The sequence below is a fragment of the Mirounga leonina genome, unplaced genomic scaffold (genome assembly GCF_011800145.1).
Source record: "Mirounga leonina isolate KUSES-001 unplaced genomic scaffold, KU_Mleo_1.0 Mir_151, whole genome shotgun sequence".
Taxonomy (NCBI): Eukaryota; Metazoa; Chordata; class Mammalia; order Carnivora; family Phocidae; genus Mirounga; species Mirounga leonina.
The window spans coordinates 39209833-39281921 of record NW_023270377.1 but is presented as its reverse complement, the minus strand read 5'-3'; the positions used below and the strand labels follow the sequence as shown (position 1 = coordinate 39281921).

Here is a 72089-nt window from a genome sequence, read left to right as displayed (position 1 = left end):
AAATGGAAGGCAACAGCGGAGAGATGAAAGAAATAACTAATAAACAACCACATAAATAGTCTGCCACACATTGGGCTTTACTGTGAATTCGGCAGACCTGATCATATTTAAGAGGAGGTAACAGATCTGTGAGCCAAGACAGGACTCTAGCCCAGAAAGCACACTGGATATCATAACAATGTTTTCTGCAACATTGTATGAAAAAACAGTGACAACAAGGAAGTTTGCTTCCCTGAACCACACTTTGACCCCACATTTTCTTTAATAACTAGCCTGAATTAAGGTAACTTGTTGGGGTTAATGCAGAGCATGAAATCAGTCATAATACCTGGCTTGCTAAAATGTAACACAGAGGCCCCTGAGGGCGAGGGAGGTTTTCGGAGAAGGGCGTAGGCCTTTGGAATGCCGACGCCCGGGTGACCACTCTGCCGTAGGAATGCCGCGGGGAGTTACCTTCCAGAAGCTCTCTTAGCCCAAACAGCCACCCTGTGATCTAAGAGATGTGTGCATTGTCCCTTAGGCTATGTTTAGTAGAACATGCAGATTAGCATATCTTATCTTTCCTGTAAATCCTCTCAGTTTCAGTAAGACCCCTTGTCACACATCATGTGCTTGAGAAACAGTGATAATATCCTGAAGGACCAATAAAAGTGGAAGACAAGAAGAGGAAAGGGTCTTCGGCTCTGAGAGCCGACCCCCCTGACTTCTCTCTTTCACAGCAAAGTTTGGAGTCACCTTTCATCCATCAGTACAGGGATTGCTGGCCATTCCCAGCAGTAACTCCATTAAAAAATTAGTAATTATAACGAGAAAGTTTTGTGTGATAGTACAAAATTAGTTAAGGAAACAAAATACCCCAATAATTGCTTCATGGGGAAAAAAAAGGACAGTATGCTTCTTTATGAGTCCAGTGAAATTCAAGAAATCTGCTGCTTTTAAATAAAACAACAAAATCACAAAATAATAGTAATGGCTAACTCTACATGCCAAGAAATGATCTCAATTTATTGCTCAACCCTATGATGCAGGTGTGATTATATCTGAATTTACAGATGAGAAAACCAAGAAAGCAGAGAATGTGTGTAATCTGTGCAGTCACACATCTAACAAGTGGGAGATCCAGGATTCATATTTGGGCAATCTAGGTCCACAGTCTGCTGTCTGCACCATTATATGATGCTGTCTTTATGGATACCAAAATCAACTTTTAAGTCATTTAAGAAAGAAATAGAATTCAAAAAATAAATTTAATAATGAATACTACTTTAAAAGCAGGACATAGAATTTAAATAAAATTTTTAATTAAAAAAAAAAGCACAGGCAGTGGCTTCCTTTGCTACAGCTTGTGGACAGGATTTGCTATTTCATTCTGGGTATATTCAGAGTAAAATATCTCTAAATCATTCTCTTCAGTTCTAATATTCTTATAACCTTAAAGCTTTGCCATGTTTTAAAAAGTAACTAATACAGGAGCTTCTGGGTGGCTCAGTTGGCTTGATTTTGGCTCAGGTCATGATCTCAGGGTCTTGAGATGGAGCCCCACCTCGTACTCGTAGCTGGGCGTGGAGCCTGCTTAAGATTCTCTCTACCCCCCTACCTCTCCCCCTCTCAAAAAAAAGTAACTAATACAAAGTACAGATGAGGAAGGGAATTGTAGGTGGACAACCACGTTGTACACAATCATCTTCATGAAAAGGAAATTCACTGAGGGGATTCTCACGCCCTCAAACTTCAGAATGCAAAGAAGAGGTAAAGGAACGAGGCATCACTAAATTCTGCATAGTCAGCAGCATCTAATTGCATGAGTTGCTCTCCTGGGAGACAGGTCAGTTGAGATAATTACTTAGGTAGATTCCACATTGCCCTCTGGAGAGGGTTTTCCTGCACTCTTCCATGTCGCATGCCCATCTTTCTCATGGATGTGTTTCTTTGCTGTTGTTGACTTCTTTCTCAGACTGGTAGCAACATAACTGGCAATTCCAGTCTTCATATTTGATACAACTACCATTTCTTCTTGTAGCTGGATTAGGAGGAAAGACACTTTTTCCAGAAGATTCCAAGAAGAATTATTTTATTTATATAACAAAATTGGCTTCTAAGTATCTTCCTGAACCAGTTGCTATAGAGGGATAGATTACAAATCATTTTGGGTGGAAAGGATGTTTTAAGAGTTTCTGCCACAGTATTTCCTGACACCTTAAGACTGAACTATATTGTTAACCTTCAACAGAATATTTTAAGAGGAAAGTGGAAAAAGAAAAACATATTTGTTTATACATATATACATACATGCGTATATACATACACAAACATACATACACCAAGACAAAACTATATATATATATATATATATATATAGTTACAGTTATAGTTATAGTTACAGCAGCCTTCAATTCAGTAGGTGGTTGTGCACCATAGTTGATACCTCTAACTTCTCTTCTATTGCCCATTCCATGTTTTCTCTGCCTTCACCCAGGACCTCAGCTGTTTGAGGTTATTTAATGAATTGGCAGTAATTAATCTATTACCTCTCAAATAATGCATTCATCCATCTTTGCCCTGGTTTGTTAACTGGAGCTGGATCCTGTAAACATTTCGTCTTCATCAGTTGGCAGAATGGTAAGCTCATAAGCTTAATTAGTAGTGGGTGCAACAGGGACACAGGGACACTGCAGGATGAAAGTCTTCTCTTCCTAGTTCCAGTGAGCTCTCTCTTTCTTGCTCCTGTGACACATGGTATCCAGGGGTACGTGCAATATCCTGTAATGTTCACTTCCCAGCAAGTGTCTATAATGACCTTGAAAGCGGCTCCTCAGTGAGTTCTGCTGGTACCCTTGATGGCTTCCCACTGAGTTTTATAGGCATGGTAATGGGATAAATCCTGTGAGTTTTGGCAGAACCTCTGTGACGGCTTTCCAACAGTCTCAGTGAAGTTTCAGTGGCCAGGTTTTTAGTAAGTTCTCTCCCCACCCCGGCAGGGAATTTCCTCTTTGCCAACCTCAACCTACATGATCTCAAGAAATTTTTCCATAGTCCGGGGACCACAGCCATACTCCCTCCAATGAGGTCTGAATTTCAGTCATGGAGGGGCTCTCTTGCAAATTTGTTCCTTCCTTTGGTACTCTGCCTCAGTCTCTGAGGTAATGGCTGCTCTCCATATCTGCTATTTCTGCACTCCCAGGAAGTCTTTTAGGCCCTTAGCAGTTAATCCCCACTAGGAATTACCAGTTAATATTTATATTAAATTTTCCCTATTTAAATTATCATGTGATTTCTGTTTACTGACTGCACCTTGACTAATACGGAACTGGTATCAGGAATGGTCCAAGGAAATACGTGTACAAAGATGAAATTTTGGGATTGGTCAGTTGTGTTGTTAGTCTTAAGTGCAATACTAAGTTCTTTGTAAATGGGAAATAGGATGTTAATAATTCATGGCATGCAGTAGCATCACAGTTAATCAATCTATTACCTGTGTTTGATTTTTATGAATTGCCTACTGAAGCAACTACCGTGGGAGCTAAAGCAGTTGCTGTATTTGACTATTATGACAGTAAGGTGACGACAATGCCCATGGTGTGAATGGAACCTCATGAGTGCACTGGGCTCTTACAAATTAAAAAAAAAAAAAAAAAAAAGACAAGCTCAGTTAATTGAACTCTCAGCTCAAGATGTAATCTGAGAACTGGGGAGTTCTGGGACAACCTTAAAAGAATCATTTATTTATTTATTTTTGTAGCCACAGGGCTGATGTTAAAATGAAATGCAAATTCAAGTTGAGTGATTTGAAGTCATATTCTCATCCTGTTTCTTATATCAAAATTAGGACACTAAATGGGAAAGAATGTGACCCTAAAACTTTTTGGACCTAATGAAACTATTTGGACCTAAATGAAGCTAAAAGTTTCGTATTCCCAAAATACTCTGAGCCTCCATTGCCAGTAGAAATAGGTTGCCCTCCCATGTCCAAGAATACTAACCTACATCTTTTGGAAACCCTTGTGATATCATAACCCAGGAGATGCTTTGTAGGAGTAAGGCTATCCTCCTCAAGAACCACCACAACTACCCCTTGTTGCCATTAAACCCTTAACTGGGGTAAATCTCAGGCTGTGCCTAGGGCCACGTATACACCATGACCTGGAAGGAAACAGTTTATACATTAAAAGAATTATGTGTATACATACACGTGTGCATATATGTTGTGTATATATATGTATACATATATTTATATGTATGTATACATATATACTTTTATATTTATATTCATTACACACAAAAGGAATGTAAGATATACATATCAGTGGAAACATTGGGAATATATGGGAGAGTAGATTCAGAGACTGTTAGTGCAAAGAAGTAGGTATATCTATCATTAGATTAAGCCAAATTTATTAATCTGGGTACACTTCCTACGGAACATTGATTTAATCTGTTAGTTTGGATAACTGGAATTGCTTTTAACACCCCCCTTATTTTGAAGACTGAAACTTGAACTCAGTGGAGACCAGTGTTTAATGAGTCAATATGTCACAACTTTCCCGGCATGATATGGAAGAAGGAATCCAAATGTTTCAAGATTAGGACTGTTGTAATGCATTCATCACATGCCACCTACACATCTATTTCTAAACTACATCCTCCTAAAAGATCCAAAGACATTACCCTCATTAAGGTGTTGAGAAATACATTACTGAGGGGATTCCTGCATCCTTGAAATAGTCTAAGGATTTCTCTCCTCTATAGGCCAAATATGACTGTGGGGGATGCTATCATGAGATGGGTTCTTTGATGTCAATGAGGATGATGCAATCCTAGAATAGCAAAGCTGCAATATATAACTGCCAAAGACAATATGAGAGCATTATCAAAAGAGGAAGCAAAGGTGTAATGGTGATGAGAATGCCCTGGCCTACAGGGATATTTGGCGATAGCTATTTGATTATGGTGAGCCTAGGAATTTAATAAATGGGAAGCTTGCTCCACATAACAGAATTATTGCTTGCTCCATGTCACAGAAAAAAAAAATCTCTAGGGTCTGAAGCCTAAAGAACTTACTAAAGTTACCACAGTAGAGCATCATCCATATTGGCTCCCCAACAGAAGTGGCAAAGGCTTGATGGAAGCAACTAGAACTGACCTGCATCACATCCCCATTAAACTCACCCAGTTTGGCCCACACATATGTTGATGGATCTTAGATAACTGAATGGGGACAACTGCAAACATAATCAGAGGGCAAATTCAATGGCAGCTGCTTCCCTCTATGGAATATATTTACTGGAGCAAATCAACATGGTCCCTGTTATTGAACTATTTGATATAGCTAATGTGTTTTTCACCATAAGCATTTAAAAGGACCACCAGAAGCAGCCTGCCTTTATCTAGCTGGGCCAACAGTACGTCTTAACCCACATGAATCATTTCCCAGTGAATCTCCTGAGTGCCATATGGATGGCTTCCTAGGAAGCTCAACTGGTACCCCAGAGGGCAACTTCCCAGCTAGTTTCACTGACACCACTATCAGCAGCTTTCCATCGTGTCTCAGTCACCCCAAATGTACAGGCACCCCGACTGCCAGCTTAACCTGCTCCCTATATCTGCCACTTCTCTATTCATTGGCATTCTTTTTACCTCTTAGTAGTTAATCCCTTTTTACTAGTTAATAGTTATTTCTGCTACTTTTACCTGTTCAAATTACTAGTATTTTGTTGTTGTTGTTGTTTCTTGTCACTGAAGTCTGACAGAGACTGTATTTAAGTTCTGTTTCTTGGTCTTTGCTCTCCTGGGATTTCATCAATCAGGAGCCTATCTCAATGGCATCTCCTAAATTATAACAGGCCTATATAGGAAAGCCACAGAGAACTCTTCAAGGAGGCTGTCACTAATGTATTTCTCAATGTTTTATTGAAGAGAATGTCCTCTAAGACCTCTAGGCATATTTGGTAGATGGGGCTGGTATGCAGCTTACATATAACAAACCTATCCAATCGGTTCCTTTTGGTACATTATACCGGGAAAGTTCATGCACTTCAACCTCATTAGCTTAGGCCAGGGTTTATTGTAAATTTGAATGAACCAAATAAATTAAGGAGAACTTCCAGTTGTATAAGCTAACAAATTAAATCTAGAATCTCTGATAAATGTTCCTAAATTTAGGCAGAGCCTTTTGTATATTCCATCCTCTTTGGTTTAATACCCTCACAATCCATCCCCATGCATATTTTCCTGATTTTTGTTGATATATTTAGAAAAATCTTAAAATCCTTTTGGTGAATAAGTGATTTCCTCCTGGTTAAACTCTGTACTTATCCCCCTGGAGCACGGGAAACTCACACCCTAGTTACTGGCCTCGTGTAAATAAAAGATGCGTGGATGTGTCTAGAAGATGATTTCAAACACAGAAAGGTTAGTCTCCTCAGAAATTGGATGTCAAACTATCAGATTACATGATTATTAGCTGTGGCTGAATCCAACCAGATATCCCTGAGCCCTGTTTCAGGCTTTCACTACTTCCTATCAATGCTTTAACCTTCTTACATGAGAGAAGTGGTGATGCTATGAAAACATATTGTAATTATGTAACCTACACAATTTAATTCTGTGTTTGATTTTCAGCACTACTGACCTTGCAGCTATAAGAAATAAACAATTTTTTAATGGCTACCTTAGACATTTTCTTATTATTTGACTATCACAGAGATGAGAATTTAAAGACACAAGCTTGTCACCTCCTTCCTTTAAGCACTACACTGTACTCAGAAGAAGCCATTCTATACAACAGTATTTGTAACGTAATTACCATCCAAGTGGTCAACTATAGTGGCAACTTGGCTCCCAAAACACTTACTTCGGTAGACATTTTTTCAGAATCAGTCATAGGTGATAATACGATTAATTAAGATGCCAATGATTAAAATGGATTTTAGCATCTAGCATCCCATTTTCCATTGTTGAAGAGATCAGCACTACATTCAAGCTCAAGGACATGGCAAAATTGTAACAAAGTCCCAACCTTGAGAGTCTATTTCCTGGAACTCCTTCTGGAACTCCTTAATTTCAGTATCATTCAAGGTCCAATCAGGAGACATAAAATGATCCTCTTGAACAGAGCAATTTCTATATAAGAAATTGTTAACTAGACATAAAATTGTAAATGAAATAACTGGAAAGTCAGTGAGAGAACACTCAAGCGTCAGAGAGGTAGCAATTGGAGGAAGCAGCTATCATACTTAGACCTAGAGGAATAAATACAAGAGGAGGGAATCATTAAAATTTGGAAACATGTAAGGGAGACTCTTTAGACCTGAAAACTAAGCCTTTGAAGAGGGTGTGCTCCTGGCTATGACTGATGTGTCTTGGATCTCAGAGCTAGGGCATCATGGACCAGGGAACTTTCTGGGTAGGGAGGGGGAGTCTTGATCACTGTGTTTGGCACCCTGGGATGGAGAGGAATTTGCAAAGAGACTGGTCTGTAAGTAATGGAAACACTGAAACCAAATTCAGCCGTCAGTCCAGGAAGAAATTGCCTCTGCTGGGCTGAAGAAGCTCAACATGCATGAGAATAGAAAGTGCAAAGGCTGACCACAGGAAGCATATGGAAAGGAGCAAGCCCCTTCTTCCTTCAGTCTAGTAGTCTAAGGCCCTGTTGGTAGAGACTCACAGGGAATGAGCTAGCAGAGCCGAAATGTGCTTTCTAGAGTCCCAACTTGAGCATCACAAAGCGGAGTATAGTTTGGTGAGTTTGAAGCTGATAGGCAATCATGGTATACCAGAAAAGGAAGTCTCTCAGAATCTCTTGCACCTCTATTTCACATCAAATATAGTGTGTTTCTTGTAGATTTTGTATGAAATAAGATTTGTGTCCTTGCAGTGTGTGGGCTTCAGAGTTGTGTCCACGTGTGTCTTCTTAATTAGAATACATAACAGTATATTTGTAAAAAAAAAAAAAAAAAAAAAAGAGTATATTCGTGTTATAGTTACGGATTTTTGTTTACAGGTATTTTTGTTTACAGGTTCTCTGATTCCAGAGAACTTAGCAAAAATAAAATTATTGGATAGGAGTGGAATAGCACATATAACTTGAAAAACTTAACAATCAAGATTAGAGAGGCAAAAACCAAGAACTTCCTGCCAAAATCACAGATGGAATGCAACAGATAAAAATGGTAAACCAGGATCATTGTTTTGTAAGTTTCACAATTACTTTATAAAGGCTGGCAAAATTGACAATCAGAAATTCACACTTCTGTACTGCAAAAACATATTCAGTAAAAGTGCCATTTTCTTGGTACACTCAACTTGGGAGAATGCATACTAATTTTGGGAATATATGTATATTACGTATGTCACTTAGTGTAGCATTTAGTGTTGGTCAGTTTGTTAGTCATATTGACTCACACAGGGTAGTGAGGACAGAGTAATTTTTACCACAGTTAAGGACTATTGTTAGCACGTTCATTTCTTGGCTCTCATCTATTACCCAATATAATATAATCTCAAATAGTACCTATTATTAATCTTTTGGTATCAATTACACATTTTTCAAGCAGTGTTTGCAAGAAATGATAAAAAAATAAATTAGCCTAGCATGTTTCAGGTGCCTGACCACAAATACTACTAATTTAATTTTGCTCTACAAGACATACAATGAATTTGATATAAAAATAGGTAATTTAAAATGAAATATACAATTTTAATTTTTTTTAAGATTTTATTTAATTATTTCAGAGAGAGAGAGGGAGAGAGCACGAGCAGGACAAGGGGCAGAGGGAGAAGCAGGCTCCCCTCTGAGCAAAGAGCCTGAGGATGTGGGGCTCATTCTTGTGACCCCGGGATCATGAGCTGAGAAGAAGGCAGATGCTTAACCAACTGAGCCATACAGGCACCCCTATAATTTTAATTTTTTTTAAAGATTTTATTTATTTATTTGACAGAGAGAGACACAGCGAGAGAGGGAACACAAGCAGGGGGAGTGGGAGAGGGAGAAGCAGGCCTCCTGCGGAGCAGGGAGCCCAATGTGGGGCTTGATCCCAGGACCCTGGGACCATGACCTGAGCCGAAGGCAGACGCTTAATGACTGAGCCACCCAGGCAGCCCACCCCTATAATTTTAATTTAAAAGGAAGAATTAGTCACACATTTAACTATATTTTTGGTCAGCGAGAAATAAACTTGAATAAGGTGTTTTGGCTCATCATCCCAAAGTTATTAGGGGATTTGAAAATTTGTTTTCTGATCTCCAAATGAAATACAGGGGAAGGATAAAATCAAGAAAAGAGATAATGAATATATTATTGCCCTCATAAAAATATTAAACATTAATTCAATGGCCTAATTGTTCAAGAGAAATTTTAAACTAATTTTTCAAAAGCAAGTAATAAGAATATATAAGGTATAAAGTCAGATCAATATGACCAACTACTATAATTTTGCCTTACTTTCATTCATGCCTTAAGTTGCATTTTACATTATCAATTTAATTGTAAAGAAACAGAAAGGTACACTGAAATTTTAGAGTACATTTTGAGGCTAAGGAGGATGTTTCCAAAGTAGGACTATCCCTTTTCATAAAAGCTTTAATGAATATATTGGCAATAAAACGACTGCTGCAGAGCTCAAAATTATCTGTGACAGTTTCAGAAAATGGTTGCTCTACTTTTTGTATTTAATTCATAATACTGATAAGAAGTGTGATTTAACATATTATTGCAAGTTTGGGAAGGGATGTAATGTGGGTTTGATTCTTATGAAATTCATTTTATGAAGCTAGGTATTTTTATCACATTAATGAAATCATTAATTATGTATTTCTAGAGAAAGAAGATAGGGAGGTATACAGCATGGACTATCACCTCAGTAGCAGATTTCTAAGTTGGGCCACCAACCCTGATTTAACTTCCTTTGTCTGTAAGTTCTATTTCCCAACAATAAAGGTCAAGATGAGAATAGGGCTAAAGAATTGGAAAAGTAAATGACTTATTTTAAACATGAATAAAGATATTTTTCCAGTTTGAAGTTTATAATTAACTATAGAGTATTTTCCCTGATTTTTAAAACTATCTAATTGAATACAAAGAGGGGACTATTTATCTCAAGTCATATGTTTTATCGTTTGTTTTATACAGTAGATGTATCAAAGACAAGGTTGGAAGCAGCTGCCTAGCAGTTAAATTATATTTTATCTCTATGGAACATAATTGTAAACTTTCACATGTATAAGAATAGTTTCTGGTCCAAATTACTCTATCATTTTTAATAAAATATGGCTTAGAGGGGTAAGATGGCATAACTGCAGTCACATGACTACGTATTAAAAGAAACAGATGATAAAAACAGATAAACTTTTATTCCAATACATTTAAGAATTATTCTGTGCTAAATACTGTTGTATTTGTAGCAGGGCTACAACAACAAAAAAAGACAATTGACTCAACTACTTCAGGTTTTACTTTCTCAAGGATAGTAAAATATTAAATACATGCATACATGCATAATAAAATAAAAAATAATAAAATAAAATAAAACAAAAGGCAACCAACTGGGGCGCCTGGGTGGCTCAGTTGTTAAGCGTCTGCCTTCGGCTCAGGTCATGATCCCAGGGTCCTGGGATCGAGCCCCGCATCGGGCTCCCTGCTCAGCGGGAAGCCTGCTTCTCCCTCTCCCACTCCCCCTGCTTATGTTCCCTCTCTTGCTGTGTCTCTCTCTGTCAAATAAATAAATAAAGTCTTTAAAAAAAAAAAAAAAGGCAGCCAACCAAGTAGGAGAAGTGATGTTAAGTTAGCACATAGAATTGGTACCTATCTGAAACTATAGAATTGGGTAGTTAGGGGAGGATACAAGAAAAGGTATCCTGAAGTGGATTACCCCCAGTACTAGGGAATGAATGAGAAGAATGTATTATCATAGAACACAAAATGAATTTCAAAGAGAAAAAAATATTGTTCAAAGTTCTGAAGGCAAGTGGATACTGCATTTGGCTATTACTCATATTACACAACACCAGGGATCTTTTGTCTGATTTATTCACTGATGTGTCTAAGGGTTTGAAATAGTCTCTGGCACCTAATAGGTGCCCAGCAAATATTTGTTGAATATATAATTCATGAAGGAGGAAACATAAGCAAGTCGAACAAAGAAGAGGTACCTGTGCAATGATGACACTTCTGTAATTTACTAGGAAAACAATGAGATGTCAACAGAAGAACCTGAGAAAACAGAAATGGTAAGCTCAGGTGGGTATTTTAGGAAATTTGCTTTAACAGCTAGGTGGAAAATAGAATCAACAGTTGAACTGAAATGAAATGAAAATTAAATAAATAATAAAATAAAAATAAAGAGATACCGATTAGGATTCTACTGTAATATTGAAGAATGGGATTGATAGGCAGTAGAACTGGTTAGTGCAAAATATGACAACATACTCATGAAGTAGAGCCTGAAGATTTTGTGACTAAGGGTATGCAGTGAGCTAGCAGGGAGGCAGAAGGTTGGTTTGTGGGCTTGAGAAAGTAGGTAATAAGTGTCTTCATTTAATTAAATGGATATGATATGAGGAATCACGGTTTCGGTAGAAAGATGGCTTATTACACATGGACATGCCAAATTTGAGAGACCTTTTGTATACCTACATGAGAATGTCCTTGCAGATAGCTGCATATAATGATCTTTATCTCAAGAGAAATACCACATTGGATATTTAGATTTGATGGTGTTAGTATATGATGCTGAAAACATGAAAATGAATGATGTAGGGCTGTTATAACTGCCATCCCACTCTCCCAGCATTTCTGCTTCTTGCTGGGGAACACTCATGCATACAGTTCAAATTGTCATCACACATTCCTCCCTAGCTCCTTACTATTCAGAACTTCAGACCTTCATTAATCCATGTTTAGTGTTGGGTGGGTTGGAGTCCTTCAGATTAGAATCCATAGAAGATGTTCTAGTGTGTTCTTCCTTTTCTTGATGCTAGTTGGCCAAGACTTTCAGGTGGGCACCAGCCACACAGTAAAAAATAAATTCCTACTTGACTCGTCCCCAGGAGCTTGCCAAGATGTTAATAAATCAACATTATATTTACCATTATACTACATAGGTAGAGTCAGCTTAAATGTTTATGAGAGACAAGAACAAAAGGCAACTTGCCCTAGATTTCTAATGGATGAAAGTCACCAATGAGAAAATACAGAAGAGAAATATTGCATAGTGGATCCAAATTCTGAGTTTTGAATCCAAAAAGACAGAAGCAGAGGGAGCCACAGATTTTGGAGTTCTCAAGGTAATAGGCTGATCAGTCCTTTATTACTGTGACACACACAACCTCACTAATGCTATTTGTCTTCACACCATCAAGGATGTTTATACTTTTTTACGATAGCTCATATCTTTGTTTATTAAGTTTTAATTTAAATTCTAGTTAGTTAACATATAGTGTAGGTTGTATCTTTGTTCATACCCATAGGAAACTCAGATTTTCCAGGCCATCTCTTAAAATCTAAAATGGTTCATATCCATGATCTTTTTTGATCTTAATTCATACCCTTATTGGCTTCTAAAGGGTGTTTACTGTGAGTCATCAGCAAAGTCATCTATATCTTCAATCTCTTCCCAGAACATATACTCAGCTTCTTGTTTTGACTTATATATGGCTTTGCCTTGAGGCTTAAAAAAATTAAGTAACTTATTTATGTGTACATGGCAAAGGCTGAATTTGACTTTCAGACCCAAACTTGCTGCCTCCAGAGTGAGCCCAGAGGCATGCCTTAATCACTTCTTTCCTCAGGGATCATTTAACTTCCTAACACCATTTAGATTATACTATATGTTGATGTCTTTAAGGGAAAAAAAAGAAATATATAACAAAATCTAACATTTTTCTTTCTTAACTTTCATTTCAAAACACCACTCCATCTTTGTCTTCCTTCTTCCACTATAAACACCATGTGAATCTCAAATGCATTATGTCTAAAACCAAGTATTTCATATTCTACGCCCCCCATCTTAGTCTAAGTAATTCACCTCATGCAGTCATTCAAGCAAAGGAATTATAGTTCATTTGACTCCCCCTTTTCACTCATCTCTCCACATTAACTAAGTGGAGTCTACCTAAAAAAATGTTTCTTAAAACTGCCCCTCATCATTTGTTCAAAGTCATTTTCTAGGTTTTGGTTCTTCATCTTTCACCCAAGTCTCTTTCAACACCCTTCCCACTCATCCTTCATGTTGCCAGCGTGAACTCAGCTTATGTCCTTCCTTCAGTGCACTTGGCCATAGCGTTCTAATTTTTGCTACTTACATACTCTGCTATCAACCACATTCTCATAGGCCACAGAGAGAATATTTCTATTTCTCTGAAGAAAGTTTGAGTTTCAACATCGTGTTTATGAAAAAGGCCACATTGTTGTAGTGCTGCTTGTCCAGCAGTATCCAGTACGGCTGCTCTCCCGTCATGGAGTAACTCCAGAGTGCCTGACCCTGTGCTTTATACCCCCCACCCCTTCACTGAATGCTTCCCTGTCACTTGTGCAGTATGACAGGCCACACGATATGCTTGGTGCCCACAGGCATGCATTCTGCTAGACTGAGCAGCTTACACAGTTGTGATCTAGAGGCAGGCAGCGTGCTGCCGGCTTTTACATTCCTGCCCACTGCCGTCTGCTCTATGCCTTACGTGGAGGACGTTACTACTGCTTTCAAAGGGGACTTAGTTTGCCCAGCAGCTGCCAGAAAAGTCTGATGACATAACTTGAAAGTGTATGGCGGTTAGCATCCAGTGGGTAAACTCTGAACAACAAGTTATTGGGGAGAGTAAGGAGTTGGCTGATCTTTTTTTTTTTTTCTCTTTCTCCTCTCTAAGAACCTGTTTTAAGACTCAGTATTTTAATATGGATTTTGACATAAAATTTAATCTAAGATTTTCTTTTTTTCTTAGACATAAACATGATCAAAAGTTGACCGGGCGCCTGGGTGGCTCAGTTGGTTAAGCGACTGCCTTCGGCTCAGGTCATGATCCTCGAGTCCCTGGATCGAGTCCCGCATCGGGCTCCCTGCTCGGCAGGGAGTCTGCTTCTCCCTCTGACCCTCCTCCCTCTCATGCTCTCTGTCTCTCATTCTCTCTGTCTCAAATAAATAAATAAAATCTTTAAAAAAAAAGTTGACCAAATTATGCTCAGGGGTAGTCTCTAGAAGAACCATGGGAGTCCTTGCCAGGACGGTGGCAAAAGCAAAAGCAAAATCTGACAACTGATGCTCAGGAAAAGTAAGTAAGTGATATATTATATTTTTCTCTATTATACTCCCAGCAGTGAGTATAACCACAAAAAATTCATGTCTTGACACCATAGTTTTAGGTCAGCATCACATAATGGTGTGGATATGTGTGTGTGTATATATATATATATATATATATATATATATGTATATATGTATGTACGGATATAGTATATATGTGTGTATATTTATATCCATAACATCATCCCAGAAAAGTTCATTTCATACATATCATTTCATACATATGCCACTAATCCATTTCACAGAGTTGCAGTGTTGCATCTTCAGATTCTCTGTATTTATATCATGGAGAAAGACAGCCCTTAGCATCGTCACATTTTTTTCTTACCAGAAAATAATTATTTGCAGGATGGTGTACTTCAGACACTATTTCAAAATACAGACACCTGAATAAATCAGTTAAAGGAGAAAATCAATACAGATGACCAAGGTTGTATGCTTTGTTTGAGACAAAGTTATCCTTGAGATTTCTTTATGCAAATATATTTCACTTGATTTTATCTTCTCTCTTTTCCAAGATCATACCACAGTTTATCATGCTAACTTGCAATTTTGCTGTTGGAGGGGTACATAGCCAGAATAATTACATTTCATAGATGACTGAATATAAAATAGTAAACTTTTCACATTAAATGAATGTATTAAAATTGAATACTGTATGATGAAATGTGCACCAAATCTATATTAGAAAAAAAAATTGAGCTCACAAAGAAATCAAAGATGAGAAGAGAAAAATTACGAGCTGTTTTTAGTGGAGGGGTACCAGATGTATGGCAGTTCTTTATAACACAAACGGTGGAACTGGCAGTTATCCAGTGATATGGGGGTAAAACAGACAATAATTTACATAAGTACATTCAGGTAGCAGTCAGAGATGGAGTTATTTGCTTTGAAGAAAGTTTTCATTTCAAAAGAGACATTGAAGTTTCATGAGAGGTAAAGAGGACAAAATGCCAGCCAAAAAAGAAAAACTAGCTCTATTAGAAGGCAGGGGAAAAAAAAAAAAAGGAGAGACTATCAGATGACTGGAAGTTCAATTTTATTTTATTAAGCTCTGCTTCCCTTGTCTTTAACTGTAGATATCCTCCACAGCATAAGAATACAGCTTATTATTGTACTTCTATTATACCTCTGTATACTCCTTATCAGATAGCTCATTAAATATGATAGCTTCATTTAATAGAGAAAATTCACAAATCTGCTGGACTGCATTTTCAATTGAACAACCATCTGTTGTGACCTGGAGATCCATTGTCATTCTGAACTCAACATAAGTGAAAACAAACTCATAATTACTTTCTCATAAATTCTCTTCCAGACTTTGTTATTTCTGTCATCCGTCACTACTTTTCTTCCATTTATCTAATTCGGAAAAATCGGCAATATTCACGGACACAGCATCTAATGCCCCCCCCTCATTAATAATGGATGTTGATGAGTACATTCTCATTCCACTTGCATCTATCCATTTCTTCTCCCCCATGCCTGCGGCTGCAGTCCTATTAGAAACACAGCTTCATACCAGGGCTTTTGAATCACATTGGAAAAGACTTGATAATGCTGTGGTTACATAAGTTCTGCAGTTAAATAGACCTAGTACAAAAAGTGCAGCATTTGATAATTCTGTCGGCCTGAGAAAGTCCCTTAACACCACAAGTCACGACGTGCTCATCCATACAGTACACTGAAGATAAAACAATGAATTCTCCAATTCTTGGGAGTTTAAACACCACTTTCATAGAAGGCCACATTCTCGTGGTGCTCTGCCTGCTTGTCTGACAGCATCATATGTTTTTTATAATATGTTTTTAAATCACCTTTTGACATTTTAAAATGTATTTTTTAATCCTACTACTGGAATAAAGGTTTTGGGGAAAAATAAATGAGATTTAATATTAAGTCTTTTACCTGAGAAGAGAGAGGTTTATTCCCTGTTTTCTAGACCTTAGTCTTTTTTTACTAGGCAAATTGCCGAGTTTTTTTTTCTTAAAGACACTTAATGCAGTCCCAAGTCTTTTTGTTTATTTTGGTTTTGGTTTGTTTGCTTCTATTAAATTGCTTGACCTGTGTCTTGTTCTTATAGCCCCAAAGTAACTTAAACTTACCCAGGAATTTTTTTAGAAGAAAAAATAAATCAAAACTCTGCTGGCAGAAAACAAGTAATTATTTATTTAAAACATGTTAATATGGACATTATTTAACACTTTATTCTATCAAAATTTTCAAAAGCAGCTTTATCACATTTATGCTTTTCCCCTCTCTCTCAAAAAAAAAAAAAATTGCCAGCCATAGGTCTAAGGAAACTCTAAATTAAAGAATTAGGATAGAACTAGGTATTTGAAGTGAAATTTAGAGCAGCTGTAGGTATAAGGTGATTTCAGGTAAGGAGAGCAGAAATTGTGTTCAGCTTCTGAGAAAACAATGTCAGAAATAATGAAAAGAGCCAAACTTTGTCCTCATAGCAGCCAGCTAGGGCAATCTTCTCCCAATCTATTGACACTAGCAGCCAAAAATTTTAAGCATATGCTCTCAAAATATATTTTCCTTATTTATTCTTAAGATGTTAAGAAACAATACATATATATGTGTGTGCGTATCAAAAATACATGCACGAAATTGAAATTTAAAGCAGATGAAACAGAATATAGGCAAAATCTAGTATTTTAGTCCCACATTATGAATGCTTCCTGGGCGCCTACACTTCCCTCTGGAAAGCACTGAACTAGGGTCAAAGACTTGCAAACAAAATGTTAGCCTAGGAAATGTTTCTAAAAAATCATATAGAAAGGAAAGTTTTCCCAGAAGTAAGCCTTCTTACCTTCTCCAAGGATGTAGGAATAATTGGGGTAGAATACATAATCACATAGACTGACTGACATCATGATTTAGGTAACTATTATGGTAGGGGATCAATAATAGTAGGGAAGGTGGATGGGTAGGACAAACTGGAATTGATAGGTCATGTGATCTGTATATCTCTCATCATTGGGCAGCCTGCCCTCTACCTTAGATGTCATCTATTCTCCTTAATAATTATACATGACACGAGTAAAAAATGCACAGACATCTGAAGTAAAATGGAGAAAAAATTTCTGGTTTAAAGAAAAACAGTCTTACTTAAAAAATTATTTTGTACCTTTCAAACAGTTTACAAATATTTATCACAGTCTCTCAACAAAATTATCAATTGGCCATGAAAAAATGTGGGCGGTGTTTAATGAGCTTAGCATAGATATCATAATATTAATTAAAAATCATGTAATAAAATTATTCACTATATAAAATGGAAAACAAATTATAGAAGGTGGATGATACCAGTGATTTAACAAAGGCAGCACATGTACTAATAATTATAGCTCTTTGTAATTATAAATTATATATTTATGTACCTATATTATCTATAAGTGAACATAGGTAAACATTCATAGGAATATATTTTCCATATTTTCTTTAAATCTCAATTTGTTACATTATTTTGAACTTAAATCATAAATCACCATAGTTTGCACACTGCATGAAAATGACTTAAAGTTAATTTTTGAATTGCCTCCTTAGCATGAAAATATGGTTTCAAAACTGTTAGTGCTTGGGGCACCTGGGTGGCTCAGTTGGTTAAGCATCTGACTTCAGCTCAGGTCACTATTTCAGAGTCTTGGGATCAAGTCTTGCATGGGGCTCCCCACTCAACAGGGAGTCTACCTCTCCCTCTCCCTCTGCCCCTTCCCCTGGTCATGCTATCTCTCTGTCTCTCTTAAATGAATAAATAAAATATTTTAAAAAATGGTTAATGCTTGAGTGCCATAGAAAACTGTCCTTAATAGGGCACCTGGGTGGCTCAGTCAGTTGAGGGGCCAAATATTGATTTCCACTCAGGTCATGATCTCAGGGTCCTGGGATTGAGCCCCACGTTGGGCTCCATGCACAGCGTGTAGTCTGCTTGAGATTCTTTCCCTCTCCCTCCCCATTTGCCCCTCCCCGAGCTCAAACACACACACACACACACACACTCTCTCTCTGTAAAATAAATAAATAAATACAATCTTTAAAAACAAAACAAAACTGTCCTTAATGATTTTTTAAACAATCAGTATTGTTTTGCAAGTAATGTACTTTTTATGTGTCTATTTCAGATGAGTAAAGTCAACAGCAATCACCTTTGGACCATGTATAAGATTTTATCCTCTTGCATTTTTTAAGTTGTTGATTAAAAAAAAATGGTCCAATCATAATCTTTGATTCATTTGATTCATTCCTGCTTTGACTCATTGATTTCACTTCTACAACTATGATTTGAGTGAAGTTTATGAAATGTTGCAGAAAATAACTACTGTCTGCAAAGTTTATTCAGGAATATGATTTTATTCACAACCTCAACTAAATGTAGAGAAAGCAGAAGCTGAGGCAAAAGTGACATTTTTCCACTCTACCAGAGTTTTTCTAAATAAAAGAAAAAGAGCAACCCTGTTTCCAGCATTCAAAATGTCTGTTATAGAGACAAAATTGGAAATACAGTGAGCTTGATATTGCCATAGTTTGAGTGAAAGTTGTGATCCCACAACTATAATATGCATTTCTTAATCTCCTGAGGAATTTTCTGTCTAAAAGAGTAGATCAGGGGCGCCTGGGTGGCTCAGTCGTTAAGCTTCTGTCTTGCGTGGCTCAGTCATTAAGCGTCTGCCTTCAGCTCAGGTCATGATCCCAGGGTCCTGGGATCAAGCCCCGTATTGGGCTCCCTGCTCAGCGGGAAACCTGCTTCTCCCTCACTCACTCCCCCTGCTTGTGTTCCCTCTCTCTGTGTGTCTCTCTCTGTCAAATAAATAAATAAAAATCTTAAAAAAAAAATAAAAGAGTAGATAAATACCCAAAGGGGTATTTAGGTTAAGTTTGGACTATATATGTAAAATCTTGTCACAGGGAAATTTAATAAGTGTGTATGACATGCTAAACATAGTAGAATTTAGGAGATTTAACTACTAATGTTAATGAGTATTTGTGTTGAATATATGAATGTTTGATTTTCAGAAATACTGTAGGAAAAATGTATTGGTTTGTAAAAAAAATGTAGCATACCTTCATACAACAATTAGTTCTCTCACTTTAAAAGTTTCCATAAAGACTCTGAGAAACAAACCGAGGGTTCTAGAGGGGAGGGGGGTTGGGGGAAGGGTTAGCCTGGTGATGGGTATTAAAGAGGGCACGTACTGAATGGAGCACTGGGTGTTACACGCAAACAATGAATCATGGAACACTACATCAAAAACTAATGATGTAATGTATGGTGATTAACATAACATAATAAAATTAAAAAAATTAAAAAAATAAAAGTTTCCATAAAAATATTGCAAAAGATTTAAAACATCATATAAAAATCTGTCCCAATTTTAAAAGTGAGTATTTCTGCCTGGAATATGGTATATTGTATTAGTTTTCTATTGCTTCTGTAACAAATGACCACAATTTAGTGACTTAAAGCCACAATTTAGTGATTTACAATAACACAAATTTATTGTTTATGGTTCTAGATCTTGGAAGTCTGACAAAGGTCTTACTGGACTAAAATTAAGGTGTTGGTAGGCTCTAGAGGGGAATCCATTCCCTTGCCTTTTTTAGTTTCTAGAAGCTGCCCACATTCCCTGGCTCATAGGACCCTTACTCCATGTCTGAGGCCAGCATAGTCAATTCGCTCTGACTTTTCTTTCTGTGGTCATATCTCTTTCTGACTCTATCCAGGAAAAGTTCTCTGCTTTAAAGGACTCATGTGATTTGTAGGAGCACTTGGATAATCCAAGATAATTTCAAGGTCCTTAACCTTTATCACATCTGCAAAATCTCTTTTGCCATATAAAGTAACATTCACAGTTTCCAGCTCTAGGGATTGGGTATTAATATCTTGGGCAGGGGTATGAATTACTCTGCCTATTACACAGATGTTTAAAGAATTATAGTTTTTATATGCATGCTTTGGAAATATTATCTGTCAAACAGTGGTATCTGGCAGAAAAATAAAGATCTTGGTAGATCTGGCACAAAAATAAAGTCTTGTTTTTTGTGCCTTGGAGGTTGGGATAGAATTTAACCAAGATATATGCCTAATATATGAATTAAATGAAAAAAATTAATTAATTATATAGTTTTTTTCTAAGCTCATGCTTTCACTGCTACCAACTTTAGATTACAATTGGAGGACAAATATATCATCTAAATTAATTTTTTTTACCTCTTAAATTATTTTCATTTTCTCTTCAACCCATTCATTTAATACAATTTCTTTTCAACAACATTAATGACTATAAACATGAAAGCCTTATTTGGTTTTATAAATGAAGCAAAACAAATATAAATAACCTATCGTACTTGAAAGGATTTTCTCTTCTTAATTGAAAACAAATGGAACCTAAGCTAAATTAAATGAATGTTTAATCTTTCATTCCAACACAAAGGTTATTCGTTGGTGCAAGTGTGTACATAGTTATAAAACAGAAGAAACAAGTAGTTGATTACTTTAACTTTGGAAAAGTCTAAGCTTAACAATTTGAAATGTCAACAAGAAATAAAGAATTGCATTTTAAGCAGTTCAGCATATTTTTAAATGAATTTCTCAGTGTCTGCTTATGACTGTGTGGGTTTAGTAAGGAATGAGTATATCCACTTGCAAAGAGCTCTTTATTTGATGCTTTTCTGAGGGTTTTTCTAAGAACATAAAGTGACTTCCTATTTAAATTAAACAAAATAGTGAAGGGAATTGAGCAAACTCTTGTCAAGGACAATATGTTCATGCTATAATTCTTTTAAGAACTACCTTATCATTTGCTGTGACAATTTCAGAGGCTTTTAACACAGGTTTTCACGACTGTAATTTCGTTTTCCTATACCTGGATAAATTTATTTCTCCCACCCCAAATTTGCCAGGGAGTTAAACTTAACCCAAATCTAAGTTATTCACTCAGATTAAAATTTAAAATGTATTAGTTCTTTTCCTTTCAATGAAGACTGGGATATCTCTTTTATTCCCTTTCCACATAAGTATACATACATTTGAGGGTTTTAGGAGCATCAGGGAGAGGTGAATGATCCTTGGTTGTAAGGTCCATACTAAGATCTGAGGCAGCTTTCAGTCTCACAACTTGGGCTCAGCTAGAGGGCTCAAGTGAGATGCTCTGAACTTGCCTCATCAGGTCCACCTCCTTAGGACTTCCATGCAGTGGTCTATCACAAAACTGCTGATCTTTCTCCAACATCCTGGGAGCTTTCCACTGTCCAGAGTGCCAGGTGTGAAGGAGAGCATCTCTTCTCAGATCCCCACACCCCTGTGTGTATTCTTCCCCATCCTGGGGATTTGTATTCTTGGAACATTTGGGGTCCAATTCAAGCAGTTCTAGGCATGGCTCAAGAATGCAACCACTGATTGTTGTGAAAAATGGTCAATTTGAAATCTAATAAATGCTAGAAAAATTTAAGTTGGTAGATATGATTAATGCAGATATAAAACACTTAAGTATATTTATTAAATTAAGTTGAATATATTTTAATATATGTGTTTACATATAGTATATCTTATTTCCAGAATCCTCTGCGGCAGGAACACTACCCAGAAATGTAACAAAGGTACATAATACTGTTACAATGCAGGATTTCCACTCTGCAATATGCCTGATTGGAAATGTTCCGTGTAAGAACAAGGCTTGATGGAATCTTTGACATCCGTTTCTGCCATTCTAACTTCTTTGTTTCAGTGTCTAGTACTCTGCCTAAAATATATCAGACACCAAAGATTATAAGGATGAATGGTCTCATAAATAAAGTGTGAATACCTCAACAAATAAATGAGTAAGTAGGAAGAAGATAAGGTATACTATTAGTCTGTATTTAGAGATAATTAAGAAAAAATAGAGGGGTGCCTGGGTGGCTCAGGGTTAAGCGTCCGACTCTTGGTTTTGGCTCACAGAGTCATGATCTCTGGGTCGTGAGATTGAGCCCTGTGTGGGCCTCTGCACTCAGGGCAGAGTCTGCTTGGGATTCTTTTCCTCTTCCTCTCCTTCTGCTCCCCACCCTCACTCTCTCTTTCTCTCTCCAAAATAAATAAATAAATAAAATCTTTAAAAAGAGAAAGAAAAAAGAAAAAAATAGAGATGATTGGAAGATAGTCTTATAATAGAGAACTAAATACAATTGTAAAATTTTGTTGAATTTTTAAAAAAAGAACGGAGTCAGATACTCCTTTCTGAAGTAGGTAGATTTTAAGTTGGATTGTTGCAAAGAGTCAGGAAAATAATATGGTTAATAAACTATAGTCAAATCCAAATGTCTCAAAATGCTGCAAACAATAGCCCAGGATTACAACACAGGCAAGCTGCATTGTTGCTTTGGGAAAAGCTTTCTATTGAGGGTGCTTTTATTTTGTTAGTCTTATTTGCTAAGACATCTACCCAATTACAATGAAGAAGTGAGATTTTTGCCAGAGTCCTAGAAGCATTTTGCATCGATCTGACTCCAGCTGGAGTACTTGGTTCACGTCTGAACATTTCATTTGGGCAAACTGAAGCACATCAGAAGAGAGAAAGTAATAGGAAAAGTTGGCAAACAATGAAATTCAAGAAAGTTGCAGGAGGTTGAAAAGAAGCTTAATGGGGATATGACAGCCATTTAAAAATATATGAAGAACTGCAGTGTAGAAAAGGTTTACTAGACTTGTTGATCAACGTAGTGCTGCGGGACAAGCAGTTGGTAATTCAAGGAAGGCAGATTCTAGCTAAAATTAGGTGGGGCTTTTCAAAAATTAGAGCTGAACAATTTAAATGGAAGAAACTATGTTATAAAATATTAAATGTTCTAGGTAAAGGCTTGAAATCATCTATCAAAATATTAAAAAAGGAATATTTGCATTGAGTAAAAATGGGAGTAGAAGAACTCAGGCAGCTTTGAACTCTAAGATTCTACACATTCTATAAAACTTCCTCAAAAGATTTTGATGAGCTTGTGTTGATGCTCAGTGTTTTCATCAAAGCTGGCCCCAGGTACTCTTCATTTAATGGAGGCAGAGAATAGAGATATAAAAGGAAGTCTGTTTCTCTGTATATCTCTGCCACCCTCACCACATAAATTCTTTATAACAGAATCTTCAAATTTGTGGTCCAGAGAACAAGTACACACAAATCAGGGATTTAGGGAGCTTGTGCTCAGAATTTGGATTTAATTCTTCTACAAGCTTCTAAAATAAGCTATTAACTTTGAGAAAGCAGAACAAAGTTAAAGAACTTACACAATCTGATTACAAGTCTTACTATAAATTTACAACAATTGACACAGTTTGCAATTAAAATAAAAATAGATATAAAGGTCAAAAGACTAGGGAATCTAGAAATAGACATACATGCATATATACAGCAAATTTATCTTTTATAAAGGTACCAAAGTATATCAATGGAGAAGATAGTCCAAACAGTGCTAGTGCTTGAACATTTGGGCATTTGTTAAAAAACAAACAAAAAAACAAACCGAAACCCTTTATCCTTTATTTCAGAAATTAACTTGAAATGAAAATAAAGCTAAATTTATGAGCTACAACTATAAAACTACTAGAGGAAAGCATAGGAGAACATTTTGTGACCTATAATTAAGCAAAGATTTCTAGAAAGGATACAAAAAGCACAAACCCTAAAATTAAAAAAATGATAAATCGAACTTCATTAAAACTAAAATCTACTCTTTTAAAACACTACTAAGAAAATGAAAAGATAAACCATAGACTTGGATGAAATATTTGCATAACACTTAGACGATAAATAAGTTGCATTAAAATATATAAAGCACTTTTACAACTCAACAATAAAAGATAAACAATCCAATTAAATAATGGGCAAAGATCTGAACAGACACTTTATCACAGAAACTATACTGTTGGCAAATAAGCCCGTGAAAAGATGTTCAGAATCATTAAGCTTCAGGGAAATGCAAACTGAAACCACAATAGGTTGGCACTCCATACTTACTAAATGGCAACACACACACACACACACACACACACACACACTCAAAAATCCCCTGACTCTACCAAGCACTAGAGAGGATTAAAAGCACTAGAGAGGATTACAAGCAAATGGAGCTCTTGGATATTGCTGGTGGTGATGAAAAATTATAAGGGTACTTAAAAATTTTTTTGGAAGTTTTTTTTTTTAAAGATTTTATTTATTTATTTGACAGAGACAGCGAGAGAGGGAACACAGCAGGGAGAGCAGGAGAGAGAGAAGCAGGCTTCCTGCTGAGCAGGGAGCCTGATAGGAGGCTCCATCCCAGAACCCTGGGATCATGACCTGAGCGGAAGGCAGATGCTTAACGACTGAGCCACCCAGGCGCCCCTTTTGGAAGTATTTTATCTAGTTAAACATTCACTTATCTTACAACCCAGAAATGCCACTTTTTGGTATCTACCCAGGAAACATAAAAACATATACCTACACAAAGACTTTGATCTGAATGTTTATAGTAGGTTTATTCATATTTGCCAATAGCTTAAACAATTCAAACGTCATCTACCAGAGGAAAAACATACAGTGGTTTATCCGTATGATGGGGTTCTACTCATAAGTAAAAATAAATGAGCTATTAATACTGGTAACAGCATGAATGATTTTCAAATGTTTCATGTTAAATGAAAGAAGCCACACAAAAAAGTTACACAGTGATGATTCCATTTATATGACATTTGGAAAATGCAAACTAGAGAACAAAAATCAAATAATGCTTGAGGTGGGGAAAGAGAGTAGAGGAAGAACACTGACCACAGTGGGCACAAAGAAACTTTTTGCTTTAATAGACATATTCTCTATCTTGATAGTGGCAGTGTTTACACAACTATATATGCTCATCAAAACCCATCAACCTGAACTCAAAAAAAAATTAATTTAACTGTATGCAAATTATAGCACAATAAAGCTTTCCTTAGCAAACACAGAAAATGCACACTATCTATACAAAAACAGTAACTGATAAGTATCTTATAATGAGTAACAATAGGCCAGAAAAAATAGAATAGTATCTTTAAGTGCTAAGGGGAAATAAATGTCAACCTATAATTTTAATAACCACCTAAGCTCTTTCTAAGAATGGGGGCACAGTATGAACATTATTAGATAAATAGAAAAGGTAGCAAACAGAAACCCAATCAAAGAACTAGTAAAGAATGTGTTTCAGTAAGAAGAAAATTAAACATAAGAGAAAGGAGTCAGTTGCACAATATACATGCAAAGAATACAGAAAGAGAACCTGGAATGAATGACACTAAATATTGCTGTAATATGTAAGCATCATGAAGCTTAGTCATAAGAATTGGATTGTTTCTGATCCCTCCCTATGTATTATTCATACATCAGAGATAGCCTTAAGTGAATGCATGTTAGATTTAATTCCTTATTTAAGATATATACTGAACCTGTTACAATCCACAGTTTATCCCAGTGCTGTCACATTGTCCTACAATTACTTTTCTCTAATCATGTGTTTCTGTTCACCAAACCTTGCACATAGCATACACTGTCGTCAATCATCAGTACACTTCGAAGAGTTAATTTACTCTTAAAGAATTCTAAAAAGATAATTTTTTTTCTGGCCTTTCAGTGCCTCATTCTCAAGCACATTCTAACCTCAGGACCTTTGAACTTGCTATTCCCTCTGCCTGGAGCACGGTTCCCTCAGAGTGTTACATGACTGGCTCCTTCGTGCCATTTAGGTCCCAGGTCCGACATCAACTCCTCAGAGAAGCCTTCCCCAACCACCTTGTCTGAAGAAGCCCCACACTGTTTTTTCCTAACACATCCTTTTCTTTTTTTAATTCCCCTCACACTTTTCACTAACTAAATTTATCTTGTTATGTATTTGTTTACCTGTTTATTGTCTATGTCTCCCATTTATCTCCAGGGTGAGCTCCAAAGGGCATGAAGTTGCTTGTCTTAAATACCATATGATTTTAATCATATGTGGAATTTAAGAAACAAAACAGATGAACATTTAAATAAAAAGTTCTTAAAACCTTGATTGAGAGAAAATGTTTATGGACATTTGGCTGATGGTATGCCGCTCATACCTTGTTGTAGGTACTCTAAAACACATCCAAAGAGAAGTATATCAGTATCAGATGAGACTATCCATCCAAAGACTTTGTATTATTCATTTTCAAGCAGGTAAAATAATCTGGAAGATTTGTAAAATACAATTAACTGCTTCTAATGGGCACATATATTTATAAAATACAGAATGATGAATATGTGTAAAATGCTGAACATGATAACTTCAGAATATGCATACTGAAAAATAGAATATTTGTGAAAAATAATCATACTGTACCATAAAACAATGAATAACAAATTTCAAAAAAGTATTATCATACAGATTATATTCATTTAGCCCAATAGTATTATTTGGAAAAAGTAACAAGAAAATAAGCCGGAAAGTGCCATGCAATTATTAACTTCCTTAATTCCAAATAAATTAAGGAAGGAAGACTATATTATAAGAAAATCAAGGGGCGCCTGGGTGGCTCAGTCATTAAGCGTCTGCCTTCGGCTCAGGCCATGATCCCAGGGTCCTGGGATCGAGCCCCGCATCGGGCTCCCTGCTCAGCGGGGAGCCTGCTTCTTCCTCTCCCTCTGCCTGCCACTCCCCCCTGCTTGTGCTCTCTCTCTCTGTCAAATAAATAAAATCTTCAAAAAAAAAAAAAGAAAATCAGCAAATATTTAGTAACTAACAATAAACAGTAGTACATATCAAAACTTTGATAGTGCAGGTGAACAGTACTTACATGGGGGCAATTTTTATGTCCTTTTTAATGGCTTATATTCAAAAAGAAGAAATACTTAAAACTAGTAAACTAAGCATCTATCTCAAGAATATAAAAAATGAACAGCAAAATAAAACTGAAAAAAGATACTGAATAAGTAATAAAGATAGAAGAAATTACTAAAATAAAAAAAAAACCACTACAGAGATGATCAACAAAGTCAAAGTGACTTTGTTAAAAAAGATCATACAATGATAAAATTCAGGAAAGTATAATTAAAAAAAGCAAAGTTGCAACTGGTCAATAAAGCAAAAAGCACTTGGCTGTAGATGCCACTGATGCTAAAATGAAGTTTTATCATGAATAACATTATGTCACTATATTTTAAAACTTAGAGAAATGGTCAAATTCATAGAAAAATAAAACATACAGAATTTATTCCAGGAGAAATGCAATATCTGAATAACTCTAAAATATATTGAAAGGGTAATTTTAAATCTCTCCCAAAAGAAATATCCAGGTTCAGATGGTTTTATCAAGAGTTGTAACCAAAATGAAAGAAACAGATTTCCAAGCTTACAAACTACTCCAGGTGATATAAAAAGACTTACACCTCAGCTTACTGTATAAGACTATCATAATTTAAACATCACAAGGGCCAGAAGGAAAATAATAATTACTGGACAATCTCACTAGGAAGTATAGATGCAGAGAGTCCAAACAAATCTAGGAAATCAAATTCTGCTATATAAAGAAAACAAATACCCCTTAAAAACATGGAGTTTATTCCAAAAATGCCAGGTTGATATTAATATCAGAAAATCAGTAAGTATAATTCATCATCTTAACAAATCAGACAAAAATCAATGATATTAAAAGTGCATAAAAGCAATGAATAAAATTTAAAATTTATTCTTAGAATGTTAGGAATTCCAGGAGATTTTACTAACTTTGAGGAAGATTATTCATAAAATTTTTCCTTAATTAGGAGGTGCTGAAACCATTTCTTTTCAGGTAAAGAGCAAGGGGAGGGTGGCCACTATAGTGGGTAACTTTTGTTCAAATGGTATTTAATGTATTTGTTATAACTCAAATAGTAGTTATACACAATATTTTCTTAGGATTAACAAAATTCTCTATACTTATGATCACTGATATTTTTTCTCATTTTTTTTTTTATCTGCTCCTCTCACTCTTTTTGTCTTTCTCACTTTGGTCCCGTTTTCATCATATTTCCTAGAATTTTGTTTATTTTATAAGAATTTTCAAAGAACTAACTTTTGAATTTATTAATTTTACTTATTATACAGGTTTTCTATATTATATTTCTTAATATTTTCTTGTATTTATTTGTTTTTATAAAATTTGAGACATTTAATATTTTAACATTTATCAAATTGGGTTTTGAGAAACACAATTATGAGTAAAATAAATAGAGGTCCTAGGAAAATATATATAATTAGATACTGCTTCTATAAAGTTCACATTTAATAATTTAAAAATACATTGTTTAGGAAAACATATCTGCAAATTACAAATACTGTTTTTAAAGTTTAAGTAAAGAATTATGAAAATTCAAGATAGTATTGCATTCATTTAACTTTTCAGATATTTTTAAATTTTATTTTAGTCAAATATACAATCAGTTTTATATATAAATTGCACATGTTGTTATAAAAATTGGGTATATGAAGTTAACTATCTATTCAAACTTTACAACTCCATTACAAGCATTTATATTCTTTATTTATTCTGAATTTAACATCTAAAAAAACTGTGTTGGAATAGTCTCTGAACATTATTTTAGTGTTTATTCCTAGGTATCAGTCTTTACCTTACATATTGTTTTAAAGATTTTATTTACTTATTTGAGAGAGAGAGAGAGCGAGCGAGAGCGAGAGCAAGCAAGGGGACGGGCAGGGGGAATCCCAAGCAGACTCTATGCTGGGTGTGTAGCCTGATGCGGGCTAGATTCCATGACCCTGAGATTATGACCTGAGCTGAAACCAAGAGTCAGATGCTCAACAGAATGAGCCCCCCAGGCACCCCTACCTTACATATTTAATAGTACAAAATTTTGTATATGTTTTATGTCTTTGTGTTTTGAGTGCTTATCAACATATAATAGTATAAAATGACATGCCTTCATATAATAATTAATCATTCAACATAATGCAGTATGTTCAATTCTAAGAATATAGGACAATACTAGATATGTATATCTGACAGAAACATATAAACAGACTGTGGCAATTATGGTCAATTATCTTCCATTATCAATTCTGATGAACTTCATATTATAACTGGATCATAATACATACATAAAAATCACATAAAAAACTGTATTTCTTGCAGAGAATCTGAATTAAATATGACCCTAGTGAAGTGCTTAAAAAAGTTATAGTAGCATCTAGTTATAGTTTCCCATTTATTAGTCTAAAATCTTAAGGCACTGGAGATATTTTGTAAAATGTAATAATTGCTTCCTCAATCTGTGAAATACTGTTTGTACCAGAATACCTACAATCCCTTATAACTCTAATTATAGCTATTTATTGGCAATTAAAATTTAAAATAACATTTCTATTTTTTTTCCTTTTTTAAAATATTTAATTAGCCAATATAGCCATCATTAGTTTCAGAGGTAGAGTTCAGGAATTCATCAGTTGCTTATAACACCCAGTGCTCATCACATCACGTGCCCTCCTTAATGCCCATCACCCAGTTGCCTCATCCCCCCAACCCTCTCCCCTCCACCAACCCTCAGTTTGTTTCCAACACTTAAGAGTCTCTCATGGTTTGTCTCCCTCTCTGATTTCTTCCCATCCGGTTTTCCTTCCCTCCCCCTATGGTCCTTTGCACTGTTACTTATATTCCATATATGAGTGAAACCATATGATAATTTTCTTTCTCTGATTGACTTATTTTGCTCAGCTTAATACCCTCCAGTTCTATATGTTTCTAAAGAAATTTGAAAGAATTTGGTCAATTTCAAGTGGATTTTCGTGGAGTGTGCTTTTCAGTCACAAAGAGGACAAGGCAGGGCAAGAGAGGAAGCGATGTGAAGAAAGAATAAGGGTATTAGCTACTTACAGAGATCTCAGCAATTCACACCAGCTTATCTTAGAATATCAGATGCCAGACTCAATCTTTTGTCTTTAACAAAGTGAAATGATTTCATTAAGATGGCTAATATAAGCCACGTATGACATAGGCTGCAAAGTTTTTAGTTGCTTTACTTAGCTATGAGGATGCAGAAAGAATTCAGAAATACTGTTCTGATCTGTTCCAACCTATTAATTTATAGATAGAAGAGTAAGTGTACAGAGAGTTCATGTCCAAGGTTGATCTCTTCAAAGGTTCTAATACATTACAAGAAGATGCTGTGTTGATTTCAAGTTACAACAGGCCAAGGGGATATGATTGAAACAAATGGCCTCTCTAAAGAAGTTTTCCAAATAAAATCTGTCAAATAAGATTGAACACTTTCAGAATACAGTGCCTTTTTGGGTAATATCATTTTCATCATACAGGGATAAAAATAAATTACATCATTTTTTCAATCCCTTACTACCTGTTCTATACATACAGAAAGGTTTCCCGGCCTCTAAATGTGATAACTGTCAACTATTGAAGCCAATTCCATTGGTTGTTGATTCTGGATTCTTCTGTTTTCAAAGTTATTTTTTTTCTCTGAAAATTAGAGATGGAAGCCAAGGGCAAGGGGGACAGAAAAGAATGTGAAATTGGGGCTTGTAGACGTCAGGATTCTCAGGGGATGTGGCCAAATGAATGCATGTAGGTAAAGTTTTGTCTGTTCTAAAAATCTTTCAACAAAACTGACAGTGTATAGAGATACACATGATTTAATAAACTCTTTGATGCTGAGCCTACTGAAGGAAATAAAATGTAAATCTTCCACTGTGGTATTTTACGCTCTCAGTGACCTAACTTTATGACAAAATTAAAGTCTTAAAAATATATAAAGTTAAATATAATTGGAACACCTGGGTGGAAAAAAATGTTTATAAATGGCATTACTGCCTTAACTCTAACAACATGAGCAGAACTACTATAATCATGTTCAGTGGTAATATGGAACCATATGTGGTGAAATAAAATACAGGACAAATATACAAATACATCTGCTGCTACAGATTTTCAGCCTTTTAACACTCGGAGATGTCTGTTTGGGGTCTGACTCTGACTATATCCTACTGTTTTATGTATTTTTCTGTAATTTTGTGAGATTAGCAGGGCCAACTTACAGATCTCTGCTAAATGTTAATTCTTTTCTCAACTTTTAGAGTATTGGGACTGTAGCACTGTTTCTCTGAATGAACAACCCTCAAAAGCAAACTGTTTGGCACTACCTTAGGCACTTAGTTAACTGCTTTAAAGTCCTTCATTTCCCAGCCCAACGTCTGAGCCTCCTTATGGAAAATTCCATGTTTCTTTAAAATGTCTTACGTTTTGTTGTTGTTGAATTCAGGTATTTTTTAATGAACTAATTAATTAAAGTAATTTTAGATAATATATTGTAGCAACTCTGGATATAGACTCCTCCACCCTAGAGCTTATTATTATTTAGTGACTTCACTGGACTAGTTCAGTGAACTCTATTTCCCCTGAAGCCTCTAATGTTGTTCCTCAAAGAGCACCACCTTGGGTGTGTGAACAGGCTTGTTGACCAACGGGGATGGCTGCCATTTTGCCAGGCTCTTTCTGACTGTCGCTTTCTTTGATTTTCCCACTAAGCTTCTGGCTGGTCTTCTATTTTATAGAACCTATACAGTAACCTCTACTAACTGGCATATTATCTCTATTGTATTTGACAATGCCCTGGGGTATTGCTTCATTGTCGATTCAATTAGAGTTGAACCCTTTTTGCAAATGCAGAGTGTTGCCAGTCCCCAAGCATTCCTCTGACTGGAGAGGCCGTCCTCTTACTTGTCTCTTTCCCTGATTCTCTCTGTTAAAACTTCTAGCTGATCTACCATTATTCCTGTTGCTAATAATATGGAGCTACCAATCTCTCTTCATTACTCAACAACAAAATATTTCTTGTTTTCAACACAACATTTAAGAGTAAGCTTCCCATGCTCTGCCCCAAATAAAGTCAGCCCCCATTTTGGGCAAGCTATGGACTTACCCGTTTTTATAGTCTGCTTCTTTCTCTAGTCCAAGCCTCTAAGCCATTGCACCGAAGCTAAGGACAGGGACAGCTGCCACTTCTCCCTCTGTTTCGCCATTTCTCTATAAACAGTTTGAGCGGTAGCAATGGTAGCACTGTTCTCAGCTTGGCCCTCCTAGTATAAAACTTGTGACCTATGAACAACATGGGATGGGTGCAACTGTGGCCAAATATCCTCAGCAAGCTGCACCTGGTTAGAGGTAGACATTCTGTGAATGGGGCTGGATGTTCTGGTCCTTTCCCTCTCATCCATGCCTGTCTCGAATAAAGCTACTACAACATAGAACTGAATGGTATGAGAGATGTCAGTGGCCTACCTTTTTTGGGGTAAAACCATAGCAATAGCCTGAAAGCTGGGAGGAGAGGGAGTCTTGTTTTCTTGATCACATGCACCCAAAGTAGAGGTGCCATCACACTTAGCTGGAGTAGAGAGAGGAGGAATGGGAGAACTATTCTTCAAATGCCACAGATGCTAACTGTTCTTAATGAAAATTAGATTTTCTTGAATAAATATTTATCCATCTACTTTGTGCCCTTAAGACAGTTTTAAATGTTTCAAAATTTAAATAATTTAATTTTTAAATTATACTTCAAATTTCTCAAAAATAATCTTTACTGTTTAAATAATTTGTGTCACTAGGAACAGGATTCATTGAGCATCTCACACCATCATTCTGGATATCCACAACTTTTTGGTGACTTACTCTATTCCATTTTGTGGTCATGATTCTATTTTTATATAAGACACAGGACCAGTAGAGCAAACCTAAGGGTGATATGTAATGAGAAGCATGGTGATAGCAACCTCAAACCAGCTAAAACCTGTATTCTCAGAGTCCATGAATTTCCTCAGTCAAGCTTTCTGGAGAATCCAATATTTTAGCCTTGACCCAAGGCTCCCTACTTCTGGTCCCTAGGTAGGCACTCTTCTGACCAAAGAGGGAAATATTACAGGCCAGCACCCTCTATCCAGACCTCTCTAAACCATAAACTGAATCAAACTCTCTAGGTCTCACTGATCTGCCAGATATAGGAAGATTTCTTTTTTTTTTTTTAAGATTTTATTTATTTATTTGACAGAGAGAGAGACAGTGAGAGAGGGAACACAAGCAGGGGGAGTGGGAGAGGGAGAAGCAGGCTTCCCACCAAGCAGGGAGCCTAATGCGGGGCTCGATCCTAAGACCCTGGGATCATGACCCGAACTGAAGGCAGACGCTTAATGACTGAGCCACCCAGGCTCCCCTATAGGAAGATTTCTATCCCAGAAAGGTATGTGGTAGTTGGATGGGAATTGGGAAATAAGAGGATTATGGACACATTCAAGCTGCTATTGCGCAGAACCTCTTTGAGGAGTCTGTTCCTTTTGGGCAAATGAATGTTACCATAATTTATATAATTACAAATAAAACTAATATACAGATAAAAATTCAAAGGGACTATAAAGGAGAGGAAATGTTAAAAAAAATACCTGGCTCTAGATTTCTAAAGTGAATTCAGGATCAGATTTTTAAACAGTAACTTTCAGTTGGTTAGCTCAGTTGGTTAGAGGCTGGTGCTGATAAACAGTAACTTTCCCATTTGCTTAATGGTAATTTACAATCTATTGTAGGTGATGAATTTTATACTCATTTACCCGGTAGACCTTCATTTTGAAACACAATTAGAGAAATGTGGATATAATTTAATTCCATGCTTAAAATAAGCCACATATGTAATAATGTACCAACCACAAGTTTATGAGCAAGATCCATCAATTTGCTAGACAATATGAAATCATTATATTAATATAATATTCATTTTCTAAAGTTGAAACTATTCACATATTTTACTTCTTGTGGCCAGTAATGTTATCATATTTCTCAATCTATAAGCACATCAATTCTAGTTACTCAAATAATTCTACTACTATCACATGCTCTCAGAATGATGTGTTATCTAAACAATAGAATTCATTTTGAAAACCACATATATTTAAATTTTTTTTCACTTGTTATCAATAGGTAAAGTAAGATAGTTTTGCTTTTTATTTAGTTCAAATTCCCTGATCAAATCATCTTTTTGCATAATGCATTTCTTTTCTATCTTCAGTTTAACATCAATTTTAATGCTTAATAACAAAGAAGGCAAACAATTCTCTCTAGCTCTACTAGAAACTTCATGGTATTTTGTGATAATTCCTGTGCTGCTGCAGAAACAAACAAAATATTCAGCAAAAATTAAAGTTTAAGCAATAAATTATATGAAAAAATAATGGAAAAACAAAGCAATTTGGGAACAAAACTAAGTTATTTCAGTACATTAATTTAAACAATTTATTTAAAATTTGAAAACTAGAAAGAGCAAATTCCTTCAAATAAGAGACTCTGGGATTCAGAATTATATTGCTGTTACAAATACATAGGAAACATCAAAGTAAATCAATTATTCAAACTTACTTAATTTCAATAAAGACAAAAACTACAAATGTTCATAGCTTTGTTACCTGTGTTTATGTTCTAACTTTGATTAAGGTTGCCAAGTATTTGAAATAATCACTAAAATCTTAAGGATCATAAAATATATTTTTAAAGAAAACTGTTGGGTTGGTAGAAAAAAACTACTTGAAATATTTTAGTCATATATGGCAATGTTCTGTAATATTTACACATGAATATAATACAAAACCTGAAAGTGGATTGACTAGTAAAAGCTCCAGGTTTTAATCACATGATCTTAGACACTAAACAAAAATAAATTAAACTTCTGAATGTTTCTAATTTGCTTCATGGCCATATTTTATGATGATGACTCAATCTCCTTATTCTATCTCAGATGGCACCTGCTGTTTGAGAGACCATTCCTACATAAACCCATAGCTTCCTAGGTACTTGTCCTTCTCTGGCCCTAGAAGCTAGTTCATGTGGGGCTTAGAACAGGCCAGAAGAGTTGGTGAGTTCATGTCCTCAGGAAGAACTCAAAAAATGAGGACATACCTGCTTCCTTGCTCCTTGGTGGGACAAGTTTGAAGTGTACTCTACAAACAGAGTTTTAGAGTTTTCCTATAAAGATTAAACTCAGTTGCACATCCTGATCATGAATGCCAACTTCTCTGATTTGCCCTCCCTTCTCTAACTCACCTCCACACTTCCTCTCCATACTATACTCCTTATCTCTTATCCTAACTCTCATCAGCATGCTTTATCATGAGATACAAGGGAAAAGAGAAGCACTGGCATGTACAGGGTCTAACACTTGAAAGACATGAGGGCCAATAGATTACTCAACTGGAGATTCAGTTTTCTCTTTTTTTTATTATAATTATGTTCAGTTAGCCAACATATAGTACACCATTAATTTTTGATGTAGTGTTCAATGATCCATTAGTTGTGTATAACACCTAGTGCTCATCACAACACGTGCCCTCCTCAATATCCATCACCCAGCCACCCCATCCCCCCACTCCCCTCCCTTCTATAACCCTCGGTTTGTTTCCCGGAGTCCAGAGTCTCTCATGGTTTGTCTCCCTTTCTGATTTCTTCCCATTCAGTTTTCCCTCCCTTCCCCTGTGGTCCTCCACACTATTCTTTATGTTCCATATATGAGTGAAACCATATGATAATTGTCTTTCTCTGCTTGACATTTTTTGTTTCCTGTTTTGTTAACTTTTGTCATTCTAACTGGTGTAGGGTGCTATCTCATTATGGTTTTGATTTTTAACTACTTTTTTTAAGGTGATGTTCAATGGTCAACTTCAGCCAGTAATTATCTCAAGACACACTATGAAAGCCAGAAGACCTCCATGGCAGCATTTAAAGATACCTTATTTCCTGCAGCTGGAGTACAGATTGTACTGGAAATAAAACTGAAAATTTAATTGTAAAACTGATAAAAATTACATAGAAAACATTCACCACCTAATAATCACTTATGCTAGAAGCAAGGCCTTAATAGTGAAGTAATGAAGGATCGATGTCCTGAGGACTAGGATGTGGACATTTGAATGGATTCACTTGAATAGCTTAAAATCCACCAAATTCCCTTAATATCTCCAGTCTGGCAGTAGCAGCCCCGTCCCTTGCCAACAAAGACTACCTCCCTTCTACTCCCACCACCACCACCACCAGTGGCTGGATATAAAGGAAAGACATCACTTGAGATGAATGGCTCAAAAGATAATGCTCATCTGCATCAAGTGTGTCTTCTCTTTCTTGCATTTTTTTTTCCAGATCAACAACTATGGTCAGTATTCAGCATGGCCTAAATGAAGATCCTGGTACAAGGAGAAATACATTTTTTAACTCAAAATTGCTGCTGAGCCTGGCAAATATCTACCAGCAAGAACCAAGAACATATATAGGCATGGATATTGAGGGTGCTGAACCAAGGAAGGCAAAACATAACATTAACATCTTGGCAGGACACTTGAAGCTGATCCTAATAAGATGCTGCAATGGCTCCTTTAGGTTTAGAGATGATACACTGTATAGCAAATATGGTGGAGTTGGAACTGCCTTGGCAGAGTATTAAGAATGAGGCCAGAGAGCTCAAGAAGTGGGCATACTAGAGTAGGTTAATTGTATAAGACCAGGGAATCAACTAGGTCACTGTGTTCCCAGGTAACCCAAAAAACATTCTCTTCACTGAAGTGGTATATCATATGCTCTAGGAAGTAGAATGTCAGCATTCTTGAGACTCTCAATAGGGCTATCTTCCATAGTCCAGGTAGAACATGCTTCTGTGGAACCACCCCTTTCTTTCCATGGGGTAATAGGATTCTGGAATAGCAGAGGCCAAACAGTGATACTTAGCCATCAGAAGCAAGACAGCAGGACCAGAAATGGCAAAGAGTTTTAAGACCTGTAGGCAACTTTGGCAATGGCTAATGTATGGTTGTTTCCCAGGGGCAAAATATATGGGCAGCCAATGAGGATATTTTCTGGCTTATAAAATCAGAATGTTCAACGGTGGGTGAGCTGAACAATGATATCATCTGTTATAATGGAAAACCATTATTCCTATCCTTATTTTCATATATAAACCTATCAATTGAAGTGGAAACCAGATGTCCCTGAACCGGAATACAATAATGCCAAGGGTAGGCTTAGCAAGGGAAACTCCAACAAGAAAATCTGAGCAATTTTTTAAATTGGACAAATTTTAGATATAATAGCAATTAAGATACAATAAGAAATACTTTGGATCACCTTATACTGTAAAGGGAATAAAGGGAAGAAAATAATTTAGAGTGTTAGAAGGACAAGAGAAAGTCAGTGTATGATTGTGGAAGGCCTGGAATAAGATAAGGTAGGGTCGAAATCATGCAGACCTATTTATGGCATGACAAAGAGGTTTGTTGATATTTTAAACATGATCACAAGGTCATCAGCAAAGAAACAAATGACCTGAATTATATATCAAAATATTATTCAGGCTGCTGGGAATTTTATGCTATTGTAGTAGGAAAGATCTTTTTTAAGGAATTTTTTTTAAAAAGCAATAATAAACTCTAAGTGAAGACAATAAAATACTGTCTTATTTTCTTTAACTTCCATATTCCACAATGTAGAGAAAATTAAAAACATATATTGATAGGAATCAGGGAACTCTAGAAAACTAACTAGCAAGAATTACTTATCCTTCTTATCAGTTCATAATAGCTGTAGTGAATGAAGTTCTACCATTTTTCCCAAAACTCTACTAACAAAGGTTTTAATTTTGTATTTGGGTGTAGCATTTTGGGAAGATATTTCAGCTGTATCTTTCAAAATAAAACTAAACTTTCTACTTATCAATTCCATTTTAATAAATACTCTCTAGAATTTTATTTCAGTTTTGGGTGTACTAGTAGGGATTCAATCAGAGAAGCATAACTGCTATGAGTGATAAAGGATGAAGGAATTATTTTTTTTTAAAGATTTTATTTATTTATTTAATTGACAGAGAGAGAGAGAGAGAGAGACAGCATGAGGGGGAACACAAGTAGGGGGAGTGGGCGAGGGAGAAGCAGGCTTCCAGCTGAGCAGGGAGCCCGATGCGGGGCTCGATCCCAGGACCCTGGGATCATGACCTGAGCTGAAGGCAGTCGCTTAACCAACTGAGCCACCCAGATGCCCCAAGAATGAAGGAATTATTATAGGAATTATATTTTATGTAATTGTGGGAGCTAATAGACTAGTTTGCGGCACTATTGGCTCTGAGTTTAGTATTAATCCTGATGTCACTACAGATTGGTCTGACCAACAATCAGGAGAGATGGTTAAAAGAAGAGCAAAGACCCATAATGTCAACTGAAACTTACTAGAACAAACTGGGATCATCCATGAGGACAGCTGGAATCAGCTGGAACACAGGGTGAAAAACGAGAATCTGTGTCTCTCTATTACCACCATGACATGCCATGATTAACCTAAAGAAGCTGGTACCCTTTGCCACAGAGCTGCAGCACATTTAGCCCAGGTTCGTAGAAGCTGAATTAAGAAATCTGGTGGTAGCTGGTTGGTCTAGGCTCTTTCCAAAATATATTAGGTAAGCTAGCAGATAAGCAAAAACATGAACAAGATGCTAGGCATCTGATAAATGGCTCCTTGGTTCATTTTTTACCTTCCAAGTCTTGCACAAGGAAAGGGGTTCTGCAAACACAGTTCCAGATTAGCTAAGTAGACTCAGAACAAAGCTACTACAATGATCCTTTGCTTTTGGGGGGGGGGAGGGGAGGAGGAAGGTAGAAGAAAAGGAAATGGCTGACCATTCTCCAGTTATCCTGACTACACTGTGATGTCTTCCACTTGAAATAGAATCTCTATCCAAGCTAAGTCAATCAGATGTTCCCTATAGGAAATGAATCTTTAGGATGGGGGATGTCTGAGATTTATTGGTCTTGTCAAAGTTTTCTTTCCAATATACCAATATATTCTTGTTCTAGTTCCTGCTCTGAAACTGCCTTCATTGTTGCTTTTCCTCCAGGCAGCTGATTGACTTTGAGTCTTTAGTATACTTCTAATAAATTCCCTTATACTTACTTATGCGAGACACAGTAGGTTCTCCTAAGTGAAAATAAAAATCCTTAACAAATTCAAGCCCACATGTACACAACTATATATGTATTAATTGCAGTATGATTTATAATTAATAGTAGACAACATATATGCTCAACAACAGAATGGTAAAATAAATAAACTACCATAAATTAAGGAATACATATTATTTATCTGTTATTACACTAGAGCAAACACAAGGTTTATGTAGAACACAAAAACAAAAATTTTTTCTCCTTAAAATGTCGGAGTTTGCCTGTATTAGGAGATCTCTGTTTCAGTCTGAGGATCTGAGAGTTATTAAGGGGATTCACTTCAACTGTGAGTCTACTCCACGTGTGTCACATTGGGAGCAAGCAGAAGAGGAAGTGGCTCCCTGAGGTACACTCTTGACATCACGGTGGCAATAACATATTGGAGTGAGCCCTAGCACAAAACGCTTTACAAGACTGTTTTTATCATATGCATTACCATCCCACTGGCCAAAGCAAGTCACACGGTCAAGCCCATAGTCAAGAGCCCATTACAATTGCCATGAGGCCAGAGCAAGGATGTGGACCTAAAATACTATTAGAAGAGAATTAAGAATTGAGATCAATAATTCAGTCTACCACAGATTACAATAAAGTTTTTAAAATTATGAAGTATATCTACATATACTATCACAGAAAGATCTCAAAGGTATGGAAAGTAAAAAAAAAAAAAAAAAACAAGGTTCAGAAATATATGAATAATATTTTATGGAAAATATGTATGTATTTCCTTTCAGATTCAAACAAATAAAGTGCAAAATGTGCATGGTTATATAAGGATGCTCACTGACTATGATTATCTGTTACCTCTGCCAAGCACACAGTTGCTTTGAGTGGGAGTTTCATTACATACTTTGGTATTGATTTGTATAATTTTATAAGTACTCTAAAAATTTAAAATAAACATAGAGTCTCAAACTTTATCTTTCAAACAGACTCTGTCTACTATATTCTTATTTAGGTCACAGTGTCAATCAAGTGAGAATTGAGAGAAAAATACTACTCTGATATCCTTAGGCTACATGTATCCAAAATCACATTTATTAATTTATGGCTCCCATATCATTCCTAGGCCCAAGGATAAACAAGTTCAGTCATCTTACTCACTGAGGCTTTTCAATTATGCCGTTTTTCTTCTTCTTTAATATTTCTCATTTTACTCTTCTTACTCTTAATCCAGCTCCTAATTGTCACTCATCTGGATTTAAAAGAAAAAAAAATCTTTAACCAGACAGTTCATCTGCTTCTGCTCAGGCAACCGCTTTAAAATCAGTCAATTAATCAGTCACATCATGAATGGAAGAAATACACAATACTACAAACTTCCATTGTTTCTATGTTATATCTTTTTAAGACCAAGTCTAATGGTTTGATATTCAAGTTTATTTAAAATTTGGCAACTTCATCTCTTTTCTACAAATGTGAGAATTATATCTCTTTTTGTAAAAATTGTTAAATATAAATATGTATCTCCCTCTGCTCTGATTTTTAGCACACCCTTCTTTTTAGCCAGGTATTGTGTTTTTGTCTTTCCTTATTGATGAATAAATATATCATGTACCTTGCTTTAGGTTAGGGTCCTTTCTACAAATCCCTCTTTTTCCCTTTCATGTGATCTAAACCATCTTTTAAAGCCCAAATTAAGTTTTATTTTTTCCAAAAGACTATCTTGAACTCCAATTGCACAGTGTTCTATGGAGTGCAATATGAAATTTGCCTGCAATAACATGCTAGTCTCCTCTTTTTAAATCACTATAAGCTCACTGTAAGCATCATGATTAAACGTCATCTGTATTCCTCATGACTGAACAATGCTAAGTACTTAGTATATGCTTGCTAAAATGTTACGGATCATCAATGGTCATGCTAATCATTTACTCTCTATCAAACAAGAATTCAAGTTGTGAATTGCCCCTTCAGTGTCTTGGGAAACACTCCCATATTTATACTAATGCAGTGGACTGAACATCTGTGAATCATTCTCTTACCATAAATCAACATTATTGCCATTCATTCAATATATGTTAAGCTAAACAGAATTCGCAATTAAAAAAAAGGGAAAAAAGTTGTTTTATATTCCTGACAAAAGAACAATTCCCTAGATTTCTTTTTTTTTTTTTATTTGAGAGAGAGTGAGAGAGAGAGAGAGAGAGCACAAGAGGGGGGAGCGGGAGAGGGAGAAGCAGACTCCCTGCTGAGCAGGTAGCCTGATGCGGGACTCGATCCCGGGACTCCAGGATCATGACCTGAGCGGAAGGCAGTCGCTTAACCAACTGAACCACCCAGGCGCCCCAATTCCTTAGATTTCTAATAGTACAATAACTACTAAAGAAAGAAAATAATTAGTGTGAAATCATCTAAACAATTTGTAAAACTTATGCAGGTTCTAATCAGATGATTCCTCTTTGAGAACTCTTCAATGAAGGAGATACACTCAGAAATATTCCCAGATTTATTATATTTGTGTGAGCTATATGTCAACATATTTGGTTGCATTCTTAATTGGCAGAATTCACTAATATGTTTTAAGATTTTTTTCTTTAGAAATGTTAAACGTATTAGATCACCCAGGGTTATTTTCATGTATGCCTGTTTCTGAAGATTTTTCTTCCACTTTTCTTGCTTGCAGAGCATTCTTTTTGGAAACAACTCAAATCCCTAAACCTTTTCTACCTGACTCTTTCCTTTCATTTACTTTGCATTGTTGTTATTACTGAAGCTACTTTTTGTAGGATTCTTTTGTATGTCTTACTTCATTCTTCTTGAATCAAATTCACATTTTCTTTTTTTTTTTTTAAAGATTTTATTTATTTATTTGAGACAGAGAGAATGAGAGACAGAGAGCATGAGAGGGAGGAGGGTCAGAGGGAGAAGCAGACTCCCTGCTGAGCAGGGAGCCTGATGCGGGACTCGATCCCGGGACTCCAGGATCATGACCTGAGCCGAAGGCAGTCGCTTAACCAACTGAGCCACCCAGGCGCCCTAAATTCACATTTTCTTTCCAGATATTTATCTGTCATTTTAGTTAAATTCTTTGACAGCGAACTAACTATTTTCTGTTTAGTTTATGGGACTTTTCCAGCAAATTGCAGTACTAGTTATAGAAACACAAGATATTTGCAAATACCTTCTATTTTCCACCAGGAATATAATCTTAGTATTGCTTCTAGAGGTAACTGCAAATGTGATCCAGTTTTTACCTATGTTTTTCACCCCATTTCACATGTCATGAAATAATGGACAGTTTATTAAACATGTCTACTTCTCCCAGTGATAACATTACTGAGAATGCCCCAAAAATATATAAAACCATACAGACTTCGCATTTAGCAGCAATGATGAAAAACATGAAGGAAAGATTAATCATGCACATAAAAATATATACTTAGTAAGGAATTCTTATATATCCTTCCAGTGGAATATTCTGCCAAAGAAACAATACTATTTGATCATAATTCTGGGCTACCTTGGAAATGAAAAGAGTTTGATTCATAATGATCGTCATTCCACTACATAAACAAATGTAGTTTAAACAGGTGAGAAGCAATCTGACAGATTCAAGCTATCTCACAGTGCGTGCACTCATTGGTCAAGTCCTCAGTTCTGTCTGTCTGGAAAGTCAATTTCATTCATTCATCAAGGAGTATCTAGACACTATGAAACCAAATTATGCTAACAAAAGAAACTGCTTTCTCCAGTCTTTTCTCCTGTCATTCTATCCCCCATTCCTCCTGTTCCAGCTTAACTTTCTCATCGCTTTACAAATGCATAAGAAATTGCAGTTTTGTGACTTTTCTCATGCTGTATAGTTTGTCTAAAATATCCTTCCCCATTCTTTCTGCTGAACAAACCCTTACTCATACTTCCAAACCCAGCCTAAAATGTGAACCACACTGTGGAATGTTTTTACTTTTTCAGAAAGACATATTCTCCCTATTCCTTTTTTTTTTTTTTTTTAATATTTTGTTCATTCATTTGACAGAGAGAGAGAGTGAGAGAGGGAACACAAGCAGGGGGAGTGGGAGAGGGAGAAGCAGGCTCCCCACCAAGCAGGGAGCCCAATGTGGGGCTCAATCCCAGGACCCCAGAATCATGATCTGAGCCGAAGGCAGACGCCCAATGACTGAGCCACCCAGGCGCCCCTGCTCTCCCTATTCTTGATTCTTCCCCAATATGGTGTTTATTACTTATTTACCATGTTGGACCATAATAGAGATTTGCCTCTGACACATGGCCTGGATGTATTAATTATAAACAGTCTAATTACATTTACATTTAACAGTGAGAACAATAATTTTCCAATGACTTGAATTCTCTCCTCTACTTAGCACACTACTTTTCCCAGTATCAAGGTTCTGATATATCAAATTATCACCAACACGGTTGGGCATCATGATCTATTGGGACTTTTATAGATATAGCTAAGACCCATACAGTTCTATAAAGTACCTAAAATGATCAATGGTCAACTTGCAGAGATAATTACCATATATTATTTGTAGAACAAAGGCAACTAATTTGCTATTGGTCCGTATGTCCCCAGTACACAGCATGATCTATTGCAGTGCTCTTCAGCTGAAATTTCTGCAGTGACAGAAATGTTCTATCATTGCCATGGTGGCCACCAACTACATGTGACTACTGAATACTTGATATGTGGCTAGTGCCACTAAACTGAATTTTCAATTTTATTTAATTTTAAATAATTTTCATCAAAATTGAAAAAGCCACATGTGGCTAGTGGCTACCAAAGTAGAAAGCAGAGTCCACAGATTCAACCGAGTGTAGCTAATAATATAGTATAATAAGATAATCCCACATATTATATTGTTTCAAATATATAGGATATTTCATAAAACATCTTTTTTTTTAATTTATTCATTTATTTGTCAGACAGAGAGAGGGAGAGAGAGCACAAGTAGGCAGAGCAGCAGGCAGAGGGAGAAGGAGAAGCAGACTCCCTGCTGAGCCTGGAGCTCGATATGGGACTCAATACCAGGACCCTGGGATCATGACCTGAGCTGAAGGCAGATGCTTACCTGACGGAGCCATCCAGGCATCCCAAACAAGACATCTTTAGGAGATGTGTAAGAATAGGAATTCAAGTAAAAACTAGACCATAATTTTTAGAGAAAGAATAAGGGTGCAAATCATTTAGCAACTACTGGGTGTCAGTTACATGTTGTGTAAAATATATGAAATTCATATATATATGCACACACACATTAATAGCAACAGGATTTTTTACTTAAGGAGTTCATAAACTAAAAGAGAAGCATTTTTTAAAAACAAATACTGATTTTGAGGTTTTCTATATATTTATACACATTATCTCCAATTTACTCACCTATTTTGAGATACCAGAGAAGATCACATAGAATAACTTAATGGTTGATTGTCTGACAGTTAATCTAAACATTTAGATTTTTAAGAAATTTTCTCTGGAATGTAAATATACAAAACATATTTGAGTACTTGGGCATTTTCTAAAATATGTAACAATAGCTTAAACAAAATGCATTTTATTTATTAATATTTTAATTTATGCATAACAGAATCATGCATAACACTTTTAATGAATACTGGTTTTTTAACTTAAAAATCCAGAGTAAATACTTTTCTATATAATTACACATTTATAAGCTACCTTTGATGAAAGTGTATTCATTTGATATTTGGATCTTTTTTCTAATTCTATTTTATAGTCTGCTAGATAAATCCTCTTATTCGTTTGTTTCAATGGAGCTTGAATAAAGGTCATTTAAACTGGCTCACCTTTCTTATCCCCCTGTGCTTTCCTATAATCTCTACATCCATTGTAAAAGGATCATAGTTTCCTTCTCAATATACCTTTTGAGTATGAGGAGAAATATTAACATTTCATTAAATAAACCTGAGCCTATTAGACTTTAAATCCACACTCTTGTGTGTGTGTTTTGTGTGTGAAAATTATTGACTTCCTTTGTAAACTCTAAGCAATCTTACTGAATTTGCTGGCTATCAATTATTTTGCAATTTTGATATGCAACTAATATAGTACATAAATGTTAAAGTTTAATATTATGATGGAAAATTCTTCCAAAAGCAATGTTTTTAATATCACAAACTGAGATCTTCAAGTTATGGCCCCAACCCCTGTTGAGTTCCCTGACTTCCTCCTTTGCAAGGATAATTCTTGGTTATACTATTTTTTCCCAAAATACAAAGTTGAGTTGTTAACAATTAAATATAATGTCACCAGGACACAATAAAAAATGAGATCCACCTTTTCTACTTTAGTACAAGTAAGCAATATAATGCCTTTTATTTGTGATACTTATAATGAAATTCTTACTTGCTATTGTAAGAACCAATATATGCTCTTACTCGTTGCCGTAAGAACCAATATGGGTGCAACTCAATTAGTTCAGATAATTTATTGATCATCCATATTGTGTGCAACACTGCAATAAATTCTAATGAGGAATTTAAGCAGGACCAGAACAAGTCATTCCATCTCCTCACATTCCATTTCTGAGACTGGCCTACCATTCTATGCTGCTTTTACCACAAGAAAAATTTGCCTTTTAGCTGAATTGTATAAAAAATTCCCATAAAGCTAGAACCTTACTCAATCAAAACTCTCAGTATCAGTTCACTTTATTGTTATCCCCCAGTATTTGAATGCTATCTAGTTCCAACTTTCCTGAATTCAAAACCTTGTTCAAATATCTTGTTATTAGCTATGCTAATTGACATCAGATAATCCATTGTGACCTACCCAATAGTTATCTCACTCCTCATCTTTGCTAACAGAAGCTTGGTTTGTTCCCTCTTCTCTGAATATACATGTCCCTCAGGGATGAATAACATCCCCAGAGAATGAATATGAATAGTCTATGCTAACATAGCTGGTTTTATAACTCTTAACCAAGTTCAGGCATATGGAATAGTTCTAGTCAATGATACACACAGAAAAGACTTTCAGACTGCTTCCTCTTTAACTGCCTTTGCTAATTGCTGCATGAATGTGGGATCCTGGGAGCTACTAAAGGCATCTTTTGATTCTGAGTAACTAAAAGTAACATGCTGAGAACGGCAGAACAGAAAGATGGAGAAAAATAAACTGTCATTTGTGATTTTGTTAAGTTTATGAATCATGTGAAATAGTACATTTCCTCTATGTTTAAGGTAATTGGCTTTAGTTTTATGCAGCCAACAATATTCTGATTTATATAAGTACCCATTTGCTGTACAGTATATGTATACCCTGGATATGGTGTCTAGTAACTTATCCACCTTCTAACCTCGAATATTGACCAATAGAAAATGGCTACCAGGGGGCACCTGGGTGGCTCAGTCAGTTAAGCCCTGGACTCTTGATTTTAGCTCAGGTCATGCGTTGGGCTCTGTGCTCAGCATGGAGTCTGCTTGAGATTCTCTCTCTCTCCCTCTCCCTCTGCCCCTCCCCACCCCCTGCTCTCTCTCTCTTAAAAAAAAAAAAAAAAAAGAAAAAAAAAAGGCTACCAGAGTATTAAAACACTGACCAAGGAGCTGTCCATATTTAAAGACATTTTAAAGTATTTCCAGATAGGATAAGACTTACAGTTCTAATGCCAGCATTGTACTGAGAACTCCATAACAATGCACGACCACCTTTCAATTCAGATAAGTTTCTCTTTACCCACATCCTATACACTCTAATATTGTGTACATTTTATTTCAGTCTTAACAGGAATGGCTACTCTTTATCCCACATACATTAGTTATTATAGACCTAATGTACTATAATGAAAGACGTAAAATAAAACTTACTTTTAAACCTCTTTTATACATTTTTAGGGAAAAAAAAGTCAGTGAGTCTAAAACTGATTTATTAAGTATATTTGAAAGCACAAAGAACTTCTCAGGCAGAAAACATTTAATAGCTAAAACTTCCCAATGTGTGCAACATCTGGTGTGGTGATTCCCCTTCATGACTTGTGGTGAAAAGTTTCTCTCTTGTATTTATCAGACATGTGTGAGCTCACAACTGGAAATTCCAATTCAGAAGATTCAGCTTTAGTATCTGGATTCTAAAAAGGCTAGTTAGGTAATTGTGACGTAAATTTCATTTGAAAACTTCCCAAGAAGCTGTTATGAACATTGAGGGATACTCTATGAGCCAGCAGTACTGAATACCAAAAATAACTATTCAGAATAAACATAAAAGGGAATGATGATATTCTCCAAATAGGTCACTGAAACTGAATTCAGGGAAGCCAGCTGTGTTGTTTTCTTGCTTATTTGTTTTGTTTCTTTCACCAATAATATGTGCATTTCCATTTTGTTGGATATAATACCTCTGTCTCATTATACTTTGTTCTTTCCTTTTTGTAAAAGAAATGATTGAAAATATCCACTAATTGGGCGCCTGGGTGGCTCAGTTGGTTGGGCGACTGCCTTTGGCTCAGGTCATGATCCTGGATCGAGACCCGCATCGGGCTCCCTGCTTGGCAGGGAGTCTGCTTCTCCCTCTGACCCTCCTCCCTCTCATGCTCTCTGTCTCTCATTCTCTCTCTCTCAAATAAAATAAATAAAATCTTAAAAAAAAAAAAAAGAAAATATCCACTAATGAAAGCTATAGTATCCCTGGACCAAACATATATCAAACACATATATATAGTTTTTACAGCTAGCTCTATTGGTTGCAGGTTTGTTTTGTTTTATTTTGTTTTGTATTGTTTTGTTTTTGGTGAGACATAGCAAATAGAGTACAAGATGTAATTTATATTTTGGGTTTAAATAAAATGACAGAGAGGCAGAAGTGTCTAGGTTAGATCCACATCTTTAGAAAAGTAAACATTATCTTGGAAACAGACCTTACAGAGGGTCTAGCCAACATCCTGTCTCAGAATAATCTATGCTGCTGAGTGGACAAGCAGCCCCATGCTGTTTCCAGATTGCTGACAATGCTTGCCAAAAGAATAGAGATGTTTGGTTGTTTTTAAAATATGCCAAAATCTTCTTTAACTCATCAGTTAATTCCAAAAATATTTCCTCAAAATAGTAAAAAAAAAAAAAAACAACAGAAAATAAATTCAATGGCGAAGCTTATCATTGCAATGATAAAAGCAATGAAGGAAAAACACAAAGTGCTATGAGCATATATTATAAAAAGTTAATCCAATCGAAGGAAGGCATTGTCTGGAGTGTTCTATCAGGAATTGATATTTCAGCTGAGATCTGAAGGATGAACAAGAGATAAGAAGATAAAGATGGGGGTGAAGAGGGGGAAGAGCTTCTCAAGGCAACACAAAGTACAAAGGCTCTGAGGTAGCAAGTAACATTATAGATTTGAGAATATGAAAAATTGAGAAAAAAAAAACAAAAACATAAGGGATGGAGCAATGGGGATGAATTTCAAAGAGGAGATTTTGAAAACTGTTTATTCCAACAGTTTTTGGAACTCATATTGACTGAGAGAAGCATTTGGACAGGAAGAGGAGTAGATTCGAGGAGACCAGATTGTAAGCTACTGAGGTAGCATGAACTATGGTATTAGCAATGGAGAGAAGAGAACATACAACTTAAAAACAAGAGTTTATTTAGATTGGATGTGAAGTGCAGGAGAAGGTTTCTTCCTTCTGTAATTAGACAAATGTGTGTGCCTTTCACTGAAATAGGGAACAGAGGAAAAGGGCATATTTGGAAGAAAACTTTTTTGGACACATTTGCTTTTGAGAGTCTTTTGAAACATCCAAGTGGAAATGTCAGGCCAACTTTTGGATATATATGTTTAGAATTCAGAAAAGACAAAGATCTGGCTAGGACTGGCAATATCAATAGGAAGTGAGGAAATGGCATGAGTAAAATTGATAGAGTGCCTAGAAGAGGTCAAGGATTAAGGCTGGATACAAGATTTAAACTTATTAAAAGAAAGTTTGGCAAAAAAAATCACTATTTAAGGAGACTGGAATATTCTACATACTGAATTCAAAATATATTACTATTTGGCTAACCTAAACAAAATTACCAACTGATTGTTGAAATATTATCCACAAATAAAGGTGGATATGGTATTAAATACTAATATTTCCTTATTGCATTAGTGGTAACTATAAGTAAGAAGTGGACTACAAGCTACCTTCATTATTTTGTGAGATCCACTAGTATTTTTCCAAATTCCCTAATCTGCATCTTTGCCCTATATGTGTTCATGTCTGCCTATGTCAGATAGGTAACTTCACTTTACTGGAGATAATATATTGATGGAAGAAAAATATCATTCTATAGGTCTTCAAATGCTCTAAACTTAATTTTTTAAAAAATTGAATGATACTTTTATTGCTTTAGCTATTTCTATTCCAATGTACAAATTCATAAATTTATGAAATACTATAAATTCTGGAGGTATGACTCTCCATCTAGGTCTTCTACTTGAAAGTGACTATAAATATCATTCTGAAAATATCTTGCACCCAGTGCCTGCAGAAGCTCATGGATTTTAGGTGGGTACAAGTCTATTGTTTAGATTAAACATTATTGAAAAAGATTTCCTCTTTATTCAGAAACTTATCTCTCCATACAAATATCATAATGTTGTATGCCTGAAACTAATATAATGCTATATGTCAATTATTTTTCAATAAAAAAATGAAATAACCTATCCCTCCAATTGCTTCCTTTCTCATACACCAAATGGCCCTCAAGTTCAGGAACTGGGATGCAATCCCTATTTGCTATTTCACAGACTGTGAGATGTTTTTCTATGAGAGTAGAACAACATGTAGCCCATAGTAAGTGCTGGATAACTGTTTGAGAAGGAAGTGAATAAACACTTTTCATGCACGTTAGAGTAAGCTGTTGCATCACTGTCACCACTGTTAGGTGTAGGTAAAAAACAAAAACTGCACCGTGCCACGAGAGCAGGATTTTTCTGTATACATGTCAATTAGCATAAAGACTCTATAGACAACATGCATCTAGTGTGTGTGCAAAATGTATCATAAACTGTTGAGTCTGATTTTGGTCACCGTGATTCCTGAGACGCTGTTGGAGATTTTATCACAAAGCAAAGCTACTCCCACCCACTGCCTCTTCACAAACACGCGGATATTTATCCACTAGTAGTCTAGATGTTAAATTTTCTTTTCATTCTAGTACAATGGAATCATTCTATAAAACTGATATTGAACACTGAACATTAAATTAGTTCATTAACATTAATACTGAGCCATTGCTCCTAAGAGAAACACAGGATTAGATTTTCTGAGCCTCTGGTCACAGTATTTTGCTAATCGATCAATATATAACCTTGTTTTAGGTATGTTTCTTATTATATGTGTATTGGTGATTAATTAACATTGAAATCATGGCCATCAACACATTTAGATATGATGCATGTCTCCATGAAGCTGACCTAAAGCATGAACTTTTTCTGACGGCACACCACAGTCCTCTTATACTTAGGAATACCAGTCAGCCCTTCAGCACTATGCTTAGAGGACACCTCAAGCAGTGAATCATTAACAGAAAGCACAAAAATGCTAAAACATCACATCACCACAAGGACACTCATTTATAGCAGAAGAGCTAAAGCAAAAGCATTATGAGTATTGACTTTGGGGTTACAAATATGTCAGCAGGCAAGCGAATTCCCAGTATAGAATCCACAAGCAATCCACTCTATTTTGGTGGGTCACAAAAGGTATATCTTCTCAAAAATATTTATTGGTGGCCATATTATTCAAAGATAGGAAAGCAGTGACTAATGATGTGTTTCTCACATAATAATGAAAAGAAAATATTTATTAAAAACGGCAGAGTAAAACCCCCAGTAAAACTTACTTATATGTTGACTCTGAGTAGCTTTATATCAAATTGAGTAAAAATCAATTACAACTTTAAAGTTTTCCTGAAATAGCAAATATAAGGCGAAGAAAATTGCTGATTTCCTCCCAGTAGGTTTTCTACCAACTAAATGACTTCAGAGTTCTGCCTTTGTACCTGGGGTTATTTTCCAGTCTTTTAATATCAAATTATAATGTTTCTAATATTTTAGAAGATTTGTCTGCTATGTTCCTAGAAAACAGGGATTATGTATTTTGTATTATCCCTTTTGCGTATATTTAAATATCAGGCACAATATTGCATCTAGAAGGGTGTTGACAGTTCAGCTAATCCTTCTCTACACATTACATGTGAGAAAACTGAACTCAAGTAAAGTGATGAACATTTCCACACAGAACTTTACAAATTCAGTGCCAGATTAAATATGTGGTTAGGTAAGCTTGACAATAAAACATCTTACCTTGCACTGAATTTTTTGAAGTTTTGTCTAGAGCACACACTAAATTACCCTTGGTTTAAAAGCAGAACCCAAGTAATTAAGAAGCCAGAAGCAACTCTAAACCTATCATTTGGCTTTTGAAGGTACACTATGATTCAAATAATTCCCATGATATTCTTTCTTGTTTCCAGGTTCCCCACCTGACATTTCTGGGTTTTTTCCTTTTCAATACACATTTCTCTCAGTCGCGTATTTTTAATGCAGAGCTTTTGCTTTGAAAAAGCACAAACTGGAACAAAGCAAGTTCATACTCCCTAAAAGATTGGATGTGAAAAATAATCATGGGTGACTGCTTGGTTTACCTTGAAAATATACTGAGAATAGAGTTCTACTTTCTGTTCATTATTAGTGGCAAGGTGACTCTGAAATAAATACACATCTGTTACTTTCTCATACGGTCTGGTGGTGTTGCAGAGAAGTTTTTTGACCTTCTGATGCATAATAGTAAGTTGCAGACACATAGGAGTTATAAAAAATGTCTGCTAAATGATTGTTAAATGGCTGAATGGTGGCATTGATTTAAATAAGACCTTGAAGTACTTTTATAGGCACATCTGGTTTTCCTTCTCCATCAGCTTTTTAAGTCAAATTAATCACTTGAGTCACAACCTGCCCAAATTAGCAGAACATCCAGTTTCCCATTCTTGAGACTTAAAATTAAAAAATAGTGCTGAAGTTTAATCAGCCTAAAGCCAATTTTGTTTCCAAACACCAGGAAGAGATCTGCCTCAAAACCCTTAATAATCCAAATGCATATACCAATGTCAAGTTGTTCTTGCATCTTTCACTGCCACATTTAATACTAGTGCTACTCCTTTTGATGTGTATCTATTCCTCAGTAAAGCTTTTACTAAGCCATATCCCCTGGGAAGCATAGTAATTAGTGAGGAATGTGATCCTGCTCTCCTGTTTGCTGAATCTTCTTTGATGGGCATTAAAATAAGAACACTCTAGTGCCTACTTTCACAACCAGTCATTGCTCCCAGACATGGCCTCACAGTGGGGATGTCTCAACCTGGTAAGAGGAAGACTCCAGTGTCAGCCACAGTCTGGGACAAATCCAGGTCTCCTGTGCTGCCTGTCAGACCTTGATATTAAACTGAGGACCAGCCAGTCTCCCCTTTCCTTCAGGATGAGTTCCCCAACAGACAAGTGGGTATATTTACAGCCATTCAACTGAAGTTAGGGTCATCTCTGTTTGTCAGAGAGATCATAAAAACACTGAGCCTCAAAAGGTAATGAGGCAGATTCTATCTCCTTCCCTTCTAAGGAAGTTTCTTAGCATCAGTACAAAAATAACTAAAAAGGGCGCCTGGGTGGCTCAGTTGTTAAGCGTCTGCCTTAGGCTCAGGTCATGATCCCAGGGTCCTGGGATCGAGTCCCACATCGGGCTCCCTGCTTGGCAGGAAGCCTGCTTCTCCTTCTCCCACTCCCCCTGCTTGTGTTCCTGCTCTCGCTGTGTCTCTCTCTGTCAAATAAATAAATAAAATCTTTAAAAAAAAAAAAAAACTAAAAAGACCATCACAAATCATGAAACGTCTATCACAAAAGATCCCTAGGGCAATAGGATTGATCGTCCTTAGATTTACACAACAAATGGGAGCATTCAAAATTGCTCTTCTCTGAACAAGAGATCTGTCCTCTGGATGACTCCTTGTGTCCAACTGACAGAAAAAAATAATTGTAGTAAACTTTTAAGTGACAGTGTCTTGAAGCCCTGCTTACCTCAGTGCCCAAGTTCATAAATATTATGACACAGGTATTCAGTTGTTCCAAATCTGTTTTTTCTTTATAATATTCTCTCTTGTTCTCCTCATCTTCACCCTAGACTAAGTCCTTATCAGTCTGCATTAAAATTTGTTGCTGGGCACCTGGGTAGCTGTCAGTTAAGCATCTGATTCTTGATTTCGGCTCAGGTCATGATCTCAGGATTCTGAGATCGAGCCCCGCGTCAGGCTCCACGCTCAGTGGGGAGCCTGCTTGAGGATTCTCTCTCTCCCTCTTCCTCCTCCCACTCTCCCTCTTTTTCTCTCAAATAAATCTTTTTAAAAAATTTATTGATAATATTTACATTATGTTTTGTGGTTAACAAAGCATTTTCATATATCTTACCTCACCATAATCTTCACCACTAAATTGAGAAAATAGAAACAATGACGCTAAAAATGTTTCTACTACAGAAAATCTGCACACATACCTATACCTGCAGCCACACTTTCTAACTTCCTTACATATAAAATTTATAAAACCCAATATCTAATAAAGCTTGCCTAGAAATTGAGAAGCGTAAATTACGTATTAACTATGACCTAGAATGGAAGGTGACACAGATTATTCTGATGACAAAGAAAAAAGCTGGATTTTAATTAAAAAATAAATAACATTTGAATATTTATAATGTTTCAGACACTGCTATATTATTGTCTCATTTGATACTCACAAGTAACCCTAAAAGGTATATGTCATTTTATCTATATACAAATCAGAAAACACAGATTTGAGAGTCAAGCCTAAAATAAGGCCTTCCCTGAGGTCAGAGAGAGTTTCCTGCTGCCCTTGAAGAAGTCAACCTATGAGTTCTACAGTGGCAAGGAAATGAATTTTGCCAATAAGCATGTGAGATACTAAGAAGATCCTGGGCCTGGAATGAATCCCCAACATCTCAATCCCCTTGAGACCTGAACAGGGGACCAAGATAGGTTGTGCCTGGACTCCTGATCACAAAAACTGTGATATAATAAATATGTTTTATTTTAAAGTACTAAATTTGGGGCGCCTGGGTGGCTCAGTTGTTAAGCATCTGCCTTCGGCTCAGGTCATGGTCCCAGGGTCCCGGGATCGAGCCCCGCATTAGGCTCCCTGCTCCGCGGGAAGCCTGCTTCTCCCTCTCCCACTCCCCCTGCTTGTGTTCCCTCTCTCGCTGTATCTCTCTGTCAAATAAATAAAATCTTTAAAAATAAATAAATAAAAATAAATAAATAAAAAAATAAAGTACTAAATTTATAATAATTTGTTTTGCAGCAATAGAATTAATACATCTGCCAAAGTTCACACACCTAGCAGGTGTGGAAATCAGAATGTGAAGCCAGCACTGTCAGATCCCCAAAACCAACTAAATGAATAATTGCTATCATTTATGTTTGGTAGAAGAATGAAAAGATAGATAGATAGACAGACAGATAATAGATAAATGATAGATAAACAGATACATAAACAGTTGGGTAGATAGAGAAGATATACATTGTTATCTAACTTAGAAATACAGGACTTCCAAGCCTCTAGCATATTAAAACAAAAAACAAAAAACAAAAAACAAAAACCTTTTGTCACAAAGTCAGAGATGTAAAAGCCACAAAGGTTGTTTTTATCACTGACATAAGTTCTAAAAGGGGTCATTTAAACTCTAGGATATAAAAAAAAAATGCAAAATTACCAGTAATGGATAATGCCTGTGAGAACACTATATATTTTAAAAATGAAGTACAAGTAAGTGAGAATCTCTTTCAAGTCATGCTTTGAAATCCTAAGCTAATTTTTCTCTAAACAAACCTGACTTGACATTTTAATTTTGAAAAGTTTTATTTTTCCTAGGCATCTCTGATATATTGTTCCTCTTCCCCTGAAAAGCCATTAATTCTTGGCTAGTGGCCCTTTTGCAGTGCTTATTGGATGTGAGCATGGAATTCGGAATCAGACAACATAGGTTCAAGTAATGCTAACACTTATTGGCACAGGAACTTAGAGTATCCTTTAACTACCAAAATCTCACTTTCACATTTGTAAAATGGAAATGATAATAACAGTTCCTACCTGTCCATGTTGCTCCAACTATCAAATGCCATGGTGCCTTTAAATTGCTTAGGATATGTCCATGGCATTGAATGCTCATAAATAAGTTTCCTCTGGGTATTATTTTTATTATTGGTAGATAATTCATGTTCAGGCACAAGGACTGAGAGCAACTGGCATGTGCAAGGAGCAGTTATCGTAATAGCTGAAGTCATAATGATTTCAGTATCAGAAATGATCACACTTCTCAGGTAGGTTTTAAAGATCTCAAGAACAGATTCTTGTTTAACAAACATCTGCTATGTACTACGAACAGTGGCAGACATTCATATCTTGTGAGTCATTTTCTTAATCTCCACCCAAACTCTCAAGGGTGTGCATTAATGCTACATTTTCACATGGGGAAACACCTATAGATAAAGAGGTCCCGATGATCTAGGACAAAGTACAAAACTAGGTTTTTCTTTGTTTCTGTTGTTTGCACACAGTGAACAGCAAAGCCCTAAACTAAAATTAAGATTTCTTTTCAGTATCACTCCTAAAGCAGTGTTTCTCAAACTTGTAACACAAGCAAAGCAATAGAAGCTATTGCCAGGTTGCTGTGAAAAATGTGTTGGATCATTTCTCTGCTGGCAAAGCTGAGTTAGATCTGCTAAGCACTCAGTTTACACAAAGGTAGCTTTAGAATTTGCTGAATCAGGGCTAGGTTCCCAGGTCTTTTGGCTGGTCCCACACTACTGTGTTTGGACAATATGCAAATCAGCCAAAAAGATGGCATAAACAGTTGGTACCAAAGAAAGGCAACTTGAGATACAGAATTACACAAATGAGTAGTATATAATACCCACACCCATCAAGCAAGAATGAAAAATTGAAATTCAAGTTTATGTCACTGGTGGGTAGAATGTCCAAATTTATATTACCTGTATGTCTGTAAATGCAAAGACAGACAATGAATGGTTCAAGGCTAAAGAAATAACTAGAACCAGTGAACAATAATTGAATGAGTAATAGGAAAGTATTTTAGGAACATATTTGAACCAATCTGTGTCATCATGGAGAGATTGAGAGTGATAAATGAAAAATGTTTATTACTGAGTATACCATGTACCATACCTTAGTAATACTGTGTTTCACATAATTCTGAGATTGCTCTGACTCATGCAACATGGCCTATAACATATATCCAGGCAAAACTACATGCTAGTCTTGTAAAGTTTTATGTAGAAATAGTTATACTCATTTCAAAATGCCTGATATTACCCTCACTCAGAAGTCACTTGGAATTGTGTTTCCACTACTGAGGCTTAGGGGCTAGAAATCTCTTCTCTCCTATAGACAATGTTCATTCTCTCTGTATATCTTTTTTTTTTTTTTTCTCATTAAACTTTTGTTTTAATGGGTCTCAAAATTCTGTGACAGATTTTTGGTCAAGTTGTTTCCATTAAAAAGTACTGATTTTAAAAACTAGTAACTTAAAACTGCCACACACACACACACAAAAACAAATGGTCCACAAAACATTCTCCTTTCCTTCTGAAGGTTTTATGATGCATTTTTATCATTAACCAGTCTTTTACTATTAAACTTAAATGGCAAACTGACACAAAGAGTTATTTTTTTTTTATAAAGATTTTATTAATTTATTTGACAGGGAGAGACATAGCGAGAGAGGGAACACAAGCAGGCGGAGTAGGAGAGAGAGAAGCAGGCTTCCGGCGGAGCAAGGAGCCCGATGCAGCACTCGATCCCAGGACCCTGGGATCATGACCGGAGCCGAAGGCAGAAGCTTAATGACAGAGCCACCCAGGCGCCCCTGATACAAACAGTTCTGAGACCGTTCTTTCACCACTGATTAAGACTGGGGTGGCAGGTATTGGGGATAATATTCATTTAGCCTTCTGAGCTTTCTGGGCAGACTTGGTGACCTTGCCAGCTCCAGCTGCCTTCTTGTCCACTGCTTTGATGACACCCACAGCAGGCGTCTGTCTCATGTCACAAACAGCAAAACGGCCCAGAGGAGGATAGTCAGAGAAGCTCTCAACACACATAGGCTTGCCAGGAACCATATCAACAATGGCAGCATCACCAGATTTCAAGAACTTGGGACCATCTTCCAGCTTTTTTCCAGAACGACGATCTATCTTCTCCTTCAGCTCAGCAAACTTGCAAGCAAGCAATGTGAGCTGTGTGACCATCCAGCAGAGGTGCCTATCCAGTGCTGACTTGGCCTGGATGGTTCAGGATAATCACCTGAGCCGTGAAGCCAGCTGCTTCCATTGGTGGGTCATTTTTGCTGTCACCAGCCACATTGCCACGACGAACATCTTTGACAGATACGTTCTTGACATTGAAGCCCACATTGTCCCCAGGAAGAGCCTCGCTCAAAGCTTCATGGTGCATTCCAACAGACTTTACTTCAGTTGTAACATTGACTGGAGCAAAGGGGACCACCATGCCAGGTCTAAGAACACCAGTCTCCACTCGGCCCACAGGGACAGTACTAATACCATGAATTTTGTAGACGTCCTGGAGAGGCAGACGCAAGGGCTTGTCAGTTGGACGAGCTGGTGGCAGAATGCCATCCAGAGCTTCAGGCAGTGTGGTTCCACTGGCATGGCCATCTTTTTTTTTTTTTTTAAAGATTTTATTTATTTATTTGAGAGAGAGAGAATGAGAGACAGAGAGCATGAGAGGGAGGAGGGTCAGAGGGAGAAGCAGACTCCCCGCCGAGCAGGGAGCCCGATGTGGGACTCGATCCCGGGACTCCAGGATCATGACCTGAGCCGAAGGCAGTTGCTTAAACAACTGAGTCACCCAGGCGCCCCTGGCATGGCCATCTTTACAGGTGACTTCCCATCCCTTGAACTGAGGCATGTTAGCACTTGGCTCCAGCATGTTGCCACCATTCCGACCAGAAATTGGCACAAATGCTACTGTGTTGGGGTTGTAGCCAATTTTCTTAATGTAGGTGCTGACTTCCTTAATGATTTCCTTGTATCTCTTCTGGCTATAGGGTGGCTCAGTGGAATCCATCTTGTTAACACCAACAATTAGTTGTTTTACACCCAGTGTGTAAGCCAGAAGGGCGTGCTCACGGGTCTGCCCATTCTTGGAGATACCAGCTTCAAATTCACCAACACCAGCAGCAACAATCAGGACAGCACAGTCAGCCTGAGATGTGCCTATAATCATGTTTTTGATAAAGTCTCTGGTGTCCTGGGGCATCAATGATGGTCACATAATACTTACTGGTCTCAAATTTCCACAGGGAGATATCAATGGTGATACCACGTTCACGTTCTGCTTTCAGTTTATCCAAGACCCAGGCATACTTGAAGGAGCCCTTTCCCATCTCAGCAGCCTCCTTCTCAAATTTTCCGACAGTTCTTTTGTTGATCCCACCACATTTGTAGATCAGATAACCAGTAGTGGTAGACTTGCCCGAATCTACGTGTCCAATGATGACAATGTTGATGTGTCTTTTCCTTTCCCATTTTGGTTTAGGTTGAGCAGTGTTTTTCACCATACCTGTGTTCTGGCAGCAAACCGTTGCGAAAAAGTCTCCGTATATCTTGCTATAGTGACCTACTTCTTCATCATTTGGATGAGTAAACCTTATTTGATTTATTCAAATACTGCCTATGTCTGCTCTTTCTATCCATATATTCATACTATTGACATTTGTCAAGAGACTCTTTGTTCAGACATGTCATTCCTAAAGTGGTTAATATTCTAATATCTCACATTAAACTACAAGGGAGAATCACTGCATACTTTTATACACAGATATATTAACATTTGATATACACAGATGTATACATACATTTTATATATATATTTAAATACACAGACACAGAACAAACACACAAATTTATTTTTCACTGAGTATCTTAAGGAGCTTCAGGTTTGGAGATGTTCCAACTCTAGGTTTGGAACTCCATTCAGCTCAGTTCCAATTACAATTAACTTTTTTTTTTCTTTTCAAAATGTTAAGATTTTATTTGCAAAGCTTCTTTATTGTACAGAAAGTAAAAATGCTATTACAGTCTTGGTGTAACTGATAGCCACAGATGGTTTACTCACCAATCACAGCTCTCCATGCTACTGCAAGAGTCTTACATGAAAACCTAACAATGCTTACAATTTTGTTGGGGTGAAGTCCCAAAGCTGGATGGTGAATTTCCAAGAGGGACTAAATGGAGGAAGGTGGAATGTCATAAGAACGATTCTTTGGCTCTTTGGGTAGCGAGGTGTCCTGGGGTTTGTATCACAGCTACCTTTTTTTCAAAACAGCTACCAAATCCATATGAGCAGTCCAACCAAAATTGAACAGTTCTTTTTTTGTAGATTATTCAGGGTCTTAATCATCTTCTCCTTCATCATCTGTTTCTCTCTTCCTCTATTCCCACTTTCTTCCCCCCCTTTTATCTGCATCTTGGTCCTCACTGTCTTCACCTTCATCAACTTAATCATGTCCAAGTTCTACTTTTTCCCCACTGACTTCATCTTCATCCTCTTTGCCTTCCACATCTTTGTCTTTGTCTTTATCCTTTTTATCATCAAACTCTTCCTCCTCACCATCCTCATCCCCATCTTCTCCTTCATCCTCCTCTTCTTCATCCACACCAACCACCTTGGCATCTAAGTGAGGGGCTTCCCAATCCTCTTGTCATAGCTATCCAGGTAGGCCCACTGGGGCAGGAGTTTGAAGACACTCTCTCAGTAGTCATTCAGGTTCATAACCTCACAGTTAAATCTAGGCTTTTCAGATATTCCAACTTTTTCAAAGGCTCCAAGATGATATCAGTCTTTCAGTTTATTTCCACTTAAGTTTAGCAGTGTGAGATTTGGAAGTTTTTCTGCTAGCATGACCAGATCTCCAAAGATTCTATTGTCACTAAGCTCAAGCTTTTTCAATTTAGGTAGTTTGGGCAGATTTGAAACTGAAATCAAGCCTGCATTTATTAAACTAAGGAATTCTAAGTTCACACATTCAGCAGTTAAGCCCTCAATTTTCACATCATATGATTTGCCATTGTCCAGGACAAGTTCTCAGACAGCTGCCGGGGTCTAGTTCCTCAGCCCCAGCTGGATCTTCCTCTTCATATCTATGTTTCCTTCTTCCCCTCTCTTCAAACTTAACTTTGGATGGTGGGGGCAGAACACAGAGAGGCTTCCCAGCCTGCACAGCAAGGGCCCTTGGGAGCGGTGTGCAGGCAGTTGAGCAGAGCCCCAGGAGCCCCAATTCACTTTCTTATGTGGGTTTTCTAACATATAATATTGTGGGAATCACATTGTGGTTATCTAAAATAATGGCATAATTAATTTTTTTCAAATGCTAACATTGAATAGGATATGTTATCTTGTTTCTGAAATTTACACCTTAAAAAAAGTACATAATAATCTTAATTTCCAATGGGTATTTTAAATATTTCTTGTGATCTTTAATATTTTCTGCTAAATAAATGGATTTGCAATCATAAGGAGTTGAGCACTATTATTTAACAAAATCGGGGACTGCTTTAAGGATGTTATAATAAGTAAATAGATATCATCTGCACTGTAAAGCAGAAAAATTTCAAGCAGTTAACATGCAAAACCTTGTAGAGTTTCAATCCTTGATATAGCAAATATCTAATTGATTTTCTAACATAATAAATGTTTTTAATCTTTAGAAAAGAAGTGGTGACAAATCTTTAAGCATTATGTATAAAAATAAAAAAAGCAATTTAAGTATGATAAGACCACTGTCAATAAAAGAAAAAAGTATGTTCAGCTTTCCTGTTGGGTTTTATGAAATTTGAATTTGTTTTTGAATTAGACCAGATTTAGTACTACGCCAAATGGATCATTTCAATACAGTTGTAATGAACATTACCATGTACCGTATAGTAAGGAAATAGAGCTTCGCTTGCCAAACTATCATTCTTGGAAGCTCTGCCAGTGCAAAAATAGCCTCCTTCCCCTGGTATAATATTTTAGGGAATTTTAAGAGGTTTTAAAATTCTTTAGAGAATTATTAGAAGTTATTTGATAAAAGAAGCAATCAGTTGTGAGTTTGAAACAGCATCACATTGCTGGTTTCCCATCTAAAAATCCTTCTTCTGACGGCTGTTTGTCACTTTGCTCAGTCATTTAGTATTGTAAAGGAACTATTTTGTGACCATCTGCCACTTAACTCTTTGGCCCCAATCTCCTCTTCTCTGATCACTATTGATTTTCCGAATGGACCCACCATAAACTAAATGTAGCAATTATTACATTTAGGTTAGAAACAGCCTTTGCCACTGTAGGTTATATCTGGATTACTAAAGAATCAGTCAAAAACAACCAACAAAATGAAAGCATTTCCTGGAGACAAAGATTTTTAAAATGCTACAATTAAGTTTATGTCTATATTATCATCATTAGCCCATATTTTCTATTTTTTAAAATAAATTAGCCACACAAATTCCCACATTTAAGTCCTAAGCAAATGTTAACATGGCTGGTCCTCCCAAATGCATTCATTGTATAATTTTTTGAACTATGTGCCATTTCTATGCAAAATTGAAATATACTTCAGGAAAAAGAATCATTTAACATAAAAAGGTATTTGAATTAAAATATTTTCTTTGGAAAGGCAAACTGTTGAGACAATAAAATTATCAGTGATTTCCAGGGGCTGAGGATCATGGAGAAGGAATGAATAGATACAGTACAATGGATTTTTAGTGCAGTGAAATGATTCTGTATGATAACATAATGGTAGATACATGACTTTATACATTTGGCAAAATCCCTAGATATGTATAACACAAAGAGTGAACCCCGATGTAAACAATGGACTTTAGTTGGTAGTAATATGCCAATAATAATTCATCCACTGTAACAAAAGTACCACACCAATGCAAGATGTTAATGTTAGAGGAAATTGGATGGAGTGGCAGGGTGAGGAGAGGCAATAAATGGAAACTCTCCATACTTTCTATTCCATTTTGTATAAACCTAAAAGTGTTCTAAGAAATAAAGTCTATTTATTTAAAAACAAAACAAAATAAAGTCCTCCCTCTCACTTGCCTCTTTCACTTCATTATGATTTTGTGTTTCTGTCCTAAATTAACATAGAGATATGTGGAGAAGAAAATTTTGAAAGTCTGCTATAAATGAAATGGCCCAAACTAAAATCTCATGAGAAACTCAAGTAGAATTTTTGTCAACATATATTGTAACCTCCATCACGTTGGCCAGTCTGTTTAATTCCACTGTGGGTGAAGCAGGGATGGTGGAGCAGAAATTCCCATTTATAACTCCCTGAAGGAAACCAATCAATTGATGATCAGACAGGTGTTTAAAAGCATCTTGTACTGACTGAAACAGTTGATGTCTATAGACTACCGGTTCTCCAACACGTTCCCAGGCTGTGTATGACCAGGGACCCATTACGGATTTTGGGGGGTTTTTTGGAGGAGGAATGTTGTTGTTGTTTAGTTCTTTCATATGTTGAATCTATGTGTTTCAAATTTCAATACATATCATGGTGTTGGCCTTGTCTTTTGAGGTTATTAGAAAGAAAGGGGTAAGTGTCCATCAATGGATGAATGGATAAAGAAGACATGGTACACACACACACACACACACACACACACACACACACTGGGATACTATTCAGCCACAAAAAAAAGAATGAAATCCTGCCATTGTGATAACATAGATAGACCTTGAGGACATTATGCTAAATGAAGTACATCAGACAGAAAAAGACAAATACCATATGATCTCACTTGAATGTGGAAGCTAAAACAAACAAACAAACAAACAAACAAAACAAGCTCACAGATACAGAAAATAATTTACTGGTTGCCAGAGGCAAGGTGGGGTGGGCAAAATGATTGAAGGGTGTCAAGAGGTACAATCTCTAGTTATGAAATAAATAAATCATGGAGATGTAATGTACAGCTTGGGGATTATAGTTAATGCTAATGTATTGCATATTTGAAAGTTGCTAAAAGAGTAAATCTTAAAAGTCGTCATCACAATAAAAGGAAAAAGAAAGAAGGACAGGTGATACAAAAAATAGAGGACAGGAAGGAGGAAGTGGGAAAGACGGGGCGGGGGTGCTTCCTAATCCTGGCTAGGCTATGTTGTCAGTGATAGCATCTGTATGAGCCCTCATTTATTGTTCTTAAGTAAATGTGTTGATCCAAATACCACTACTGCACATTGAAATCTAAGTTAGTATAATTCAGTTGATATCATATAACAGAAACAATACATATTTAATAAGATAATTAAATAGTATGTTTACCATGTACTTTCTTCTACTCTTAAATACTCCTATTTGAAGGGAGCTGCTAACAATTTAATTCACTGTACTTTTATTGATGGGAGCAAGAATAGGATGTAAATAAGAAAAAAAAAAGGTTAAAAAAATCAAGCCATATCCACTGACACCTCCAGGTTAACATGTACTAAGCTGACATTTGAAAGAGACTTACTTAAAACACATTCATGAGAGATGCTACTGAACACTGGGAAGCCCAGAAATGTGTCCCATATGTGTTCTTAACTCAAACCTAAATTCCCCATATTTGGAATAGCTCCTTTAACTCAAGGGTCACACTACTACCTCATTTTCCAAATCTTACTCCTCTCTGATAAAGAATGTCTCAGTTAATTAAGTGGTAGAGAATAATTTAATGTTTCCTTAACCATTCAATTTCTTGAATGAAAGAAAAATACCTTTAGTTTAACTAGGGACATGACGTGCAAAAGGGAATGAACAAGTCCATTATCTCTAACCCAAGGACATTAAAAAAAATCCTTCTATAGAAAGAGTCTCCCACATATTCATCATTCTCAGGGTGAACTGTGAAACTTGTTAAAGAATAGATAAGAAAAGCGTTGCCAATATGTCAACCACCTTAATACCATCCAAACTTCCTGCAATCGCTGCATTTTCTTCTGTAAGAAATGTCAAGATTTCATCAAAAAGTCTTTTAATTTGGATAGTCTCCATACAGTTGTCTGGCTATTTTCACTCTCTGGTTTGCAACTTCTCTTATACCAGTTGTCATTTCTGTAACCTTTCCAACAGCAACTGTGCAGTCTTGGGACCATGATGCAGAATATCTCACTCAACAATCCTCCCACAAACCATCTGTTTCTAGAGACATCAACAACTGTTGGCATTCGTAGACTCTATGCAAAATGGGGAAGAAATTGTTCAAAATGATAAAGTTAAACTTTCTCAGAGATCTCAAATCCCTAGCATAATAGGAAAATCATTGACATATTAAAAAATGTATTATTTGAGTAAAAGATGTCAAGTCTGGAAAAATAAAACATATAAAACCAAAGACTGAAAGTCCCTCACTTACTCTTCCATCACATTCACATAAAGTTGCACATCAAAAATTTTTAATTATAATAATAAATCTCTATAAAATTATGAAATATGCAAATAAAACAGCTACCCAAAAATGTGAAAACATTAACAAGACATTCACTCACCAAACATGGCCATACATATATATATATGCCATTGTGACATATATATGTGTATATATATATATATATATATATATATATTCTTTCATTATAAAATGACTGACAGCAATCCTTGTGCAAATCATAAATGGAACTTTATTATCTTCCTGCATTTTGATTTGAAATCTATTGTCCTTGAGATATGAATGATCACCAATAATTATTTTTAATTCATTTTCATGGGGCAACTGAATTGTTTTGGACAGATTATTTTTTTAAGATTTACTTATTTATTTGAGAGAGAGACACAGAGAGAGAGAGAAACATGCAAGTGGGGGGGGGGGCAGCGGGAGAGGAGGAGAAGCAGACTCCCTGTTGAGTGTAGAGCCCGATAGCGTGGATCCCAGAACCAGAGATCATGATCTGAGAGGAAACCAAGAGTCAGACGCTCAAACAACTGAACCACCCAGGTGCCCCTAGACAGATTCTATAAGAAATAAATGCCCTAAAAAGACTAATCAGTTTTACAGTTGACAGTGTGATTTAGTTTATTCTTACACATATTCTTATACAGATTTAGTGATTTCTTATACATTTAATATGATTTCCAAAATAACCTTGTGAAATACATTGGACAAATATTATCACCAATTTACAGAAGATTATTTGGTGAGTCATTCAAAGTCACATATCTTAGAAGTAACAGAGATGGAACTTAGAAGGCATTTTTACAATTCAAAAACAGTTCAAACTCTATTCAATTCTATTCAGTTCTATTCAAACACTATTGTTTGGATTGCATTTTTAAAATAAAATATGCTTTTCTTCCTTAATTTTCTTATATTACTTGCCATCATATCATCTGGGTACATAGATGATAACTGGTTTGAATATAATATATAATTAAAAAAAAAGATTTTTAAATGTCTAATACAAATGCCAAGATCTTAAAAACTGCAGGGTCTTAACAGGTTAGGAACCACATCTAGTTAGTCTTACATAGAATTTAATAACAAAATTATATATTAAATTTAAGTCTTATTTTAAAGACGGTTCCTAAAGATCCAAGTTGCCACACAATATAAATTAATTCTGAAAAATAACTCATAGCCAAAATACCTTTCAAAATTCACTTCCTTCTTTTTTAATGGATTCTTTTGTTACTTTTTGTTAGCTCCCAGCCTGTTAAATTTCATGTCATTAATGCCTAATAGTTAATGTTTTGGTCTATTTAAGACCTAAAGCTTAAATGATTTGAGTTTGGTGATTAGCAAGTCTGTAATAGTGCTGTGCCTCTCTTTGGATCTCAGGTCTGTGAACCAGAGGCAGAGCATGTTTTATCTTGTATGTATTATTCATCACTCTCATACTCAGAGGGATTTTCACAGACATGAAAGCACTTTAATTTTTCTTTTTCTGAGGACACATTCATGTCCAATTGGACCAATTACCACAGCCAGTTAACTCTCAATTATGTGGGCAAAACAAATTGTATCATTTAAAAGGTGTGATTGTCACTACAAGTGATCTTTTTGTAAATGGTTGACTGTGTCAGACTTACAGAGTTTCTGTCAAAGGGCTGAGTAATTATAAATCTCCCAGATGTTAGCAAACTTCACCAAGGTGATGTCAAACATGGGCATTCCATTCCAGTATTTTAGATCATTGGTTCTCAAAGGCAATTTTGCCTCTCCATGTAATACTCAGCACTGTATGAAGACATGTTTGGATGTCACGTTGGGGAAGAATAGTTATTTGTGTCAAAACGCCAATAATGTCGAGGTTGAGAAACCCTGACCTAGATGGGATCATACAGGCAATGGCTAATCTGGCTAATCATAATCCTGTTCAGTTTGTTTTAAATTCTAAGAACTGAATGAATTAGCTCAAGTTAATATCTCTCTTCCTGTAATATCTGATTGTCGTTTTTAAATTCTATTTTCCTATTTATTTCCACATTACCTAAGGTTCTAAACTTTAGCTTGAGTTTCTCTTGTGTAGTTGTTAGTGTATAATGAATTGTAGAAATGACAATTATTTCTTTTTTCACATTGGGAGAGATTTGGGTTGTGAGAATTTCAGCAAACTGCTCTACCACTGCTCTCCGCCTAAGTTGGTTTACATAATAGAGAGAAAGAGAGAGAGAGAATAGATACATGACAGATACATGGGTGGATAGATAAACAGATATACAGGTAGATGATAGATGCATAGGTAGATACACAGGTAGATAGATAGATAGATAGATAGATAGATAGATAGATAGATGATAGATAGATAGATAGAATAGATTAGATAGATAGAATAGATAAGAGCTTGAACCCTAGAGCCAGTCTCCCTAGGTATGCATATTGGCTTCACTACTTACTAGTTGTGTGTCCTTTGACAAATAATATATTAGGAGCCTAAGATTTTAAATCTATAAAATTGGCAGAATATAATATTACCTACTTTATTAGAGTTGTCCATAGGATGAAACACACAAAGCCCTTAAACAGTTCCTTATGTACAATAAATGTTCAAAAATACCAGCCTTCCATATATTTACTTATATAGATGTTTTTATCATCAATAATAGTGCTTTAAAAGTAATAAAGAATTTTATTACTTAACATTATTTTACTTTTTTTGAAACACTAGAACTTCTGAAAATTACATGATTGCTTTCAATAGCTTCCAATGATACACAGATGTATACAACCTTGCTCATCTGTAAAATTAATTCTCAATGTATTTTTGATCATCATTGGAAATGAGAAAAATGAAATTAGTGTATCACTAAAAAATGAATAGATTTACCAATCTTGCTTTTTCATTTATATTGATTGAAGTACTTTTTGATTACCATTTCAAATGTAAAGATAAGATGTTTGCAATATCAGAAAATAACTGGATTGACCGATGCTGCTTTTAAATTTAAATCTATTAGCACTTTCATGCTTCTATTCCGAATTGCCCAGGCTTCAGTAATTTATTTTTCCAGGCTTATAACGTGCTTTGGGTGTTTCTGATTGTAGTTACTCATTTTTTCATCACTATCATTGATCAAAGTCTTCCTACACTTTTCTTTTTCTCCACATTGACTTAAACATGTATCTTTGTCTTCAACTTTCTGCTTTAATCTTTCTTATCTTAAAATCTTATCTCACCATGTTTGTGCTGGTTTGTTCCAAATGACTCTTACCTGAGGACTGCCCTCTGTTATGTACTCCTAAGTGATTAAATTCAGTAGGTACAGGGAAATGATAGATAGATAGATGGACAGATAGATAATAGATGAGTAGATAAACATTTATTTTATATGTTTATATTTATAAATATATAGCTATAAATATATGACATATATTTATATATGTATATAGCTGAATTTTAAATACATAGCTATAAATGATGACAGAAATGTTTGGGTCAATCTTCAGGTTTGCCTTATATCAATTCTGATGTTTAACATCACTTCTGACGTTTCACACTAGGATATGAGGATCCACTGTGTAGGTTTATACAAAGGAAGATATGGAGTTTTCCTCCATTTAAACAAGATATCCTCCAACTCATGTTGGTAAATTAGTTCAAGTGTGAAATCCTCAATATCGTCTAATATCCTCAGCCTCTAAAATGGGATTAACTTTAAATGGGAAGTTGGGGACAAAGGAGTCCTTGGTGACCCAGAGAAGGCATCTGGAGTAGTGAGAAATAGTAGCTCCATCCTATGTGAATTGACAATCATACAATTAGTTTTGCTGGGCTGCATTATGTCAGTTTTTCAACATAATATCTATAAGGAAATAGAACGGTATTTCTGAATGCTCAGATTTGCAGGAAAATAACCAGACATAAGAGAGATAATATAGCCAATAAGCAAGGGGATATGAGGCATATTGCTATTTTTATATATTGGTACCAAAACAATATGTTTTTGGAAAGCTTCCTAAAACAGAACTCTCTATACCACATGCTGAGTAAATGAGGAAGTTTCACAAACATTCCTTGAAATACCGGATGCAATATTTTATGAAATAAGGTTGAGCTTGACAATGTTTAATAACATACCTAATTCTAAAGTAACATACTCTTATAATAATATGGGATATAAATTGCGAGCTGAAAAATGTACAAAACATTTTGCTTCATTAGTGTGAACATTTTTTTTTTTCCTGGCTACTATTACTTCTGATACATGCCCATACTCTTAAGCAATGGCTACTCCTAGGATGCTGGATTAAATCTAAATGGTTTAACTACAAGTCTTAAAAAGATCAGCCTGGTGCCTCTAGAAAAAGTATCATTGGAGTGTGAAATGAAAACTTGCTTTTTTTCTTCATTTTCCTGTCCTACTATTTCCATATAATCAGCTCAAGTGAACACAGCGGAGCAAACAGATCAAGGTACTGTTTCTTTCTCCAACATTAACACTTTAGTTGGTCTTAGGTAAGCAAATCACTTACCTGGGTGTTTGTTCTTTTCTTCGCCAAACTGTATATTATTTGGAAAGTAATATTATTTTTTCTCAGACCTAAGTTTTTGAGGATCCATAAATTAATGATTTTTTAAATACTTAAGAGTTTTTTTATTATTTTTTAGGAGAGTAAATAAACCACACAATTATAAAACAGAATTCAATGTGACTTAGCCCATGTTTGATTCATGAAGTTTTGCAATGGAGCATTTAATGCATTTCGATAATGCTTTGATTTGTATATCTGTTTACATAGGACAGCCACTCAAATTCATGACAGCTTCCTTAAGTTCATCTTGGTAAAAAATTCCTAGATGATGCAGGAGAGGCTCATAAAATATCTCTGGGAATTCCAGAAAGATCCATCAAAACTTTGGAAATCTTTTAGGATATTACTACTCTCTTTATTTTTTAGTCACTTATAGAGTCAAACAAAACTTGTAGATGAGAATAATCTTGTATTTGAAGGCATATACAAAATTTTGACTCTGCAATAAGCCCAAACCAAGGACTGCTTATGTTTTCTTTCCTGCATTTTCAGCAGCAACAACTATAACAAATGTCCAGTAACTTATACAGTTAATTATTTCCTCTAAATTATTGAATCAATAATATAAATGCTATGAGAAGTATTGTTTAAAAATCCAATTATATTAATAGCAAAGTATTCCAAAATTTAAGAACATAGATTAATGTTCATTTGACATATCCTATGCAAGGGTTTTAGGACATCATGATTTTTGTGAGGCCAGCACAGACCAAAGTGACAACTATATCAAGCATCTCAACACTAACCTTGCTAGGAGATGAGTATCATTGCCCTTAAGAAGGTCCTGGTTTGGGGGCGCCTGGGTGGCTCAGTTGGCTAAGCATTGGACTCTTGATTTTGGCTCAGGTCATGATCTCAGGGTGGTAGGAACAAGCCCCACCTCGGGCTCTGTACTCAGCATGGAATCTGCTTGTCCCTCTTCCTCTGCTCCCCACCCCCTGCTCTCTCTCTCTCTCTCTCTCTCAAATAAATAATAAAAACAAATGAAATCTTAAAAAAAAAGGTTCTGGTTTTTTTCCACCTTTGGTGATTGAGTTCTAACATGATTTTGGTACCTCATGAAATACTTTTAAATACTGAAATATTTAGTGTATATAACAAATTCAGTTTTTTTAAGATTTTATTTATTTATTTGAGAGAGAGAAAAAGAGAGATAGCACAAGTGGGGAGGAGGAGCAGAGGGAGAAAGAGAAGCAGACTCCCTGCTGACATGGAGCCTGATGTGGGACTCGATCCCAGGACCCTGGAATTATGACCTGAGCCGAAGGCAGATGCTTAACTGACTGAGCCACCCAGGTGCCCAACATATTCGAATTTTACATACAGAATGAATTTTATTTATATAGAAAGTATATTTTTTTTAACCTAGCATGGAAAGCTATTATATTACAGGTATTTTAGACCATTAAATTTACCTTAATATGAGTATAACTCATTCTACAATATACAGCTCTTGTGCCTTACCAAGGTGCCAGGAACCTTGTTTTTCACACCTGACTAAATGCTCCATCTTGCCCATTCCTATTTTTTCTCCAACTACTTTTTTCTTCAGCTCATTCCATGTACTTTTTTTTTTTTTTAAAGATTTTATTTATTTGACAGAAAGAGACACAGCAAGAGACAGAACACAAGCAGGGGGAGTGGGAAAGGGAGAAGCAGGCTTCCCGCTGAGCAGGAAGCCCGATGCGGGGCTCGATCCCAGAACCCTGGAACCATGACCTGAGCCGAAGGCAGATGCTTAACGACTGAGCCACCCAGGCGCCCCTCCATATACTTTTCATCACTACGTTTCCAAGTTACATTTGGGGGATCCTAAAAATGATACATCTCTGCCCATTTCATAATCTATTGAGAAATAAATGTCAAAGTGTAATAGAAGGATTTCCAGTTAATCTAGATAATGATAGAGAAATTTTTTGCAAATTACGTTTTTTCCCACAAAATCAAGCAACAATAAAAGCTGGGCAAAATATAGACCAACAAATAAGCAAATTTCTGTTTGAAGCCATCAGAGACATACGGAAGAAACCAGGACTTGAGCTAGATACCTGAAAAGAAAGAAGCTTGTTGAGATGAGCCTAACACCACTTTTCCATCACAGGGTAATTCTTAAGTGGCAAGAGGTAAGAGGCTAAGAAAATAGAGCGGAGAATGGCAGCTGAGGTGGGGGTACTTTGAGTTTAAACTTCGGCAGCCTCGAGGGGTTCAATCTCAACAGTTCCGACTCTGAATCACAGAATATATCATGTCATTCCCTTGTATATAAATATTAATGGCCTACAAAACTTTAGTTGAGTTTTAGATCTTCCCATTTATGCTAGACACTTCTAGGGCCATCCATGAACCAATTCTTTTGACTTCTACCTTCTGACCCACATACATCTGGACACTCCCATATGAAACCTCAAAGTAGTTATAAAATCGAGTAAATGTCAAAACCTTAAGCTTATTTCTCTTAGTTTTCTAATTTATGACATATAAGAGATATTTTGACACACTTTTCTCCACTTGGTTCAGATTACAATAAACTGAAAGTAAAAAGAAAATGCTGTTCATGTATTTTTGTTTTTATTAATATATTTAATCGAAGAGAATTTAATTTTATGTAAATATAAACCTTTTTCTCATATGTAGATTCTATGAGTATAAGTCTCCTTCTTAAATACGAAAAGTTTTTCCCATATCTTCCAAGAGATCTCTTTCAGATCTCAT

General features: G+C 36.0%; 2 pseudogenes; both read right to left on the bottom strand.

The window, feature by feature from the left end:
- Nucleotides 1–57223: 57223 nt before the first annotated feature.
- On the bottom strand, nucleotides 57224–59018 carry LOC118011783 (annotated as a pseudogene).
- Nucleotides 59019–59764: 746 nt separating this feature from the next.
- On the bottom strand, nucleotides 59765–60678 carry LOC118012661 (annotated as a pseudogene).
- Between the last annotated feature and the right edge of the window lie 11411 nt (nucleotides 60679–72089).